Source organism: Eschscholzia californica, unplaced genomic scaffold (assembly GCF_041429995.1).
Source record: "Eschscholzia californica isolate CP2 unplaced genomic scaffold, dmEscCali1.0.p SCAF_1, whole genome shotgun sequence".
NCBI classification, from domain to species: Eukaryota; Viridiplantae; Streptophyta; class Magnoliopsida; order Ranunculales; family Papaveraceae; genus Eschscholzia; species Eschscholzia californica.
The window spans coordinates 48,675,939-48,747,590 of NW_028238198.1; the positions used below are offsets into that span (position 1 = coordinate 48,675,939).

Consider the following 71,652-nt stretch of genomic DNA (forward strand, 5'->3'; position numbering starts at 1 on the left):
AAGATAGGTTCGATAACTTCCGCGAACTTTTAGTACCAACAAAATATTTGCATAGATTGCTACTAATGTTGGATCATATTAATCCCAAACTAATCTTTTAATTGTTGATATTTGGTTAAATAAAGTTTAACTTAAACCGAAGCACCAGAGCGAGCGGTTTCTAAATGTGTGATCTATTTTATTCTGTACGGGCTTTTGAGCGGTTCAAATATGCCAAAAAACCGACTCACCTGGACCGGTTTCAGCCCTGCAGAAAATTTTATTTCTATTTTAAATGTGGACTTTTATATGATTATATGTCATTTTTTGTAAAAAGTATAAGTTATGGTTTAAAATCAGATTTGTGAAGATATTTGAAGCGAAGATATGTGAAAATCTAGAATATTCAGTTTCATATCTTTAACTAGGAGACAGACTGTAACTAAAAGTCATATGGTACTTGCATAAATCCATTCAGAATAGGGTCCATGGCCAGTTTTAGGCCCAAAAATGAAGTTTAAAAAGGGAATAAAGTCCAATCTTCCCACAAAAAGGGTTTTAGTCCTTTTCCATTTTGACCCTAATACCCTCTTTTTGATAAAACCAATACCATCCGTATCCCACAACAATTCCCGCCCATTTTTACGCCCCACCGGACGAGAAAATTTACGGGAACCAATTCCATCCATATCCCACTACAATTCCACCCATATCACACCAATTCCATCCCATAGTTGTGCATAAATTCTTCGTCGGATCATCTTCATTCTCATTATTAGGTCCTAGTTGAATATATATTGAACATCAAATCTGTCTACTTCTCATACGATCCTCCAAATCGCGTTGCTTAGACATATAACTAGTGTTTTAATTGCATATTATTTTGCAATAGGTAGAATTGGAAAATGAAAAAAAAAAAAACAAAATTGGCTTTCAAGATATGAACATGGGAAATCCAAGTCCCCATGTTTTTTTGATGTCATAAGTATGTTACAATTAAATAGCTCTAAATTTAATTGGCGATCTGAAGAAATTGTCAAGTGGTTCATTAGGTCTTCAATCATCTGCCATTGCAATTTAAATCATATAAATCATCTAATAAATACTTTGAGGAAGCTTTCAGAGGGTTTTTGTTTGGAAATAAGTTACTGGTTTGCAATACGGACTTCTAAGTCCGACTTTACAACAGAAGTTTATTTTTTCAATTACAGCTACATACGGACTGTTAAATCTGATTATCCAACAGAAAATTATTTTCTATTCTAAGTAACTAACTTACGGGGCTTTAAATCCGAATATCTATCCTGCCTTTTGACTTTTATATATTCCTTTTGCTTAAAACATTTCTCTTTTGATTTATACTATTTTGAGGCTAATTTTCGTGTATCGGATTGATTGATCAGGTGTTGAACGTGAGAGTGAGAGAGAGTTTGCGAGATTGAACTAAAAACTCTACGAGAATGTTATGTGTGTGGACACGACGTTTAAATCTGAAGTAAGAACAGTATATTTGAAGAATGTATTAGGACGGTTCAAAATATACAGTTTAAAATTAGTTCCTCTTCCTCTTGTTTGTTTCCAATTGGTGGAGTATAAGCGAGACTCCCTCCTTCAGTGTTGCCCTTCTTCCTTCCTTGTTGTTCCATAGTTCTGATATCACGTACCTCCCACTTGGATTGTGTTCTTTAATCCCCACGAGGGCCTTTGTCACGGCTTTGTAAACTTCCTCAGTTGATTCACTTGTTTTAAGATATTTTAACCTCTCATCCTCTTCATCTATAATCTCCTGCATTATCAAATCACCAAATTCTTCATCTACAATGAGCATATGATGGTGTGAGAAATTAGATAATTAACATAACATCCATGAACATCCATGAAATGACTATCATCTTCTTTCATGGCCCTCAAGGAGCAAGTCTTGATTATTTTCTAATTAAAGGGAATACGGGAGAAAACAACTTTTAATGGAGTTAAAAGCGTTAGTACTAATACGCAACTCCATATTCCAGCGTGCAACAATCCTCTGTTAGTGGTCTCTGTTTTTTATTTATTTATTGAATGATACTATAACTTTTGTCAATAGTATCAGTCCGACATTCTTGTTGAACCTTTACCTCCTCATAGCCAGGCTAGGAGTGACATCTCATCATCGTGGTTTCTTTTCTTAACTAAGATATATGCTTGATTATCTATTAAAACAAACAAAATGAGTAATCATTCGGCAGTCACAGAGAATAGACGGATAACCTGATGAGAATCTTCGACGATTTTAAAGGTATGCCAATCCGGGTCCCTAAGATGACCGTCCCACAAAGACCAAAGTTTCAAAGCTTCCGCATTAGAGTCTTTGTCATTATATTTCCTCTTGCAAACAACTTGGAATGGCTCCATAGCAAGCTCTCCCATTCTTTTAATTCCAATTGATGCACAAACATCAGCTTCTGTCATTCGCTACAAGCCAATGAAATAACAGTGTGACCACGCGACCACAAATCCTATTAATAAAACACAAGGAATTAAAAAAAAAACTCACGTTGATTAATTCTTTACGAGCATCCTGCACCTCCTTGTTGCTTTTGCACTCTTTGACTATAAGTGCCTCGTTCAAATCCTTCAAGTCTTCGAGCTCTCTTTCCTTCTCTTCCAGATTTTTTTTAATTTTGTTCTGAAGCACCACATCTTTGTCACCCATGTGCTTCATCACATTCAAATTTCCTTTCAAAAGCTCAATTTCTAGCTCGAGGGCTTGTTTTTCACCCAATTGTTTTTGTAACTGTAAGATTCTTCTATGGAGGTGCTCCTTTTCCCTCTGATAAATTAACAATCAAAAGTAGATTAGTATAAGTTACGTACAAAAATTCCATAATTTCCAGGTAGTTTAAATTGTTGTATTACATACTACTATAGATGATCAATCGAGAGTAACTCGACAGTTTGGTAGTATACCTTTTGATCTTCAACCTGCTCTAAAAGACTTTTATCAGCCATCTTTTGTTCCGATGTTGCCAATTGAAAGGACTTACTTTTCATGGCATTCTGAAAAAATAACAAAAGAATGTTATCTAACAAGTTTGATGATAAATTTCAATGTTATTGTCATAATAACAGTAGTGTCATAGATATGTAGATGAGCACGACATGTATTAATTGATAAACAAGGAAGTTATTGATACGCCCCCAAAACTATCATTAGAGACTGACCTTTATCTTTTCCTCATTAAGTTTGTTTCGTTCCCTTTCAGTTTGTGCCTCACGTTTCTCTAGCTCCTTCACTCGCAACTCTAACTCTTTTCTCCAATTCTGCCTTCACTTTCTCATATTCATGACAGATCCTTTGGAAATCATCCTTAGTGCTCTACAACAATTTTTTTTCTCTGATACATACAACATAAGCGTCAAGTAATATTTTTGGTAGCTACAAATGTATGGAACTAAAATGACAAAAATCAATCTACAAGATACAATCTAACATGCAGTAATTATGTTTTGCGTAGGTACAAGTTCAAGGAACAAAAATGAAAATTCACTAAGTAATGGATCTAGTATATAGTCGAGATGACATTTATGTGAGAGATCAAGATATTCTAAAATACATTCCATGTGGATTTGACAAAAGAAGACCACAAGTAGGATCACTTATAAGGAAGCACACGCTTGAAACTAGTTATCCCCTATTAGCCTACAAGCTATAAGTAACATAGGGAATTCAGGCAGTGTATTAATTTTTATGTAGTATATTTTTTTAGTTGAATGAAGGAGAAGGGAGTAGAAGAAGATCCTAAGACTGGACCACGAGGCTCAGTCTTAAGATTTGACTAACCTTAGACTCGAAGTTGTATTTTACTTGATTCAAAAAATGCGAAAAATCCGTACCTTCATTATATGTTTGATTTAACTTATCGTTTTGGTCCATCAGGTTTTCAAGGGACATGTTGGTCTGATTGAATTTACATTCAATTTCTTTCAGGTTCCTCTCCTTCAAATTGATCTCATGAGCCAAGGTCTTCACTACAATGCTAGTTTTATGCTTTTCTTCGGATACAACATCAACTATTGATTTCAGGCCTCCGTACTTCCTCAAGTGAGCACCTACGATTCCGTTTGAGTTGAAATCCTTCTCTTGAGCAACCCATCCGTATACACTTGAAGAAGGACGGTCATGTTTTCCATGACAATTAGATACAAAAGATTTCTCGAACAATAAGGCATTCTGGAATCCAAGCCAGTCTTCTTTGAAATGCACGACAGCAGCGCTTTCTGAATAGCCATGCTGATCCCGTAGAGGATGAACCATTACAGGGTCAAACTTTTTTATTTTCAACTGGTTTATTAACTTGGATCCGCTTTCCCCAACATCTTTGGGAAGATTTACTACAACTCCCATCCAAGGATATACAAACTTCTCCGTCAGATTGTTGTCACTAGGAGGCCCAATCTCTGCTGGAGTTTGTGACGACAAAATCTCAACGGGAGCCAAGTCTCTCTCCATAAACAGCGCCAAGCCTCGGTGACTTGCCTTGTTCTTGGAAGTTCTTTTATGAGAACCCTTAGCCACCCCAGAAGCATGTTGGGTAATCTCCTTGTACTGATATTCCCGTTTCTTCTTACCCTGACAAAATGGGCACCTAAAGCTAGTTTCGGAGATTATCACTTTGTATGTTCCATTACGTAGTTTTTTGGTAATATTTCTCTCCATACTCTTCTATCTCAGAGACACTAATATCAGAAGAATCATCTTCTGAACTGGAATCCATTTGTTAACAAACCTACCAAATGAAAATGACAAAAAGTTGAAGAATCAGAATACAACTGACTGGTCATTGTAGAAATACATTGAAAGAACATGTCATTTTCCTAACAGTTGTTCATCATCTATTAACAAACATAAACCCTAACAACTTTTTTTTTATTTCTAAAAAAAAAAAAACACTTGTGATAGATAATCAACCAAACAAGGTTAACAATAATAACATAGACATGTTGTCTAAATAGGTAGGGTTCATAGAATATCCAAAAGAAGAAGGAAATCCAGATGAAACCAAATCTTCTTAACTATATGTGTTGACTATATAAACATTGTAATTCATTTACAACATATAATAAAATTACAGTAGTAACTAGGGACTTTTAAATCTGATTGAAGTTTGAAGAAGATGAGTAGAAATCTCTTACTTGAAATTGCTAACTTGAAAAAACCCTTCAAACCAACAGTATTACTCAAAAAAAAAATTCCCCAAAGTTTTTTTCAAAAACCATTTTTTTTTTTGTAACCGAAATTTCATGAAACCTATTTTTTTACGAAAATCATTTTTACCCCCGAAAACTGATTTTTTCGAGTCGATTTTTCTTTAAAAAACATATTTGGAGGAAAAACGGTTTTCAAAGAAAAATATGTTTTCTGGAATGTATTCCTTCTAGGAATGAAAAAATAGTAATCCATGTTGTACTCAAAAGGAGTCAAAATCATCAAAACCATGTAATTTGTTGGAATGTATTCCTTTTAAATGAAAAAACAGTAATTACTCGAATTAGAGTAATTCAGTAGTCATAATAATAAACAATAAAAATCAGAGTAATCCATTTACAGCAGTTGTTCATCATCTATAAACAAACATAAACCCTAACGAATTTTTTTTATTTCTAAAAAAAAAAACACTTGTGATAGATAATCAACCAAACAAGGTTAACAATGACATAGACATGTTGACTAAATAGGTAGGGTTAAAAAAAAATCCAATTACAAATTAGTAATCTAGTATAATAATAGAAGCTTAAACATTTTGTCTGTTTCCTTTTTTTCTTTATTTGAACTTTGAAGAAGCTAGAGAAGAATGATTTTATTAAAAGTGGTTCATATCAACCAACAACAGCAGCAACAAAGACAAATTAATAATAAAACATCAAAACACACCATGCCAAACACAACCATGCAACAAACTTATTAGAACGGAGTAATTATGTACTAATCTAATAAAAAATAAAAAGATCATGCAAAAAACAACAAAATAAAAAACACTTTTGCACATTCGAAACACATATTTAAATTTCAGCTAACTTGAATCGGTATGTTTAAGTTTGAAGAAGATGAATCGGTGTAGAAATCGCTTACTTGAAAAACCCCTTAAAACCGAGATTACTTTTAGAGAGAGAGAGAGATGAGGGTTTTTGGAGAGGAAGCGGAGTACTGAAAGTGAAGTACTAACTATGAGGATTAAATTGATAAGTACTACAGTATAAATAAAGACCAATACTACACAATGTTTAGTTCTCGGAAACAACATTGTGTTTGTGGACCAACTAAAAAGAAACAGAGGACTAAAAAATGTTAATGAACAATTTCCATAAAACTATAGAGGCGGGCAAAAAGATGTAGCTATAAATTATGGCCCTCCAATCCATGTTGTACATCTTCAACATACTAGTTTATTGTCTAAATTACCAACCCCCCCCCCCAACAACCCGTTTATTTCTTTTAACTCTTCCATACCATACCCAATGGACCGGGGTTTTGCGGATTCAGGCGACAACCGTTGGGTTCAAACCAAATTCCCACCCCTACGACCCTACTTGTATAGAGGGAGACTAGGGCTGCGGAAAAAGTCCGCAAACCCGAAACCCGTCATGGTTACTCGAGTCCGTTAGAGCCTGTGGGTACCCGAAACCCAAAGGCGGGTTTAGCCGGACCGACCCGATGAAATCAACGGGTCTAGTACGGGTTTTGAAGTGCTACCCAGTATCCCGCCCGAGCTCGCCCAATAATCTTCACCTGAGATAACCTGCTTAATAATGTCATGCATTTATACGATAATACCTATGTACATTATATCTATGCTTGCTTGTATGTATTTATGTATGCATGTATAACATATATATAGATATATTTTTAAAATATTTGAAGTGTACAATATAGATATACATATTTTGTTTTTCAAATACGGAGTGTCCTTGACGTAACATTGTTAAGAGAAATTTAATTAAATTTTAGTTTCGATAGAAATTTTTGTACCATCGAAATAGAAATATTTTGGTCATTTCGACCGAGATATTTTGACACTTTGGTGAAAACCCAATACTCGACCGCCCGATACCCGAGGAATCCAAAATGTTTGACGGACTTGGATGGGTTCTGGACACTAGGATTTTTTAAATAACCCGCCCGGTTAAACCCGAATGGACAGAGAGTTTCAAGGTCCGACCGACCCGACATGAACCAGACCGACCCGACCGATTCCCACCCCTAAGGGAGACCCACCGGCTGCAAAATGGTTATCACTCAAGGCAAGCCTTAATTGTCATAGTGATTGATTCAGTAAGTGATATCAAGTCCGAAAAGTTTGTTAAATTCATAAGTGTTTTATCTGGATTGGGTTTAAATAGTTTTTTTTTAAGTTGTTAGGGTTTATGTTTGTGCAACTGAGACAACAAACATAAACCCTAAGAACTTAAAGAAAGAAAAAAAAAACTACTAAATTTTAATTACTAAAACCCAATCCGGATAAAGCACTTCTTATAAACAAGGTTTAATTACATCTTCCCAACTAAATTTTAATTACATCTAGAAAGAGATAGAGGGGATATATGACTAGTAGTCTAGCACTCCTCCTCTAGAGATAGAGACTAAATTTTAATTACATCTTCCCAACTAAATTTTAATTACACAAGATGACTTTTAATCAATACTAGTATAAGTTTAGAGCTGATTTTTGGGAGGGAGAGAGAGATAACGTGATATCAATCACCACTACGCCACTACTCTGATCGAGAGGATAACGTGAGGAAGATAAAGAATGATGATTACTCCGCAATTAATACTACCGTAGAGAGGAGTGAGGAGTTTTGAGGTCATTTAATGTTCCAAGTTCCCTCTCTCACTTCCCCGCCGTCCCCTAGCTGGTGGAATATAACTCCCTCACCAGCGGCGAGGTGAGAAAGTTTTCATTGTGGGGACACATTTCTGTAAATAAAAATTGTGATGGACTGATGGCTGTTGGGTTTCTCAAATTACATCCACAATTCAATAGTATTTTTTTGCTTATCATTTCTATGAATTTTGAAAGTCTACTATGCATCAAATACCATTACTTGTCACTTTATTTGATCATTGATTAGTTTTTTTTGTTTGTTTAGAATTCGACTACGATCTACGTTAGTGTTAGTACTAAAAGTCGCGAAAGCTATCGAACCTATCCTAGAAATTGATCCGATTCTGAAAATTAATCGAAAAGCTAAGCCAAAAATCAAATATGGGAACATAATTTAACGAGGTTCGGCTTAAAGCCTACGTCTTCGGGCGAACAAGAAATCTTTATTGAAGGATAGATGAAGACGACTCACACAACCCGCAAGTTCGTCCCAAGATGGTACCGTATAGAAATTAATCTTCTATACTAAATCTTTGACGACCGAGAAATTAAACATCGCTCAAAACTATGAACAAACTTTCTCTCTCACTTGCTCTATCTAAAGAAGAGTTGTTGTGTTTGTTGTTGATGTGGTTGATTGATTGTGTTGATTGGCTCCCCTATTTATATCTATATAACAAATGACATAGGTTTTGGTGCCATGTCATAACTTTGGTTTATAAATCTCGGTCGTCCAATTTCTTTTATAAATCATGGCCCTTAATTTTAAAGAGACTTTGAAATGATAGATATTTAACCGTCAAAATAACTACCCCACTCCCTAAAAACTATCTAACTGTTTTTCCCTCTTTCCTCTTTTCTCCCTTCAAACAACTCAATATAATCTTGGTTATTATCTTAAATATATTTTTATTACTTCAATATTTGTGTAAGACAAAAATATTTGATAATTTTGTATAACATAAATATAGAAATTTTCGTGCCCTACGGGCACGGGCTATACCCTAGTATAATATAAGCCGGTTCCAAATTGCGTAATTAGAAACCAATTTCTTCACCAACCGACTCCAATGGGATGCCAACTAAACCGCCTACAAGCAAGCCAACTAAACCGCCTTGAGTTGTTGAAAAACCGCCTCTTTTGAAATCGGAAACTTCCTCTTACAGTTCTCCACCTCGTACACAATTTGACATACTTCAAATTTTGGACGAACACCAGGATACTCCTTGTAAGATATATCGCTTCTTGTAACTTCATCGGACTGCACCATATGACCATGGATGCCTACGTACCCTTTTACAGGATCAAGCCTACCGTAGTTCTACCAACCCTTCACATAAAGTTTACCTTGTCGTCATTACGCCCTTTCGGGCAACTTAACACGAGCCGATTTGTATCAATTCTAGGCAATGCTGAAACTTGCTACACGTCACCACTTCAGTCAACATGTCCGCGGGATTCTCATCTGTGTGTACCTTCATGAGAGAAACATCACCTTCCTCTATGACATCTCGTACAAAGTGATACCTGACATCGATATGCTTAGTACGAGCATGATGAACCTGATTCTTCGCCAAGTGGATCGCACTTTGACTATCACACCATACATCTACGCACTCCTACTTAATTCCTAGATCATCTAGAAGACCCCACAACCACAATGCTTCCTTCACACCCTCGGCCATAGCCACATACTCGGCCTCCGTAGTAGATAAAGCAACTGTTGATTGTAACATCGATCGCCAACTAACTGGAGCACCATGTACCCGAAATACATAACTAGTAGTAGATCGTCTTCTATCTAGATCGCTAGCATAATCCGAGTCAACATAACCGCTTACTTGACATGTGTCTCCACCAAAGCACAAACCCGTATCAACAGTACCCTTCAAGTACCTCAAGACCCACTTCACAGCTTCCCAATGTGACTTCCTCGAATTTGCCATAAACCTACTAACCTCACTGACCGCCTGTGAAATATTTGGACGAGTACACACCATAGCGTACATCAAACTGCCAAATGTACTAGCATAGGGTACACGATCCAAATGATCCTTCTCCACCGTCGTAGTGAAAGATTGTCTTCCCGGGACCCTGAAGTGTGGTGCCAAGGGTGTTGAAACCGCCTTCGCATTCTGAATCCCGAATCGAGAAACTACTTCTTCGATGTAACCTTTCTGATTCAAGTCCAGTTTCTTACTTGACTGCTCTCTCTTAATCTCCATTCCCAGTATCTTCTTTGCAGCGCCCATGTCTTTCATCTCAAACTCTTGACTGAGTTGAGATTTCAACTTATCTGTATCCACCATGCTTCGAGAAGCAATAAGCATGTCATCCACATACAAAAGGAGATAATTAAAGTCACCTTCGCGAAGCTTCTTGATGTATACACAATAATCATAGTCACTTCTGCGAAAACCACGCTTTAGCATGAAAAAATCAAATCGTTTGTACCATTGGCGAGGGGATTGTTTCAGTCCGTAACGAGACTTCCTCAAACGACATACTTGATTTTCTTTACCCTCAACCTTGTATCCCTCAGTTTGAGTCATATAAATTTCTTCTTCCAAATCTCCGTGCAAGAAGACGGTTTTAACATCGAGTTGTTCCAGCTCAAGATCACTGTGAGCAACAATACTCAATAGCACCCGAATAGAAGTATGTTTCACGACCAGTGAGAAAATCTCATTGTAGTTGACCCCTTCTATCTGTGCATAACCCTTGGCCACTAGTGTTGCGTATACCTTGTATCCTTGATCTCGAAAGAATCCTCTTACTTTTTGTACACCCATTAACAATCAATAACAGACTTACCTTCGGGCAATTGGACAACCTCCCATGTCTTGTTCTTGTGAAGAGACTCCATCTCTTCTTGCATAGCAACCAACCAACTCTCTCTTTCCTCTGTGGTAATAGCTTGTTTGAAGGTGACCGGCTCGTCGTCTTCAACCGAGAGTGCATATTCAACCACATTTGTCTGCCCGTAATGCCTAAGAGGTTTGTCTGACCCTAACCTCTGTACCGGCTTATATAACCGTTTATGCCTAGTGTGTACCGAAACATCCTGCTATTGTTGTTGTAAAACTTGTTTACCTTCCCCTTGAACCTCCTCATGATAGGGTTCATCAATTTCCTCATCCTGAGTATTATCCTGATGCTCCACCTGATCATGATTCCTAGAAACCCGTTGGTCTTCAGCTTCTACTTCCACTACTTGAGCTTTAGTAGACCCAACATCACCACAACTAGGCACCGTAGCTTTCGCCATAGCTAAAATAGATGACTCATCAAACACCACATCTCTGCTGATTACAAACTTCTTGTCTTCCGTACACCATAGCCGATAACCCTTGACTCCTGTAGAATATCATAAGAAAATTGCCTTCTTTGCTCTATTGTCAAGTTTGTTACCTTTAACATGGTAATAGGCCGTACAACCGAAAACCTTAAGTCTCCCGTAATCTGCATGTTCACCTGACCACACCTCGTAAGGTATGCCGCCATCTGAAGAAGAATGTGGAGACCTGGTTCACAATATAAAGAGCTGTAGCAACAGATTCTGCCCACCATTCTATGCCTAATCCCGAATTGGATCGCATACATCTAGCCTTCTCAAGTAGTGTACGGTTCAATCTCTCTACGACTCCATTCTGTTGAGGTATGTTTACTACTGTCCAGTGCCTCACAATGCCTTCCTGATTACAAAACTCCTTGAATGCCCCATCCGTGTACTCGGTCCCATTATCCGATCTTAACGTCTTCAGCTTTCGATCAGTTTTGTTCTTAACCATTGCTTTCCACACCAGGAACGTGTTGAATACCTCATTCTTATGCTTCAGAAAATAAAGCCAGACAAATCTCGAATGATGATCAACGAATGTAACAAAATACCTCAAACCACCCTTGGAAGCTAACTTTGCCGGTCCCCAGACATCGGTATGTATGTAGTCTAATACCTCTTTGCTCCTGTGCTTGCTTGTAGAGAACGTCACCCTGTGTGCCTTCCCGAACACACAATGCTCACAAAACTCCATGCAAGGCTTCTTCATGTCCTTCAACAAGCCTTTCCCGCATATCAAAGATAGATCCTTTTCCGACATATGCCCAAGGCGCATATGCCAAAGCCTCGTACAAGTCGTTGGATCCCTTCCACTGATTCCTACTGCTACATCTCCCGTAATTGCTGTCCCTAAAAGTTTTTATAAATTACCGTAACGAAAACCTCTCATCACCACCAAAAAACGCTTAACGACTTTTATAGAGCCATTCTCTATAATTATCTTACAGCCGTTCCGCTCTAACACACCGAGGGAAATTAGATTTTTTCGCAAATCAGGTATGTGTCTTACGTCCGTCAATGTTCTCACCACTCCATCGTGCATCTTGATACGTATTGTTCCGAGTCCCACAGTTTTACATATACTATCATCACCCAGTATAACTGTACCACCATCTATACTCCTATAGGTAGTAAACCACTCCCTATTTGGACACATATGGTGTGACTCCCCTGAATCAAGCATCCACTTGTCGGAGATCTTCTCAGACACCTCTGTTACCGGGAAACATTTGTCAGGGTCTTCTGACACGCCTCTTGCATCTTTTGTTTCCCCTTGTAGCCTTCGTTCTTTTGCTTCAACTTTCTCTTTGGTCAAGCCGCTTTAAAGTGGCCAAGCTCACCACAACTAAATCACGTTTTCTTGAAAGAGTCTCTAGATTTGGATATAGATTTCCTGCCCTTTCCCTTTCCCCTTTCTTTACTCCTCCCCCTCATTACAAACAACCCTTGTGCTTGATCCTTGTCTACTCCACCTAAAGTCATACTACTAGTAGCAACCTTACGAAGGTCATCCGCTAATAACGAATTTCTCGTCTCTTCCATGCTTAGACTGTCACCAACAAACATCAAAGTTTGAACAAGGTTCTCATAGGATTTAGGCAATGAAAGTAACAATATTTGGTCCTCATCCTCAACCTTAACATCAATATCCTTCAAATCTGAGATAATCCTGTCAAACCTATTCACATATTCCTGAATAGAAGAACACTCTTCCATTCTACATGTGAATAATTTGGATTTTAAGTAGACCCGATTCGTTAAAGTTTTCGTCATGAAATCGCTTTCTAGCTTTAACCACACACTCGCCGCCGTTGTTTCTCTGCCTACTAGGAACGCCACGTCCCTCTCAAGACACAACGTAATGGTTACCCGTGCTTCGAGATCTAACTCTTCCCAATCCTCATCTGACATATCTCTTGGTTTCTTTCCCGTCAACGTCTTGTGTAATTTCTGCGAGATTAACAGATTCTTCATCTGCATCTGCCAATAAGAAAAATCTTTTTTCCCATTAAACTTCTCTATCTCATATTTCCCTGCTTTGACCGTACCACTTCTCGATCCCATCTTCTCTTCATTCTATCTCAACAAGGCTCTGGTACCAATTGTTAGTACTAAAAGTCGCGGAAGCTATCGAACCTATCCTAGAAATTGATCCGATTCTGAAAATTAATCGAAAAGCTAAGCCAAAAATCAAATATGCGAACAGAATTTAACGAGGTTCGGCTTAAAGCCTACGTCCTCAGGCGAACAAGAAATCTTTATTGAAGGATAGATGAAGACGACTCACACAACCCGCAAGTTCGTCCCAAGATGGTACCATATAGAAATTAACATTCTATATTAAATCTTCGACGACCGAGAAATTAAACACCGCTCAAAACTATAAACAAAATTTCTCTCTCACTTGCTCTCTTTCTCTAGCTCTCTCTAAAGAAGAGTTGTTGTGCTTGTTGTTGATGTGGTTGATTGATTGTGTTGATTGGCTCCCCTATTTATATATAATATAAGCTGGTTCCAAATTGCATAATTCGAAACCAATTTCTTCACCAACCGACTCCAATGGGATGTCAACTAAACCGCCTACAAGCAAGCCAACTAAACCGCCTTGAGTTGTTGAAAAACCGCCTCTTTTGAAATTGGAAACTTCCTCTTACAGTTAGTCTTTACAAGGCATTGATGCATCATGAAGATATAATAAGCCTAAATTACATAGGATAAATATTAACGCAACTGCTTCCAGAGAGACTCGATGTCACGACCTCATGGACTTAAGAGGGGTGTCCAACCGTTACACCAAAGGGTGGTGGACATCATTGATTAGTTAAATGAGATATTATTGATGTATTTTTGATAAATAATAAGCTTTATAGACATTTAAAACAACTACTTGAAAACACTAAACACAAAAAGAAAAATTAAAGGGTAATGTTTTCAATTTTACGAGCATACATCATTTGGATTACAAAAAAATGAATTCATATATGTTACACAATTTATAGAGTAAGAGAGCAACCTTACATTCGAATAAAAAAAATAATATAAGTCTCTTCGAATGGATTAGAGTTGAAAGATGAGATTAACTAAAAAGTCATATAAAGGCCAAAAGGCTAATGAGAATTATATCATGAAGTTTTAAAAAACAAAGACACAACCAAAACCGCACAAGCAAGACTAGTAATGCCCACTTGGAGTGCCTCTAGAGCTGCCTGATCTAACTGGTGGGCTACTTCTAGGTAGTCGCCACTAACCAACTAAGGGTAGTTGAATAACTGATGCTTCTTTCACCTTCTTCTCTTCTCGCCGTCAACCGTCGACGTGCAACTCTCCAGTTTGCGTCACTGTATCCGGTACATCGGTAGTGAGAGTTGTAAGTTGATGCAGAAACTCCCAATAGTGATCGATGATCAAAGCACTCGTACCTGAATAAAGCAAAAAATAAAAAGATCCTAAAGACCAACAAAAGAGGCCCTAAAAACCAACAATATAGGCCCTAAAGACCAACAAAGAACCATAACATTTATTGTAATTATTATATAGAAAACTAATAGCACTTTCTTCTCCCTTGCTCCGCCACACCATCACCGCCGCAGACCGCACCACTTAAGACAAATCAGAAACCCATCACTAGACTTGAGCAATCCTTACTAACAAATCAGAAACCCATTATAAAAGATAAAACAATTGAATCCCAAAAACAGAAACTTCTAGCATCCTCTATTCATCTTGTTCACGTCAATTAGTATCCACACCACCATCCATAAGAAAAGAACCAAATGAGTGAGGCAACTGTGAGAATGGTCCCACATGGGAGAATGGGTAACTAGCAACCAAGAATATAAAGTATAGGTCCTCTCCACTTATTGTCAATTGGTTTTGAGTTGGATGGTCACAAACTTAACATGGTATCAGAGCTGGCCCACACGTGATAGGCTTAAAAGCCACACGTGCTCCACGTCACCCGTAAAGAAAAAAAAAACATGTGTAAACTCAAAGAACGCCACACGTGAGGGGGCGTGTGATAATAGTCCCACATGGGAGAATGGGTAACTAGCAACCAAGAACATAAAGTATAGGTCCTCTCCACTCATTGCCAATTGGTTTTGAGTTGGATGGCCACAAACTTAACAACAACTAGCACCACTCTCAAGTCAGTAATTTTTTCGAACAGGTTATGAGCAACAATCAAATAGAGAAAGAATGAAGATAAATGATGCACCTTTGAGAAGTTCACTATATTGGGTTGAGAAGAAGTCAGATTATTGGAACTAAAATTCTCAAAAGTTTTAAAGATTATTGGAAATGGGTTTTGATGATTTTCCAACATTTTGAAGTTTAGTAGAGATAGAAGTAATATAAGCATCAATCGTAATATCAAATTTGAATGTTATTGCGAAGTTTATAGTCAAATAATATGCCCCAAAGACACTCTTATAGGAGAACTCCAATGTGATTGTAATGATTTTTTTGTTTGGTAAAGGGTGAACAAAGTGGTTTGGAAGAGTAATAAGTGAAGAAATTGGTTTTAAATGAATGATGAGTGGGTATGTGGGTTGGCTTAAATTAATAGCTTAAATGTTAACGTGGATTGAGTTTAAGGGCACTTTTGCATGGAAGTTCATATTTGACCGGGTTGGGCCTGAATTAATAACTTAAACTCTAATGCATATTGAGTTTTAAGGCACTCTTACAGGGAAGTTCACATTTGGGCCGTGGGGGCACGAGCCCCCAGGGGCCCCTATGTGGGCTCGGCCCTGTCCCTCACTTGAGACTTCTTGAGAGATGATGACCGACGACCATAGAGGGAATATAGGAGCCGATGAAGGCCTAACCCCTTCCAAATTAAGAATAGACAATATATCAGAGGCATACTTCATACTTGGACTGAGTGAGTATCGGTGGAGACATAGTAGTATAAATAAGTGTTGTTGACAAACTTGTTTGGTTGTTGACAAACTTGTTTGGTCAAAATAGGACCAAAATAGTAAGCTTTTATCGTATCACCCTTATAATTTTTTATGCACCACATGGCCTGTTGACAAGAGAGATTTCATATTGATCTGTGCACTTTGAAAGGACACCCTATCTCCATTGAAGCCAACAGTCACCTTACATTCATCATTCTTTATAAATTTTTAGTTTTTTCCCCCCTAAGCAAGAGTTGTTGGCAAAAATAAATAAAAAATTGTTTCTTCGTTTTGGGGTGAGATATACTTCATACTTGTGACCACTCATTTAAAGTAAGTTTCACTATGTAACATGTAATGTTATAGATGCAAACAAAGTAAAATTTCAACAAAGTAAAAAAAATTATCAATTATTTTTTTTTCAAATATAATAAAGGTTAAATATGCTCATAGTTGTTATGAATTACACTTATGCACCCTAAAGTCGGGATGGGCCCACGGGGGTCGATAGTTAATGTCAGTCATTACTTATAGTCGGTTTTAATAATACGAAAACAATACCAAAATGAATGTGAAATTTATGTTTGTCGAGTTGGTAGAATAAGAAGTTATCCGCTAAAGAGATTTGAGTTTCAAATCTTACCTCCATTATATATTGGTCTATGGTAAATGGACATGTCTCTAGTGTATTGGGACACAATTAGTAAAAGGACAATGGTCCTTCTAGTAAATAGACATTTTCTCCAAAAAATAAATAAATCATCATAATTTACTTTAAAATGACTATATTAGAAATACTTTAATATTTAAAATTAACTACAAAAACATAAAACATCTTAAATAGTTGAGTATTTCTTTTTCTATCTAAAAATACATAACAAATGATGGAATCGATTTTGAGAGAGAATAGAGAAGAGAGAGAGGAAGAAAAAGTCGCCGGCCAACTCCGACCAACGACATATTCCTACTACTCTAAGGGTGTGTTTGTGGAATAGATTTTGAGATTTCCACCTTTTCCTTCAGAAAATTTTCCTTCTTCCCCAAAACACCAACCATAAAATATATATATACACTGGTGAGAAATATTTTTCTGATGTAGCTTTATATTCTCCTCCCCTCTTTGAGATTTTACCCTTACTATCTGCCAAGTTTTTCTGTCTCAAATTTTTCCATTTTAACCTCCTAATTTTAAGATCTTTCTTTGATTGACCCCTCATTATTTTTACATTCAATTTGACCCTCTTATTGTTAAGGTCTCATTCCAACTTTATTAGAGCTAATTACGTTTCCATGTTACCTATATGCCATTCCTTGCAAAGAACGTGCCTTGTAATTTTCTTTTTTCAAGATCAAAAGTTCTCTAGTGTTTACTACTCAAGATTTATTTTTTCTTTTAAATAATTCAAGTGTCTATAAGACTAATAACCTATGTTGTGATTGCTTTCAAAACAACTCATGAATTAATAGATGTTGATTTGATTAAAAGTGCTGGTAGAACATATATAGAGATAGGTAGTTTGAACAACACCCGAAGATTTTGGGGCTTGTCAATTATAATACGATACTCTTAAGTATTTTCTGAAGAGGTTGATAGTGTAGCTATGTAATTCACCACTAGTTGATATTTGATTTTTTTTGGCTGTCTATTATAACTAAAAACTGCCCTTCTAAATAATTTTTTCTAGATTCACCAATCACCACGGCCCTAACAGGCATAGAAACTACACTAATTGCCACGTAAACTACTTTGCATGCCACTATTTATATTATTATGGACACCCTTTCAATAAATTGTGGATTTTTATTTTTAGTTAAGGTCGATTCTATAATTTTAGGGTCATGTTTGGTGTACGAGAATGGAATGTGTTCAGGTTCCTGAGAATCAGATTACTGTAGTTTAATGTTTGGTTTGACCAGGAATGAGAATTTGATTCCTGACATATTTCGAATTAGATGTTTGGTTCATACAGGACTAGGAATGTGGACTAGGAATGTGAACTTTTGTAAAAGTTCACGTCTACTCTTACTTAAACTACATAAACTACACATCAACTTTGTTATATATTAAAATTAGTATTTATTTATTCAAATTCGTAGATATGAAATGATAACACGATACACTAAAGGATTAATATTTAAAGATTTATTTAAAATAAAGAAAGGTTTTAATAAAAATTTATCTAAAATAAAATTTTGTTCATTAATCTAAATAAAAATTTATCTAAAGTAAAATTGTGTTCATAAACCATTAAACCTAAATAGTACTTTTTAATACCAAATCCCATAAGTATTAAATTAAATAACTTTCATATCTAAGACATATTTTTTCCAAGTAGTCTCAGAACCCATTATAGACGACATTCAAGTGGTGGTGGAAAGAAAGAACCTGCTTTTGAATAGTCACTGTTGAGGATATCAGCTGATCCTAACATTTGTTCGTAATCCGATCCTTCTGGTAACTTGGATAGCTCGACTACCACTTTGGTTGCAGTTTCATTTTCTTGGTTATGGGTAAGAGCTACAACTATCTTCTCCATATATTTCATCGTTCCTTCAGCAATTTTTTCAATCAATCCAACAATATATTTCGAACTCGTTACGAACTCATTTCATTTTCAAAAACGTTTCCCTCTTGTTAGAGTTTGAGGTTCTTGTTGTTGGATTTGGACTAGGATTAGGGGTTTCTTTCTCATTAGCAAATGATGCTTCATAATCACATTCTCTATTAATTTTACCATCAAATTCATCAACACCACCGACAAAAAAATAATTTTCATTGGTTATGGGGGAGTTTTTACTCCCGGGGTTGGGATTCCACGCTATTTTCGCGCGCCAAACAATAATCTAGATTGTGTTCTCCAGAATCACGTTCCATTCCCATGTTATTCCCGCGCGACAAACATGACCTAGGAGTTTTGGAGTGGGTGCCTAAACATTGCGACATATGCTCCCACATCATCAATGAAATGTCTAATAGAGTATCTCATGCGGTATATTTTTTTACAAAAACTCTGAAATCCTAAGTGACACTCTAAATTTTAGAGATCGAATGCATGGAGTGATGGCCCCAAGAATATCTACCTGTCTCTTATTCGAGCAGGGAAACACTTCTTCACGTTAATGGTTATCGGGAAGGGATTATGGTTTACCGTTTCCTCGTGGTTAAATGAAAAAGCATATTCTATACCAACCCCATGCTAAAAGTAGCTTCATTATTCTAACAACCTTTTATGGACTTTTTTACATCCATCAATAGAGGAACAAGATGGCGCACGAAGCTGAAGATGATTGAGGGAAAAAAATAAAATTAATGCGGTGAACGTGGATCAAACACGTGACCTTCAGATCTTCGTTCTGACGCTCTCCCAACTGAGCTATCCCCGCACAGTTGAAGTAACTTCATTCCTAGCACATTTAGCTTACTTCAATTCGCAACAATGGTGTAACACCACAAAACGACTTGTAAGGGTGTAACTCCAGAAAGCTCCAATATTCAAACACATTCCTAGCACATTTAGGTTACTTCAATCAAGAATATTTCGTTCGAAGACAAACTCCAATTACAACTTTTTACATTGTAAACTTTCTATATACATTGTTTACATCCCATCCCACTAAGTCAACCAAAAACCAAATATCTTGAAAACACAACCCGAAACCAGACACATGACTCCTATATACAGGAGACAATACTCTCCCACACCTTAATGATGAATAAATAGACTAAAGTAAGGAAAAAAATGGAATGGCAACACCTAAACAACTCCAAAATTACAGAGAAAAATGAATGCTCTTCTTAGGTCAAAATGCTCATCTTACTTCGACAAATCAAGCGAAGGCAGCAACAACGCGTCGAGATTTAGAATTGTCACAACTAAACCCCTCAACTCTTACCAAGGGTTTTCCTCCGAAATTAGAGTTCCCACAATTTGGAACTCTCTCTACTCTTGCCGAAGTACCTATATCACCATGAGAATTGCCTAAGGTAGGAGCAAGTGTTGAGGCTTGCCTAGTAAACTGGACATCGTGAACGAGGGGATTGCCTGTGCGTACGGGTGGCGAACCACATAGTAACCCCATATGGTTATTGTTAACATCCAAATCATCTTGCGCCCCATCCTAACAAAATTCAACATGTACATAGTTAATAAACTGACAAAATACATTCAAACAATTCACTAGCCTATAGAAAGGAATGTCCAAACAGAAAATGAAAAAAAAACAATACCATGCTCAAAAACATCCTCAAGATATCAACACTGGGATCCTCTCTAGTAGTATAATCACTGCAATCGAAAATCAAACAAGAAATAAGGTATATATTTTCTGAATCATAGTAAAATTGAAACTCAAATACACACTCATTAAGAAATATATATAGCACTGGATACTGCAATTTTTAGCCAAAACATTATCAATCCTATTGCCATCATGCCTTGGCATCGGGGAAGACAGTATAACAACAAAATAGAGAACTCTGCTGCCATTGAAATGGTGAAAGTGAAACCCTCATTTTTGTAGATGGCTATCAATATTATCGATCAACACTTGGTTGCCCAAGTGGTTTAAAGTGTTGACATATAGTCCAAAAGTCCCTGGAGGTCCCGGGTTCGATCCCCATAGGAGGTGGAATCTTTAGGTTATTTTTTTTTGGAAGTCGACTACGATCTATGTATGTCGTTACATTTGACACTTGATACATCATAGATGTGATAAGCTCGATAACCGCTCACTCAAACACTAACACGACGGGGCCTATAGCCCAACTAGACATGGCCTAAAGCTCAACAACATTAATTACACCCTAATAATCCCAATTCAAATAACCAAAGATTCCACCTTCTCTGGGATTTGAACCTGATACCTCCAGGGCTTTCTGGAGTTTATGTCAACACCAAGGAGTTGGAATCTTTGGGTTATTGAATTTGGAATTATTAGGGTATAAACAAAAGGGAAACCAATAATAAAAGTCAATTGTATACCTTTTGAGTGTGCATAATCTTTCAAGGCTATCAACTGTATGGGGAAACCTAATAATCCGACGGGGTTCCGGACATATGACTTCTCTAGGGCATGGTATTCGTTGGTGTGCAACTGGCTGATCTTTCTTCATGTCATCTTCGCAATCCATGTGATATTTCATTGATATCTTCGGACAGATTTCCATCTTAATTGGTTACTGCGACAATGATTAATAAACTTCATAAATTAATTACTCAAAAGTACTTAATAAAAAAACAATTTTTTGATACCAATAAAAATCCTCAAAGAACAGAAGCTTTTTCTTTCGATCAAAAGGCATAAGAAATAAAGTGCAAATTAGACAAGTAATTATCAATAGAATCAAGAATCTGTGAGTTCATAAGACTCACGCCAAACCTAATCATTCAAACCAAAAACTAGAACGAAATTGAGCACCAGGTATGAGATATCGAGCACTTACCGAGAAAATCTCTTTAATTCAAAGGAAATTCTACCCGATTTCCTTGCAGGAAGTTAGAGAGAGAAAGAAGAAGAGGAAGGTTAGAAGGAATTGAAGAAGAGCACCGACAGAAGAAGATATGAATGAGACCAATCTGGGGAGGAGGCGTTTCTCTCTCTTCTGTCTTTTGTTTCTCTCTCTAAAAAGAAGTGAAGAAACGTCACCGTCTTTACGACCCTTTTGACGTTTGTCCGAGTCATAGGCCGACTATTGAATTTAAAATCTGTTTAATTACATGTTAATCTCTATTTGGTTAGTTTCTTTTTATTTTTTGAGATTTATTTGGTTAGTTTCTAAGAGCAAATCCAATGGGGAGGAGTCCCGGGCCCTTAATCCAATGGGGCTCCCCAACGGTCACATTGGGGAGCAAATCCCACCGTTGGATCACATCCAACGGTGGGATTATTTTTTTTTTTTTGTAAAAAGAAAATAAAAATAAATAAAATAACTCATTAATTTAAAAACATAAAAAACTTAAATAAAAAAAACTTAAACTTAAAAAACTTAAACTTAAAAAACTTGAATAAAAAAGCTTAAATTTAAAAAACTTGAATAAAAAAATTTAAAGAAACTTCAAATTTAAGGGCCCGGGACCGCTCCCCATTGGAGCTGATTTTGAGGGTCTGAGCCCGGGCCCTTAAATTTGAATGAAAAGGTGAAATAAGGGCCCTGGGACCGCTCCCCATTGGACTTGCTCTAAACCTTAATCAACGTTACTAATTTAGGTTTAATAAAAGTTGGAATTCCTAATTACCGCCAACCGTTGTGGATGATAGCTGTTACTTTCCTTATATATTATCGCAAACGTCTTTATTCATTAAGGAGGAAGGGTCAGTGCCTCAGTGGACAGGTATTTGGGCTACCAATTGTGGGTCAAATGTCTTTTCCATATTTTAAGACATTTTAAGATATTTTAATATAGATATAATATCTTTATAGACATTTGAAGACATTGAGTTTGTAGATAACATGTCGTGTAGATATTTTAGCCATAGATAAAATGCCTTTCGGACATCTCAAGATATTTGGTCTGTAAACAGTGAGTTTGTAGATAACATGTCGTGTAGACATTTTAAGATATTTTATCCATAGACAAAATGCCTTGCGGACATCTCAAGATAATTGCCCTGTAGACAGAGTGTGTAGTAGATGCTTTATTATCATTATGATTATCATCATAATACGAAATAACATGTTTTTATTCGTCGGAATAACCAGACCTTGAAGGTCTGGTTTGAAACCATGTCTCAGTCTGGTTTCAAAGCAAACCAAAATCTGGCTTCAACAACCAGATCACAGTCTGGTTTGAAACCAGACCTTGAAAGTTTGGTTGCTCCGGCGAAGGGGAGGAGCCCCTTCGCCGGAAACATAGAAAGAGAGTAGAGAGAGTAGTAAGAAACAAAGTAGAGAGAGAGAGAGGCGAAGAAGAAACAAAAAATTGAGTTTGAAGGTCGCCTGAAAATTTGTTCGGTGACTTTTGCTCGAGAAAATGATGAGGTGGCGAGAGATGATATGGAGGAGAAAGGTGATGAAATGGAGGAGAGATTAGGTGTCTTTGATGTGTTTAAATTTTTTTGGGGTTATTTCCCAAATACCCCCCAACTTTGTGACCGGTTTCCTGCCTAGCCCCCTACTTTGTCAAAAATACCCAGATGGCCCCTTTTTTGAGCTACCGTGACCGTTAGCTAGTCATCACCTTCTCTCCTCCATCTCATCACCTCTCTCTGGCACCTCATCTTCTTGCCACCTCATCGTCTTCTCCAGCGAAGGTCGCTGGCCGACCATTTTTCCGGCTGGCGACCTTCAACCATTAAAAAAGAATTTAATTTCTCTCACCTCTTTCTTTCTCTCTAAAAAAATATATATTTTTTTAATTTCCTCTCTCTTTTTCTTCTTCATCTTCCCCTCTATTCTTCTTCTTTCTTTCTCTCTCCCTCTCTTCTTCTTTCTTCCTCTTCTTCTTTTTAGAGAGAGAGAGGTGAGAGAAATTTTTTTTTTAATGGTTGAAGGTCGCCGGCCGGAAAAATGGTCAGCCGACGACCTTTGCCGGAGAAGACGATGAGGTAGCGAGAAGATAAGGTAGCGAGAAGACGAGGTAGCGAGAAGATGAGGTGGTAGAGAGGTGATGCGATGTACGAGAGAAGGTGATGATTAGTTAACGGTGTTATAACGGTAGCTCAAAAAAAGGGTCATCTGGGTATTTTTGACAAAATAGGGGGCTAGGCAGGAAACCACCACAAAGTTGGGGCTATTTGGAAAATAACCCAATTTTTTTTAGGGTTATTTCCCTAATGGCCCCCAACTTTGTGACCAGCTTCCCGCCTGGCCCCCTACTTTACGAGAAATACCCATATGGCCTCTTCCGTTATAACACCGTTACTCTCTCTCCTCCATCTCTTTTTCTCTCTCTGCCATGTCACACCACCTCATCACCTTCTCTGGCAGAGGTCGCCGGTCGGCCAAATTTCCGGCCGGCGACCTTCAAACTAAAAAAAAAAAAATTCTCTTCTTCCTCTCTCTCTCCTGTTTTCTCTCTTCTATTTCCTCTCTCTTCTTCTTCCTCTCTCTCTCTCTCTCTCATCTTCTTCCTCTCTCTCTCTCTCATCTTCTTCCTCTCTCTCTCTCTCATCTTCTTCCTCTCTCTCTCTTCTCCTTTTTCTCACACACTCTCTCTCTCTAAAATGGCCGGCGAAGGGGGGAACCCTTCGCCGGCCGCCGGTCTGGGAAACGAGACCGACGAGGTCTGGTTATCCCAGACAGACAGATCTGAAGGTCTGGGGAAACCCTTATTTCGGGCACTATCGACCCGTGTCTTTGAGCATAATATGCCGGGTCGACCTAACGGGACAAAAGGCCGTGACACTAGGTCCAAAACCCTTATTTCGGGCCTTTGTGGTATCTTTTGCCCAAATTCTATTTAGGCCTGTGAGATATATTTATGGGACATTCCCAATGTTATATCACACTCCCACTAGTCATATCATCCGATTAAATACCCATTCTTATGTGTAACCCGATGTAGGATCCGATCGAAGTTACCCGCGAATTACTTCGTAATTCGACGATCGTAGTTGGTTTCCAGTTAAACACTACGACCCCTAAATCAATCGGACTTGATGATCTTCTTCATCGATTGCCCTAGCCTACATATTGCTCGCATTGCCATCTTGGTCGAAGGACATCTCCTTCAACTACTTCAGACTCCCACTTGGACTTAGAACAAGTGCAATGCCTCGATTCCCGTGTCAATTTAGTATCCCGTCTGATACGTCACGTCATGCAGACTTTCTTGATCTCCGAGTACAACTGTAAAAGACAAACAATTAATTCTTAATCCGTTTGAGCGCGGCCACGCATTTTCAGTTGTCACTCATCAAGTGGCCTTGAGACACTTTTGACCTAATGTGATTAGGATGACACAATCCATTCTTGTGCTCCCACTTAACTTCATGTCTATCCTGTCCTTCCCAGTATCTGTCTTTATAACCTCCTTTTACGGCGCGGTGTTTGACGGAACCAAAGTCGGACATTCCTTACATAAGATGAGTGGAGCACTCATGTTTTGAGGAAACTCTCCAATCTTGTCTTTTGAGAAGTATTTGACGTTCATCAAGAGTGATGTACTTCTCATTAGAAGGTTATCTAGTGTATAAACCTTTTACACACCCACGTAGTCGAATCAAATACACTATTCCTATAGCCCATGAAACTGCGCTATCCCATCGACTCCCTCACTAGTCTTCATGAGTCATTGTTGTCCATGCAATGAACTGGACTAGGGATTTGACAATAAATATTCCAAGTTCACTTAATAGGGTTTCATTCGTCAGATCACGTATTTGACAAACCTATTCGGAATGTTTTATCATCAATGGATTGTCGTTTAAACGTTAAACCAAATTTAGACGACTTGTGAAATAACTCTATTATTTCTGATAACGAGAGTAGTAAATCTGAGCCTCTACTGTAAAACTCTTTTTACCCACTCAGTTTTACTTGTCGAGGTTTATTCCAAATTTACCTCATGCCTTAGACTGTGTATGAATCTCATACTATGTCTTAGGTGACAGTTTAGTTTGACTACCGTGGTAGTCGGTTTTAAACTTTGCTTATTATCAATTAATTTGAAGATTGCTATCTTCAACCTTGATAATATCTAGTAATCTTTACTAGAGTTAAGGTTTTTAATTTCTTATGTAGAATTTACAACGGTTACGGCTTAAACACTTTTAAGCCTACTTTCCTTCCATGTCTGGAAGTTTGCTACGATGACTATTTATACTACTTTCATCCTTTAGCCTTCTAGGATGTTTCAGTATTGTTTCGGGTTTCCAATCCGAATTGGATGTCTAAATGCTAATCACGTTCAATAAGACTTGACTTTATGTTTTCAAACATAAACGTCTCTCTCATGCGTGCTTGCTCAGCGGTGTCTTTTCAAACTCTAATTTGGCAACGCTCTTTGTCATGAGTTTTGGGTCGAAATTCTTTTAGACTTTTCCGAGTCTTAGATTATCTGTTTCGGATCTCAAGCATCTCAGCGTACTGAGTCTCTCTAATCCTATCATCTTTTTGATCTATGCTTATAGATCTTCAGATGCCCAAAATGGCATTTCATCCTTGTGTGTGGTCCTTTTATTGAGTCAGTGTGTTCACTGTTACACAACATCTTATGTCGTACTCAATCTTTTGTATGTACTCTGCATACGGACCCGGAAGGTTTGTTTCTCCCACTTACCTTCTTGAAACTCGTGATTCAAGATTTTTCTTCATTCCTCAGGAATCAAACTTCTTTGATTGCCTCTTTGAATCGAAGATTCTAACTCTTGCGTGCTTTTAATCCGTTGTTGGATTTCTGAAGCATGCCTATGGACATAACTTGATTGGAAGAATCTTATTCTTCTTGTCTAGTTTCGGGAAACATGAATGTTTCCATCCCTCTCAGTTTTTCTACTTTGGAAAATCAATTTAGGTCTTCTGTTGACTTAAATCATCAAGCTTCATGTCTTGACGAGATATAGATTCCATGATGATTTTGACTTCTAGCCAAAATCTAGTGCGCAGGTATTTTATCTCTTCAGAAATAACCTTTATTTTCTGAGTCTTTGAGATTTTACTTTTGACCTTTTAGGTCTTTTGAACAACAATTTGGATTTTTCTCAACTACTTTGAGATATTCCTTTAGAGACACTTTCACTTGCTTTGAGAGTTCTCCTGCGAATGACATTCGCTTTTGTGCGGTGGGTTTATAAGATCATATCTTTAACCTTTCCTTTTCCGAGGAGCCGCAGTTTGTTGCTCTTGGTCGAATTTAATCGTCTTGTATAAGTTTCATGATTGTTCTTCATGACTCTTCATGATTTTTCTCTTGATAAAATTAAATCGACTTGTACTTTTCTCCCACTTATTCTTGTAATAATTAGTACTTTTCTCCCACTTATTCTTGTAATAATTAGTACTTTTCTCCCAGACTACTAGGTGTGCTAATTACTAGAAGAATACTATCATGAGCAACAAACACTTTGTTCTCTTGATTGGTTGTGGAAGAAGCCTAAATTTCTTTCAAAAAGTAATTGCGTCAGATATTAGCTAGTTTTGTAACGCTTTTTACAAGTTTTAGCTTTAGACGGAATTTTGGTAGTTTTGTGGGAAGCTATGTCTAGACTAGTGGATTTTGGAGGATAGATTTTGATTCGTGTTCTTCATCTTAATCCTTTTGGACACTCCAAATATGGATAGGTTAGAAGTACGTTTGAAGATCAATCTCTGTTTCTGACTCAAGACTTTCTTTCTTGTCAGTTGATTCATGTTTTGGTTATTTGAACCTATCTTGTAGGTGTTTAACCAAGTTTAGAATCCTTAGGTATAGATTGTTTAATTTAGCACTTTTAATAACATCTCAATTTAGAAATAAAGTTCTTTATTGATTATTCATAATACTTAGTACAAAGATGATGTTAAAAACTAGAAAAACGCTTAACCTTGATTAGTGCCTAAAGTAGACTTCGATCCCTTTCAGCATCCTTAGCAGTCGAGGCTTCTGCTCCCCCTTGGATCTTGTCTTCCTTAGCCAAATACTCAGTTCCCAGCTGCACCTGTACATTCACAATGATAGGGCAATTTTAGGTATCATATACCAAAGTTTGGGAATTTTACAGTATTTGATAAGTTAACTGTTTATACCTGAATTGGAAGCCACTGTTCCATTCTTCTTGTACTCCAAGAACTTAGGGAAGTTTCTTTTCCAGTGGCCCTTGCCATCACAGTAGAAACATTTGGTGTCAGGAGGAGGACCTTTGTCTTTAGGTTTGGCAACCCGTTTGCCTTTTCTTTTTGACGCGGTTATCTTCTTCTGTTTTCCACCTTTCTTGAGCCCTTTGTCCTTTTGTACCATAAGAACGTCCTTAAGTCTGCACTATAGCGACGTCCTTTTCGGCTGTTAGAAGTATAGAATGAAGTTCCTCCAACGTTTTATCCCATCCATTCATGTTGTAGTTCATCTTAAACTGATTAAAACCACTATGGAGGGAGTGAAGGATAGTGGCGGTAGCCGTCTGTTGGCTATAAGGGAAACCTAGTTTAGCCAGCTTGCCCATGAGCCTGATCATTTGACGAACATGAGGCCCAACTGGTTTTCCCTTTTCAAGGTGCATGTCCATAATTGCTTTAGAGGTTTCAAACCTCTCCAATCTTGAATGTTTCTGGAACATTTCCCGAAGTTGTCGCATCATGGAGTAAGCATCCATGTCTATGAACTGCTCTTGCAGAGTCGGTTCCATGGTTGCTAGCATTAAGCAAGTTACAGGCTCTGCCTTTTTCCGCACACTCCTTTCTTCATCTATCTCTTCTTTAGTCGAAGTATCATCCAATATAGGAATTGAAGTTTATAGTACATGTTGCTTTCCTTCCATCCTAAGAACTATTCCCAGGTTCCTCTCCCAGACGAGGAAGTTGTGCTCATTCAACTTCTCCTTGTCGAGAAGTGAGCGGAAGTTGAAAATATCTTTTGTCATCTTTAAACTACATAAAAGAAATGGAAAAGTTTTAAAACTCGTTATCGTTTTGAAGAATTTGGTTTTCCCACATTATTCAATAAAAATCGTCCCCGATTGAATAAGTGATTCCAAGATCCCAGTTTTTCGGAGTAAAGCGGACGAAGGCCCTACCCTTTGACTCCGTCGTTCCAGGTGAGTGAACTACTTCACTAATCATACCTTATGACTCTTGGTTGATAGATTTCATTGATGAATGACTAATCTATCCTTTTGCCTCGAGTATCTAAGACTCCCTTGTTGATCTCGTTGAGTAGAACCATTTAGACGTTTAGGCCTCTTCTATAGACCTACCCGCATTGTCCCAAGGTAGAGGAGGTACGCTGCGAAGGCCGACCCACCTTCCTCGAACAAGGGAGCAACGAGTGTCTTAATCTGGATATGCGATTCAAGATTACGTTTTGGGGACTTTTACGCTAGTCTGGCGTTTGTTATAGTGAACTATTTAGCCTAACTAACATCCACGACATAAAGCGTAAATAAGTAAGTAAATGCGCGCGAGAAAATAAATCAAGCAGACATGGATCCTTGTATGGCCCCTAACCTAGAAGATCTAATCTCCTTTGGTTTGCTTCTTGTTTCGCCTTTTGGTTCGTCTAGATCTCCATCTTTGAACCTCCATTGATTTCTCCCACTCGCCTTTGGATTCCTTCCTTGAGTTTCTTCAATGGACTCATAGACCCTAAACTCTAATTACAAGACTTTAACGATTCGCAGATCGTTTAAACTTGAAATTAAAATTAATTACAAATATGCACCCATCCGTGCTTAAAACAACAATATAGAAACAAATCAACGACCATACTAGTTTCCCGCATTCACATCACAAACATTCATATAATATATTAAGGCTAATAATTATATATGCATGATTATCTAGGGAGACACTTTTGTCGACATCACATGTCACATTACGGACCTCAAGTCTAAATTTGAAGAATTCGACTAATGGTGCATTCCGGTTTTATCTTTTATGATTTCTAAAATTAACTTCAAGAAAAACTCCGTTTTGGTTTTTGAAAACCCGGGTCAATTTTGGAAAAAATATTGGTTCGATTCTTAATAATTTCATAAATCAATTTAAAGAAAAATCCGTTTTGGCCTTCTGGACGGCCCGGATTAATTTTGGAATTATTTGGTTGGAATCGGAAGAAAATTTGGCAAAAACTCCCACTCGAATAATGGTCCCTTTTCGTGGTCTGAAAAACCTCGAAAAAGCCTGGGACAAGTCGTAGACAAGTCCCGGCCCAAGCCCACAAAAGGGCACGGACAAGGTCCGGACATAGCACGGCCCATAGGGTCGGCATGTCCTGGCCGAGACCTATCAAGGCCTGGTCTCGTCCTGGCCGGAGCCAGGACGCTAGTCCATGTACCAGACGTGTCTGGTGCTGAACCGGATTAGCACTAGGTGTCTCAGACCTAGTCCGAGACACCTAGAACCTCCCAGACGCGTCTGGTCGAGAGCTTTGGACGCGTCCTAGACGCGTCCAGGAAGCTACCAGTGCAGCTTCTGGTCGCGTCCTAGACGCGTTCAGGAAGCTACCAGTGCAGCTTTTGGTCGCGTCCTAGACGCGACTTGGACGCGTCTTAAGACGCGTCCAGATGCTTCCATCGCAGTTGGTGGTCGCGTCCTAGACGCGTCCCAGCTACTCTGAACGCGTCCTCGACGCGTCCAGTAGCAATCTGGTCGTAGCTGCTAGACGCGTCTCAGCAGCTGCTCTGGACGCGTCCACCAGCTTCTGTCCGTCTTGGAAGCTTCTTGGACGGACATTAGGGTTTCCAAGACCCTAGTTTCCAATTTTTTTTTTTTTTGCAAATCTCTATTTGCCATTTTCCAAATTTTAAACTCTTTCTAAATTTTGAAATCCCTTTTAGAAAACTTCTAAAATTTCTCAAAACTTTTAGAAACTTTTAAAATTTCCAAACTTTGTTTTTGGGAGTTTCTTTAAAACTTACAATTCTTTTTAGAATACTTCTAAAATTCCTAACTTTTGTTTTTTTTTGGAGTTTCCTAAAACTCAAAAACAATTCTTTTAATCAACCAATTTTGGATCAAAATTCTAGGTTTTTGAAACTTTTTCAAGAACAATTTTGAAAACCAATTCAAAATCAATGAAATTCAATGTTTTGGAACATTTTCAATCATCAATTTTGATTTTTTAATTTGAAAAACTAGTTGAATCATATTCATTGTAATCAAATTATGAGTTTGAAGTACTTTTAAAACACTTTTAAAACACTTTTAAAATACTTTTATAAACTCAATCTATCAAACTATCAAGCATATCAAATATCAATTAGTTCGATTCTTAGCAAAAACTAGTTAATTGCAAGAGGCTCTAACGCCACTGTAGGGAATTATACCCTTATACTAGTGTTTATAGCGGATAACGACATCTAATGTCTAACACTAGTATCCCCAAGATCATCATGCAAAACTAGTAATTAACTAATAGGAAGATAGTAGATTACCTTAATCGTTATTTCCCTCGAGCTAGTTGAATAGATTAAAGAAGACCAAGAGCTTCAACGTAGCTCCTCTACTTGAGACACCGAACGGTATATTTAATCTCCCTCCTTGAAAGCTCGCTAGCACTCCAATGGTGGTTTGATAATAAGAAGACCTTCTTCTTGCTTGACTAGAAGATAGCTTGGGAATTAGCTCACTTTCTCCTCTTTACTTGATGTGGTAAAGTAAGAAAGCTTAGAGAGAAATTCCACACCTTATTCTCTGCCCTAAGAGTGTTTATATATAACCCTAATGAGAATACACCTCCTCAAAGGTTTCCCAAAATACCCTTTAGAATAAGATTTAGGGAAATAGTCGAAAATAACAATTAATGATATTTTCTCAATTCCCTAAGGAGGAGGTGTCCAAACACCACGAAATTTTGCATGCATACTACTGGGTATGTCAGAAACTCACCCTCCAAAATTCAGTCCAATCCGACTCCTGAAAGTACCTGAACCGGCCTAGGCCCAAAACCCTTATTTCGGGCCTTTTTGCTATCTTTTGCCCAAATTCTATTTAGGCCTGTGAAATAGGTTTATGGGACATTCTCAATGTTATATCACACTCCCACTAATCATATCATCCGATTAAATACCCATTCTTATGTGTAACCCGATGTAGGATCCGATCGAAGTTAGCCGCGAATTACTTCGTAATTCGACGATCGTAGTTGGTTTCTAGCTAAACACTACGACCCCTAAATCAATCGGACTTGATGATCTTCTTAATCAATTGTCCTAGTCGACATATTGCTCGCATTGCCATCTTGGTCGAAGGACATCTCCTTCAACTCCTTTACAGCGGTCAGCCATTCAAGATTGACTGCCGAAGGTGCCCGAGGGAATACTGTTACGGCTTATTGGACCTAAAATTCGGGTTTTTAACCGGAGATTTCATTAGCCCGTACGCAAATAAAGGCATAATTTTGGCGGTAAAACTATCTGACGCATATACACGTGTCTTATCCTCATTGGATACCCGTGTATGAATTGTCGGCTCTGCCATATATGTGAGGTTATTTTCCCGCGCAACCATAGCGTTGTTCCCCAAAAAGGTCGAGAAAAGGGAGGGAAAAGAGAGAGAGAGAGAGAGAAGGGATTTACTTCCTTAAACCCTTGTTTCAAATCCAGTAAAGCAGCCGTTTTCTGGATCGAATTTAAGCCACAGGTTAGGGTTTCTTAACCGGCTTTAGGGTTTTACAGATTTCAGGCATTGGATCTAACGCCGTGATACTTTTCGAGACGATCAGAGACCTCCTAGGTTTCTCTGATCTACATGCATTTGGGTGATTTCTTTATCAAAGAACTGGTATACTGATTTCTTTATTTCTTTTCGGTTCATTTTACCGGAAGATCGGAGAATAATCTTGTTTCAGTTTGAATTTCAGCTATTTCGTAGATGGAAACCGTGAATCCTTCAGTGTTTGATAGTGTTTCTCAACAAGAGGAAGGTTGTTCAATGGAAGATCGATTCGCAGGACTTTGCAAGGTTTGATTTTTAATCTTTCTTCTTTGGTTACCTATATTTATTCCTTAATTTTTAACTCGATTGAAATTAATGGCTGATTTGAGAATTGAAATCGAGATCTTGTTACAGAGTTCATTGTCTCTGGATGAAAACATGTTTACTCAAGCTATGAATTTGTTTCGAGAGAGCAAACATCTACTCCTATCTAACATCTCATCATTTGGAAGTGGAACGGTAATCAATCTGGTTCCTAAATCGTCAATTAGGTTACTTTAGATTTGAATTGCGGTATTAAAATTCACATGTTATGTATATTTTGTTTGATGAAATTGAAAACAGCCAGAGGAAATGGAGAGATTTTGGTTTGCATTCATTCTGTATTGTGTGAAGAGGTTATCTGAGTGCAATGGCAAGAAATCAGTGGAAGAGGACCAAGACGAGGTTACCTTATGTCGGATCTTGAAGGCTACAAAGCTCAAGTATGATTTTTTTAACGATCACAGTGTTTTTCAATTTGAATTTGCTTTTCTTTTGTTACTTATTTGCGGGATCATATTTTACAGCGTCATTGATTTCTTCAAAGAGATGCCACAGTTCTTTCTCAAGGCGGGACCAATTATCAGCAATCTGTATGGCACAGATTGGGAGAAGAGATTAGAGGTAATTCAAACTTTGAGCCTCAACAAAAATATATTTGTGCACTTGTAATTTGATCGATTAATTCATCTTGCCTTTTGTAATTGATTAGGCACACGAGTTACAGGCCAACTTTATACACTTGAGTCATCTCAGTAGGTGAGCAGCTTTTTTCTGGATCGCACTTAGCTCCAGTATTTCATTTTTTTTCTTAATGTCTTGACACTATATGAATTATCTTTGTTGCTATGCTGCACAATCTTAAGCTCCTTCCGTCCTAAATTTAATTTTTAACTTTCACTTATTATTGGTAGTGAGTTTTTTGTCAGCATAAATCATGTACGTATATAGAGTTATCGACCAAAACTGGCTGCATAGTTACAGTGCCGACCCAGGCCCAAAACAACTGCTTCGGGCACCACCTTTATTAGTGGGTCGTAGTTGGGTCTTACATACTGGTTTGGGCTAATCTGTTTAATATCTTAAACACAACATGTGTAAAATTGAAATCATAGTTTTGAGGTAAAAACTAAAAATTGTGGTTTGTGTGTAAGTGGCCAGAGGATTAAATCCTCCTTATCACCATGAAGTATTTTATTTTTATTTTTCCCTATCTATAGAAGGGCCCCAATTTTAACTTTGCTTAGGGTCCTCCAAACACTTGGGCAGGCCCTGTGTAGTTATATCTATTGATAGTCGGAATAAACTCAATAAAGTACTCAACTTCCAGTTAGGACACCCTGTTAAATCCCTTTTTGTCTTCCTTGTCTCAATTGCAATCTTCACAATAGATTCTTATCATACTTTTCCTGGAATCTTCTTTTTAGGAATTAGTTTTTATCCTTGTTTAATAGCAATGCCTAGTGACGGATCTACATATGCACGGGTAAGGCACGTGTCACACATAAAAGCCAAAATATATGGCTATTACCCTTAGATTTGTTTATATGAGGCACACGTTGACCAACTTTTACTACCATGCTAACTTTTACAAGTAAATTGTTTTGGCAAGTTATATTTGAAAACGTGCAGCTCATGTTTCAGCCTCCAGGGGATAGAAGACTAAACTTGACTACGTTTTTTGTTTCATCCCAGTTGCACCATTTGTATCTCAAAATGCCTGCAGAATACCTCACTTTTTTTTGGTTTTCGTTCTCTTTCTTCTATTCTACTCTAACTTGGGAAGTCCAACCGAAGAGCATATAAGGATTTATTCTTTGTTTTGCGAATATGATCTCCACGCCCTCCACTTTTGGCCATCTTCAAAAGTTAGAACGATTCTCGTCATTCTAAATTTATTAATGCATTTAAAGTTGATTTCAACTTTATTTTTAATCATCTAGCTTGCAGTTATATTTGCCTATCACATAGTACACTTAATCGAGTAAATTTGCCTACCAATATAGTTTTTGCGCAGGCTTTATTTGCCAACCTTTTATTCCAATAAAGGTCTAAGTGGATTTTGTACAGGATCCTTTTTCAGTGTATAGATAATGTAAGTGGTAACTTTTTGGAAGATTAACTGATTAACTTTAAGTTGTCCAAACCTATTGTTTCAAATTATGTATCGAATCGAAATGTGCCTTACCTAAAACTCCAATGACACATAACAGATGAAGTTTTAGGTGTTCTGTTAACTCATTCAGATCCATTCGTGTGTATATACTATATACATAAGTATGTTTTGATTTTCCAAGAAAAGTGATAAAAAGTTTGATCATGTTGGTGATTTTCTTTAGCGAGAAGCAGTGAGTTGGAAAAAATGTTTGGGTCTTTGCTGAGTAGCATTTGCTATAAAGTTATTCAGTCACATTTAGGTTTTAAGCTTCAGGGAGCTTAGTTAGAGGTATTAAAGTCATTCAGTGAATACCTCTTAAGATAATTTTCACAGCATACAGATAATTAGTTTAAGAAATAAATGGAATGCAACATTTATTTGAGGACTCTTTGTGAAGTTTAAGGAAATTTAATGTATAATTTGAATCCATGCTAATTTCTGATTTGTTTTAGATATGCCTCCTCAGTTACCTCTTTGAAGGAATGCGGTATATGGATAACAAGATGGGTTACCATGATACTGACCATCTTACCTTTTGCTTTCCGAGCGAAAATGCAACTAAATTTTGCCCAGGGATAGATTAACCGACATCACTCGTTATTGTTATCTCCTATATATTTGTTATTGCTGGTTTTACTTGACATTATTTTAACGATATTATTGAATCTACGTCAGTTGGTTGGTTTATTATCTTTTTTTTTTCTTAAATTGCATTTGTTATCCTAATTATTTTATATTTTACACTTGTGCAGTGTAGTCATAGCTAACTATAGTTTCTATTTGTTTCATGCTATATAGGTACTATAAGCGTGTGTACGTTGAGTTCTTCATGACAAGTGGTGCAAATGAAAATACCACACAAACTGTTGCCAGCACCAAGGGCAGTGTGTCAGACTACCACCGTTTTGGGTGGTTGCTCTTTTTGGCACTCCGGGTTCATGCTTTCAGCCGCTTTAAGGATCTTGTGACTTGTACAAATGGGTTGGTCTCAATATTGGTTAGTTCTGTTCTCGTGCCATGACGTTAATTTTGGGGCTTGAATAGAACTTATGACCAAGATGTTGAAATATTTCACTAAATCTTGTGGCTGCATATCAGGGATTCTTTTTATTTTAATTGTATTCTATTGTTTTAGGCTATCCTGATTCTTCATGTACCTGTGCGCTTCAGGAAGTTCTCTTTTGATTCTCCACGCTTTGGTAATTGTCTTATAACTTTTGAGATGACATACTCTTCGATTTTTCTCTATCCGCAACTGTTTTTTGTGGTTTGAATTAATGGTTTTGCTCCCATCGGCTGGTTCAGTTAAGAAAGGCAAAGAAGGTGTCGACCTTCTTGCATCTCTTTGTAGCATTTATGATACATCTGAAGATGAGGTGCGGAGAACAATGGGGAAGGTGAATGATTTAATAGTTGATGTGTTGAAGAAGAAACCCTCTTCGGCATCAGAAATTAAAATTGTAAACCTAGAAAATGTTGACACAGGTTAGGTTGATCAGCTGTTATACCTCTTCTAACTACATTCATCTTAATTTGCAACTATTGTCCTCTTAAGATTGTCTGATTTTAATTTATGTCGTCATTCTGGGAGCAGATGGGTTGACCTTTTTTGAAGACCTGATGGAAGAATCGTCTTTTACTTCAAGTTTGACGATCCTGGAACAGGACTATGATGATTCAATTCATAATAAGTGTGAGCTGGATGAGAGGGTATTTGTCAATGGTGAAGATAGCTTACTGGGTATAGGAAGCTTGTCTGGAGGTTCCATGAATATCAGTGGTTTCAAGGTACGTTCACTAGCGCGTGACTGATGCAGACTATGTTTTGTTAAAGTTCCTATTGATAAGGAGGTAGTTTTAATAATTTGAGTTATGATCTGCTTTGTGTAGAGGAAGTTTGATTTGATGGCGTCTCCATCAAAGACAATTACAAGTCCTCTCTCTCCTCCATGCTCTCCTGCTACATCACCTGCTAATGGTCATCCTGTTGTTGACTCAATGATGGCACCTACACCAGTAAGCACTGCAATGACAACTGCAAAGTGGCTCCGCACCATTATTTCTTCACTTCCTTCAAAACCTTCTGCCGAACTGGAACGCTTTCTTTCATCCTGCAATAAGGATGTAACTGATGATGTCCTGCGAAGGGCCAACATAATATTGGATGCCATCTTTCCTAGATACACCCTTGGAGAACGATGTACCACAGGGAGTCTGCACAGTGCAAACTTGATGGATAGCGTGTGGTCAGAACAAAGAAGAACGGAGGCTTTGAAACTTTACTTCAGGGTTCTAGAAGCTATGTGTAGAGCAGAGTCTCAAATATTGCATGCCAGTAACTTGACCTCTTTATTAACCAACGAGAGGTTTCATAGATGCATGCTTGCTTGCTCGGCTGAACTGGTTTTAGCAACTCATAAGACGGTTACAATGTTGTTCCCTGTGGTGTTGGAGCGAACTGGTATTACAGCTTTTGATTTGAGCAAGGTTATAGAGAGTTTCATTAGACATGAAGAATCTCTTCCGAGAGAGTTGAGGAGACATCTTAATTCTCTAGAGGAGAGATTATTGGAAAGCATGGTATGGGAAAAGGGGTCCTCAATGTACAACTCTTTGATTGTAGCGAAGCCTGCCCTTTCTGCAGACATAAGCCGTCTAGGTTTATTAGCAGATCCCATGCCATCCCTGGATGCAATTGCTGTGCATAATAAAATTTCCTATGGAAGCCTAGCACCTTTGCCTTTCTTGCATAAGCACGAGATTTCCACAGGTATATACATTTTCAACTGAAGCTCTTTTTGTTTACCAGCTTATGCACATGATATGTGTTGGTCATGAAAATGATTATTTTAAGAAGTTCCTGAGCTTGACGAAACAAATTTTGACCTTACTCTAATTTTGCCTCTTTCTAAGTCTTATGAAAGTTGATGCTGATCTCGGGCATTGTCCTCTTTATTTAAATATAAGGCCTTTTGATTTAGATATTTTTTGAACTGGCCGATTCATTATTCAGGTCAGAATGGAGATATGCTGTCTCCAAAGAGAGTTTGTGGTGATCATCGAAGTGTATTGGTTGACCGCAATTCCTTTACGTCTCCAGTGAAGGATCGGTTGCTAGCCTTCAATAATCTAAAATCAAAGCTCCAGTCTGCTTTTGCTAGGTAAGAATCCATACTAACGATTCACTCGACGCAGTACAGTATATGCACACCGTTACTGCCTTCTTTGTGTATTATACTTTATGCTATGCTTTTTTTTTTCCTTTACATTTGTTACTTGTTGCAGCCCGACACGACCAAATCCGGGAGGCGGTGGTACATGTGCTGAAACAGGCATCAATGTTTTCTTTAGCAAGGTTTGTCTCTCTCAAGGGTGAACTTGTGATAGTTATATCATTGTTTTTTTCTATCTAATCCGGAAAATAATGAGTTTCTGAAAAATTATATGAGATCTATAAAAAGGTGGTGCACGGCAGAGCTCTCTAACAGAGAAATACTAAAGTTTAAAATAGAAGTGTGATGGTATTCAAATGTGAAAGTAAACTCTTTAAACACGAACAGTTTTCTATGCTGTGGCAGTTCTATAGAACTTCAGCTCCATAGCACAATGATCATATCTGGGGAGTGAACTTCCTTTTCACAGTTTGCTTACTGCATGCAATTCAAGTTTTAGATAACTCATGTGGCATTAATACCCAAAAGTTGCTTCTCATGTCTGCAAGTGCAAGTAACATTATGAGGCGGACGAACACTTGGAAGATTTTGTTAGAAAATTGTCTTCGGTAAACAAATAAAGATGAATAGAAGAGGGATGGAGATTAGAGGCTTGAAACGTGTACTAGAATCTAGATACACTTTCCTTAAAGCATTATTTGCCCCCTCTCGATCGAGATAACTTGAAGGTTACTAGGCAAATTGCTTCCCAAGATTAGATTCATTATCAGCTTCTGTAATCTACCTCTGTTACTTAGATCTACGGTTCTTAAAATGGTGGAAGATAACTCAGTTACGCTCGAAGTTATAAAGTTTACTCTCTACATTAATTTGGCCTTGTAGTTGTTTCAGTAGCTTAAAACAATAGTTTCCCTATTTATTTATTTTTGTTAATTGTTTTAACTTGTGTACTCGCAGACTCTAAAATTGGCTGCCGTCAGAATCAATTGCTTGGTTGAAAGACTACATCTATCTCAACAAGTGCTGGAGTCTGTCTACCGTTTTGTCCAACAAATTCTTTGTCAGCGGACGTCAATTTTCTTTAACAGGCATATTGATCAGATTATACTCTGCAGTTTATATGGAGTTGCAAAGGTCCGTTTCAAAATGCATATGGAGTTATCTTCTCACAAGTTACTGCGATTCTACTTCTGGTTATTCTACTTGTTCTTACTTCGATAATTTTCCGACTTGCAGATTTCTCAACTAAACCTAACCTTCAAGGAAATAATTTACAACTATAGGAAGCAACCACAATGTAAACCTCAAGTTTTCCGTAGTGTGTTCGTTAATAGGTCGTCAAGACGGCATAATGGGGTATTTGCTTATCTCAGATATCTTTTTCATAGCTTTCTACTTATATAGAGAATTTTAACCAGAGTACATTTTGAAAACAGAAACCTGGACAGGATCACATCGATATAATTACATTCTATAATGAAGTGTTCGTTCCGGCTGTAAAGCCTCTACTGATGGAGCTTGGTCCGGCTGGCACACTGAAAACCGATCCAACTCCTGAAATTAGAAATACTGCAGATGGTGTGTTCTCAGTTTTCCAGCCTCTTTTCCCGCATTTCTCTCCCGGAGAACTCCCGGCCGTATAACTTAATAGAAACTGACGTTTCTCATTTTCTGCTCTTCAGGTCAATCTCCTAGATCACCTAGGATATCCTCGTTTCCAGCTCTTCCTGATATGTCTCCAAAAAAAGTCTCTGCAACTCACAATGTTTATGTTTCTCCATTAAGGTCTTCGAAGGTATATATTACATACCCACGCTTATTTGTTGCATATCTTAATGTCTCTGGGCCACATCTATTTTAACTCGAGGTTGAAAACTGTACTACAGATGGATGCTTTGATCTCACACAGCTCGAGAAGTTACTATGCTTGTGTTGGAGAGAGCACTCATGCATATCAAAGTCCTTCCAAAGACTTGACCGCAATCAATAATCGCTTAAATAGGTAACTCAATTTTTTTTACTCAGGTGGTGCTTCCCATTGTCGAAATCTGAATCGTCCGACTCAAATGAACACAAAATCAGACAATCATACGAGTCGGTAAAAAACCAACTGTCTGAAATCTGACTTGTGTCCATTCAGACCCCGAGTCAGATTTCATATCTGACTTGGAGAAAAAACCAACACTACCCAAGTCTGTGAAATAGGTATTGACAATGGACTTTAGTTTTTCTGATTTTTCTCCTTTCTCGACTTGTTCAGTAAGAAGAGGCTCAATTTTGAGGAAAGTGGTGGGTTGGTGAGTGATACTCTTGTAACAGGGAGTATGTACTTTCAAAATGGCAGTTGCGCTGCCTCTCCTTCAGCTGTTGCTTCTGCTATGAATATGTCACCCATGAAGACTGAGAATCCCAACAAGCAATCCTAACAAGAATGAATCACCGATCGACCTAATATGTAAATAGTAGATACTCTTCTCCTCTTTCTCCTGCAGCTTTTACTTAGTTGGTCAGCTTATACTTGAGTTTTGGGGTACTGTTTGAGCAGTAAGTAGCTCTAGGAAATGTAGCTGCCAACTGCCCCGTGTTGATTCAGGTTTTTCAACAAAGAGCTTCTATCTGTACCTATTTATATAATGAAAAAATGTCCTTGTCTACCACCGCCATCATCTTGTTTCGCTTGCTCAAATGTAGAGATGTACAGCAACTCAAATTCAGAAGATATGGTGCTTCAGAGCATCTCCAATGCAAAACTTAAAAAAAAATCTATTTGGCTTGTGTGTTGAGTCTCAATTGAGATTCTCTTTCCTATGTGGCTAACTTGAGTGTCTCTAATTCAAGTCCTTCTCCAATGCAACACTCTAAAAAACTCTAATAGATACACATGTCATACATACATTTAATGGGAAAAAGTGGTTGAGAAAGAAAAGCTTTCTATTGGTTCAAAAATTAAATTTGATGACTATGACACTTAAGACTCTCAAAAGAGATCTCAAAAATAGAGTTTCTAGTTGAGACATCTTAAAACTTAATGCTTCCACATCAACTTAAGATCTCAATTGAGTTTTGCATTGGAGAGGTTTTTTCTCAAAAAAAACTCTAAAGTCCTAGGTGGCACTTAAGATTTTAAGATTGAGTCTTGCATTGGAGATGCTCTCACTCCTTTAATCTCTCAACCAAATATACCCCGAAATCTTTGCAAAATCCGAGAAAAAAACAGCGGATAAAATCATAAAATGCATGACCTGTGAATGCGATTATTGACTAAGGTTATGATGGGAATGATGACTATGCCAAACAAAATCATCTGCATAATAACGGAGGAAAATTCCGGTGTTTGCTTGAGCTTTTCCAGTATATATTGTTAGTTTTTTTCAATACTAATGGTTATGTGGACTTAATATGAGACTTATAATATATAATATGTTGGTTATTTCGATTAAGGGTCCTTAGTGGTCTAATTAATTATCATATGGACCTATTTAATATCAGTTACATTGTGTGGGGGACATATTATAGATATGTATTGTGTAGAGCCTTAAAGTATTATTACTAAAAAATGATGGGCTCTTTAGTAATAATTTAGGTAACTTCCAACAATTGATTGGCAGTTCCCCAGTTCCCCTCAATAAATGGGGAAATTAAAGATATGTATTGTGTAGAGTTAAAGTATTATTACTAAAAATGATGGGCTCTTTAGTAATAATTTTGTTCTCTTCCCATTAAAACAAAATTACTACAGAGATCTCTAGGTTTAGAAAATTTTGCTTCATCATCTTCATTATGGCTTCTAATGATTCGTTTAAGTAACTCATTTAAATTTCATCTCTCTGTTTTTCATTGTTTATACTTGATATATATTTGATGGCCGCGGCTTTGGGGAATAACGAAAATTCTCCGGGGAATAAAGACTTTTCTTGAAACTAGTCAAATAAGATTGACTTTTTATGTTTCTTTTTATTGCTAAGGGGCGTCTAATTTTAGAAAATGCTATAAAAAAAGCTCCTCCATTTCATCACCTCTCTTTGCCACTTCATCTTCTTGACACCTCATCATCTTCTCCGGCGAAAGTCGCCGGCCGGCCAATTTTCCGGCCGGCGACCTTCAAACATAAAAAAAAATTCTTTTTTATTTTCTCTCTCTCTAATTTTTTTCTTTATTTTCTCTCTCTCTAGAGATCTGATCTAGAGAGAGAAGGTCTGTTCTCACGAACAGACCTTCAATGGTCATATTATCCGAGACTGAGAGAGGTTAATTCTTACCCTAATAAGCCTGTATTTTGGTTCGTATTTCTTAGCATTGTCAACCGAGTCATAAATCAATCCAAACCCGGTAGATTTTCCACCTCCAAAGTGAGTTCGGAACTTGAACACGAAGATTGAATTAGGGTCTTTCACTTCGTACATCTTCCCCAACTTCTCTTTCAACTCAGCCTACAAATTTACACGGATTAGCAACATGAATACCCTAATTCAAATTTACCAGCAAAAATAAGGAAAAGGGGAGATTATAATTTATATACCTTCGAGACATTTGGTCTTCCTGGGCTAAAACTACGTACCCTAATTTATATACCTTTGAAACATGAATACCCTAATTCAAATTTACCATCACTGACCTACAATCACAAAAACACATAAGAAGAAGGTCAATTAGGGCTAAAACTATTATGCTAAGCAGTTTAATTAAAAGAACTCACGAATTGCTTCCTAGAGAGAAGTCTGTTAGTCATGAACTTCCTAGAACGGATCGTCACTGCCTTGGTATCCGCCATGATTCTAATCAGAATAAGAAATCATAAGTTAACAAACTGATAACACAAGTATAGGTAATGATTAAGAGTAGACAAACTAAACTAAGATCTATTGATTCAAATGAATGAAACCCTAATCTCGAGAACAAACCTTCTCTCTCTAGAACAGTTCTAGAGAGAGAGAAAAGAAAAAAAAAAAATTAGAGAGAGAGAGAAATTTTTTTTTTAAAAAATTTATGTTTGAAGGTCGCCGGCCGGAAAATTGGCCGGCCGGCGACTTTCGTCGGAGAAGATGATGAGGTGTCGAGAAGATGAAGTGGCAGATGAGATGGAGGAGATCTTTCAAAAAAATGTATACTGTATTCCCCATAAAAATTTATTCCCCGGAGAATTTTCAAAAAAATCTGGATTCCCTCGAGAATTTATTCCCCGGAGAATTTTCTTTATTCTCCAAAGCCGCGGCCATATTTGATTCTTGTTTATAATGATGAAATATCCCAACATATATTCCTTTGGGCTATTCTATTCTTGTATTCAACTTCCTACCACGACTAAGCTTTAACTCCTTTAATAATTCTATGTAGAGCGAAATAATTTAGGTCTCTAATAATTGTGCCTAGTTCAGACGGCATCACTTTCTCAACTAGCCATCCTAGTTCGTTTCATTGGGTATTTTTTTTTTTGTTGAAAGAAGAAAAAACAAGTAGTTGGGTGTAAGTATGACTATATGATTTCAACAAAAAAAAAAAAAAGTATGACTATATGAGTTAAGTCTTGAATCTGTGTCAGAAAGATAAAATCACAACCTCCCAGTGACTTTTTTGTGTAATTATGCACATGCCATACCGACTTTTTTTTTTGATGAAGGACATGCCATACCGACTTGGGGAGCAAGGATGAAATAGGGTAAGAAAATAGGATCCAAGCAAAAGCAACTCTCCCTTAAAATCAAACATGTGATGAAGTTGATTGAAACAATGATTAAATCAGCCAACACCCCTTGGAGTGGTAAGAGGTATAATCTTCCACCTTGGGTTCGAGGCAAACGCCGAACAACTTAAGAAAAAAAAAAAACAATGATTAAATCACAACAATTTTATTAAAGAAAAAATGTCGGAAAATTGTGCATAAGCTAAATCAAGGTTGACTAACATGCTATTATAACATTTTAAATTTAAAGATACATTGAAAAACCAAAATGGTTTTTGAAAAAAAAGTAGGTCACAAAAAACATGTTCTAGAAAAAGATTGCTAGAATAATTGGTTTTTGATAAAAACTATTTTTCAAAAATAATTATTTTGTAAAAAAAAAATATATATTTTTGGACTGATTTGTAGCTGAATTTTTGGATTTATAGTCAAAAAATCTACCCATAAACCCACAATTAGTCCACTCTAATAATAATATAGGATATTAAGCTAAAATATTAATACAAATGAAAATCTAGTCCAAATGGGTCCATCTAGAAAACACAGATCTCTATCATTCATATTTAATTATAATACTCATTATCACCTTATATATAATATAATCTTCTTTTGAAAATCAATTCCAAAATTTTATTTTATTTTTTATCCCACATTTTCTTTCTCCAATCTCCTTACCGAAACCCTTTATTTTCTCTCTCTAAAATCCAAACCTCCTTCATAACTGAAACCACTATCAATTCTCCATTACTCAACTTAACGTGGTTCTTCATCATCATCTTCAGACATATTCATTATTTATTTTTAATCGGTAGCATCTCATTCCTGTTACGATTTTAATCGGTATCATCTTTAAACATCTTCATTCTTTCATTATTATATTTCTTGTCTCTCTAAGATGCATCATATGTGTATTTATTATTTTTAAATCCGTTTTTCCTTTCATCATCTTCAATTATGTTTTCATCATCTCACTGTTTTTAGTTCATTTTCTTTATCTATGAGTTTTAAGTTTTAGATTTTATTTATAAAACCTCAGTTTTCATCATTGTTATCTTCATCTTCTGATCCAAACTAGATTTTTGTACCATTCTATTCCAACAGATTCTGGAATACAAACAAAACATTACTGGTGTGTTTGGATGACGGAATCATGAATCTGCGGATTCATGAGTGATTGGGATTCATGATTCCACGGATTCATGAATCCAAGTAATATTTTTTGGTTTGTTTGGCAACTAATAAGAATCCTATGATTTGTTATTATTTGAGTATTTTTAAACGCTTCTTTAGAAAAAATATTGAATAAACCTTGTTCTCAAAAGTCGTTTTTTCAAATATCGTTTCGTTTGAGGAAATATCAAATTTTGGGGGGAAAAAGATTTTTGGAGATAAAACGATTTTTGAGAAAAAAAAATAATATTTTGAAAAAAAAATGATTTTTAGAAAAAAAAAATATTTCGGGGAAAAAACTAATTTTTGGGAAAAATAATGACTTTTGAAAAAAACAATATTTTTAAAATAATTATTTGTTGAAGGAAATATTTTTTTGTTGATTTTAAGTTTGAAATATGGATAAATTAATCCATCCTAGCCAATCCTAGGGGGTAGGGTGGGATTTTGGTCCAATACAAATTTTGGAATTAGAAATCCTTAGGATTCAAGAGTCATAGGATTCTTGATAACGAAACAGACCAAGGATTCATGATTCCTACCAAATCCCACTTTTGATAGGAATTCTACTTAGGAATTCTGCAACCAAACACACCATACTTGTTTTTTATTGAACAAAACACATATTTGTTGTCTGGTTATTATGTAGTTGCGGTAGACTATTTTTTTTTTACTAATTCTTGTTTTGCTTCCTAAATAATGCGTTATTTATTGTTCATGTTTAATATTTCATTACATAACAAAAAACGTCTTTCAGAAAATTAAACATTTTATTTCCTAAAAACATTACAAATTTCACAAAACATTATACAAAATGTACCATACTTGTTTCGTTTTCCTTTATACATTATACATTTTGTTTTTCATTTTTGTCTTTGTAGTTTATGATTTAGTTAAGGAATTTCCAACAGAATCATCAAAGGTAGTGAAGATCCTACTAAAATCAGATGGTTGAGATAAAATCTTCACTCAAGTTGGTCAGCTGCGTCCAGGTGGTGCTAAAGCATTTCGATTCGCCATTCGTCAATGTAGTATAAGCACAGGTCACGATTTCGATTTGACAATTACCCAAATAATAGAGATGGGTGGGTCAAAAGTTGCCAATTTCTTCCAATCACTAGACCCAACATCATGGACAGACTCATTCTTTCCCGGTCAAAGATAATCAAAACTCAACAATTTTCATATTCCAACATATAATTATCGTTCTTACATTTACAAATCAAAACATGTTTTTCAATAACAGAGAATTGTTCATCAATTATACATTATTTATGAATAAAAAAACAATGTTTCTAATGAACATATCATAATTTATCTGTACATTTAAGATAAATCCTAAACAAGTTCTTAATCTAGTATTGCTACATAGGTACACCGTTATATCTTCACAACTATCAGAGTCATTCAACAACCAGATTCGACATGATAGGGTACTTCCAATTACAGTGATGTTGGATGCAATTCGTATGCATATAATGGAGACGATGAACTTCAATCGCGAGTTAAATCAAGAACCACCTACTTCAACAAATTTATTTCTTGTTCACTTTCTTCATCAACAACTCTCTCACTTACCTATATCAAATGAATAACATTAATGAATATATCCAGTGTAAGATGTAAAATTTCAAATAAATAACATATTATTTATATACTGTTTTAAACAAAAACAGTACCAAAATGTATTTGTATTAAACAATATACACTATTTACAATGAACAATATATTTAGGTGAAAAAATTTCAATCAGTATGTGTTATTTCTAATAAAAAACATGTACTGATTGCATCAATATATACCTTTTCTGGTTTAAGACCAACCAGATCTTTCTCAAATGAAATTTCAAAGAATGTTCCTTATTAGACTAATATTTTCATCATTTATTGAAAATTTCATATAATGTATTGTACAAAACATCTTTGCATCTATTCTAAGCTAACAAAAAATATTGTAAAATCACTTCAATCGAGAGTGATTTGCTCTTAACTTGCTTTTCTTTCTGTTTCATGTTCTTTGAACTTGCTCCAGCATGCTAGAGAAAAAAATCATTAAGCTATTTGTAATTAATAGCCTCCAACCTACATTTTCCATTATGTATAACACGAAATATTGAAATGTAATGTAAATAACATATATTGTTTTTTCATAAATGAACATGGACAGGAAATGTATTGTAAGTAACATATACAGTCTCTAGCCTGCTAGAAAAAAAACTTTACAATCAATTTTTTATATTTTTTGTTGATAAAAACGTATCATTTGTAGTAAAAAATGTATTATTTCATACACATAAACTCTTTCTACATACACAACATTTTTCATTATATACAATAAAAAACAACAAATGTATTGGAAATAACATATATTACTTCGTCAAAACCCAAAACACAATAAACCCTAAAACAAAATAAACCCTAAAACCCAAAACACCATTAAAAATGTTGAACAAAACTTACAAAAAACTTGAAAAAAAACCTCATTGTAACAGATCATAAACATACAATAACCTGTATAAATACCTCACCTTTTCCGTTTGGATTTCAGTTACTAACGCTTCATGATGGTTCGTTATGACGTTTCCGGTTGCTTTTTGGGGTAACAACCAACTGTTTCAGTTTCGGGTACAACGATTTGAAGAGGAAAAGAAATGTTTTCACCTGAAGCTATGAATGATTATAGGGTTTTTAGAGAGAGAGATGGTTTGAGTGTCAGGTGAAGAATTTTTAGGATTTCTTAATAGGGAGACGCTCGGTTATTGAAGAAAGAGAAAGTGACATAAAATTTCTGATGTTTTAGATTGAATTAGTTTTGGTCGTCCGACTCTTATGCAAATTAGGCGGGATTTGAGGAAGGATGAGGCTGGAACATATTTCATCTATATGAGGGTGATAAGCCTGTCAATGGATATTCGACATCCAATCCGCATCCGTATGAATTTCAAAAAAATATCCGAAATTTCGGATTCGGATATTTCTTATCGGTTATCTGCTTATCGGATATCGGATACACTCATATTCGATCCGATAAATATCCGTATCCAATAAGTAAGTATAAAAAATTAATAAAAATTTAAATTTATTCATAATAATATATAAAATGTATGGTTGAGATTTATTGTTTAGTTCTAATGGTTAAAAATTTAAGGAACAAATTTGAAATTTTGTTAAAGTTTCGGATATCGAATATTATCCGTTAATATTATCGGATTCGGATATTGATTTCTAATATCCGTCGAATAATTATCGGATTCAGATAGGCGGATAGCTTATCGGATTCGGATACGAATATGCCTATATCCGATCCGATAAGCTACTGTTTACAGACCTAGAGGGTGATAGGGTCCAAAAGGCAAAAGGACTAAAATCTTTTTTTCTGGGAAGATATGACTCTATTCTCTTATTATTTTGAGCCTAAAACTCGTGGACTCTTTTTATTTTGAAACTTGGATTTAATAATCTCAAAATTCTTGCAAATCTTAGAAGGTAGGTGAGATTTTAATTTGATATAAATATATGACTTATGGTTCAAAACTCCTACGATTCAAGAGTCCTACAATTTTTGATGGCCAAACGGAAAAAAAAATCTTAAATTCCACCCAAAAGAACCCTATTTAGAAATCCTGCATGCACTGAAATATTTAAAAACCAAGCTATTCTGTAAGATGGAGTTCTGCGACCCAAAATCTGATCAAAGTTCACATTACACAGGGTATCAACAATTATAGCAAAAAATGAATAAGCATAAAAACATTCAAAACTCTGCTGGATCATCTAAAACATATCATGTCCGTGATTTCTTTAGTCATACTGTATTACGTCCTTCCCAAAATTATTAATAGAAGGATTACCAATGTGAGAAGAAAATATGGGAAAAGAAGTAATTTGCCCTACATATTACGGGCTTGGTGAGTCTCGTTTACTGTACATGTACGAAATCATTTAAAACATAAGAGAAAACTAAAAAAGCATGAAGAACAACAACTACTTGAAAAGATATCTGTATCAACAGATTCTTCAAAACCCTAATTTCAACAATCCCACTTCCCATTTCTTTCTCTTTATCTGTATCTCTCTCTCTCTCTCTCTCTCTCTCTCTCTCTGGCAAGAGTACAACTGAATCTCTGTTTTCCCTTTCCTGGCATAGGCGCTTTCAGAGAGCGTTCACCTTCATTCACTACACGTAATAAATCATACCTACTTCGATGAGGCTGATGTGAGGAATGTTTAGTGCAACTGAAGGTCCCCTACAGTTCTTTCGAAGAAACGAATACCCGATATCAATTACCATCTTCTTCAAGAAAGAAGATGATTTACGAGCTTTTACATATGAGTGCCCCATTATATATGCAACTCCTGCTTCTTTCGCCTGTATCAGATCCATCAGTTCTTCCCTGACTGAAGAATCTCTACCTAAAGAACTCTCTGGCAATTGAAATCTCACCCGTCTCCTCATTGATGGATTCTCATCCTCGTATACAGACCTCAGGCTCTGAAGAGTTGCTGATTTACTGCTTTGAATCGTAACACTCGTCATATCGAAATCCATTTGCTCTGTTACTATTAAATTTGAACTTGATCCAACTGATCTGGTGCTTATAACAGCCATTCTTCCATCTAATGATGTATTCTCAGAGCTTGAGAACTGTGGTTCTTCTGATTCCATCTGGATGAACTCAGCAATGCTCTGAATGAGCTGATTTTCAAAGTCACCATTGTCTCGTTGGATGTCTTTATACCCGTATCTCACTATACATCGATACATCCTGTAGGGTCTAGGGCAGACCCTTCCAATAAGGTATCGTTCTTCGGGAGATACATAAGGAACTGGAACAGACTTCACACAAACAAAGACCAAGACCTTGTGAAATGCAGGGAGATTAGTGACGAAGTGAGAGAAGATTGCTGGAACTCCAGTAGCAAGTTCTGAATAGATGAGTCCTATCCCGGGTACTCGAACAATCCCAAGACTGGGACCTAAGCCGAGTAGCCATTTCAAGGAGACTTTGTTATGCAGATCAAAGTTGTATTTCTTGCGAGTGCCATAATGCCAGATATACATGATAGCCATAAAAATGAGAGAAAGGACTAAGGGAAGCCATCCTCCCTGGGGTATTTTCATGAATGATGAAGATAGGTAAACTGCCTCAATGGACCCAAAGAAGAGTAGAAATGCTGCAGCTATAAATATACTTCTCTGCCACACGAAGATTATGATGAGTGCCATGAGACAAGTTGTTACGAACATAACAGTTATGCAAGCAATGCCTGGAGAAACGACAAGAAAAAACAAATGTTTTAAGCTAAAGCATACAAAATGAAGTGAATGGAGTGTGTATTGGATCGTTTTGGATGGTCCATGAACTTTTAAAAGCTCTGAAAAAGAAAAACTATACAGATTGACTTACCATAAGCATTTCCAATCATGGTTGTATCTTGGAATCCAATTGTTACAGCAAGACAAAGGATCATCAGAATCCAATTTATTTCTGGAATATAGATCTGCCCATATATATGTCTTGAGGTGTGAACAATCTTAACTCGTGGAAAGCAACCGAGGGCATTGCATTGTTTGATTATAGAGAAGGTAGCTGTGATGACTGCTTGGCTCCCAACAATGGCTGCTAGGGTGGCAATCACAAATACAGGCCAAAATACAGCTTCTGTAGGACAAGCAAAAATTGAAGACAGTCTAAACACAAGTCCGCGTTCATAATAAGATCAATATAAAAATTCAATGGGTATGACAGTTATAGCCAATCAGGGCATAGAATGAGAATTTACCTGGTATGGAGTCGTAGAAACTTCTGGAAACAGAAGACGGGTTTTTAGAAAGAAAAGCAGCCTGTCCCATGTATTGTACCACCAAGCAAGGGTATATAACAAATGCAAAGGCGAGCTGCAGAATTACAGAGCAAGATTTATGTTTAATTTGGATGCAAAATACAGGAAGAAGATCCATACATCCCTATGGGTGATATATGATAACAATAGTTGGTTTAAATGTATTGGCAACAAATTTTTGGTAGTTTTTAGATTAAGCTCATTATATGGTATTGTATATTAGCACAATCAACTTGTGATCTTCACATTCACTGTGCATCAATATCTAGACAATTATTAACATACCCTTATTGAAAAAGCCGTAAAATGTCCAAGATCTGCAAACATAGCTTCAGTACCTGCAAGATCCTGGAAACTTTAGTTGTCTCCGCAAACCGAGAAGAACAAAAACTATTAATTTTAAGTACTGCAAGCCGAGAAGAACGGGGCGCGCTTTGGAAGAAGCGATCTGTTATCAAGGCATCTTATTGGGAATAACGAGGGTGTCTCTGATACTCTAAGTTTCATATCCGAAGCGAGTTTTCAAGAAACTGCTCAAGTTTTAGCATAAACAGAGTCTATGCAGAAAAGGGGAACAAGAACAACTTTGCTTTGTCAAGTTCTACGAGCTTATATATATTTATTATCTTTTAATAGTACAGTATATTTGAACTTAAAGCATGATCGACGAACAACCAAAACTCACAAGCCCCTCCAGGACTAACCTAGCTCTTGGACCATATCACATCTACTATACAACTTTTGGTCAACTACATTCACTAAGAATAAGAAAGCATTAGCAATAGCGACTCCTTTCAATGAGTTAATCATGAATACCTGTGACGGAAAGAAGAATTCCTCCCAAGGCTATCCAGCCATCTTTACCCGTTTCTCTGAAAAATTTGACAATATAGTATGGAGACAATGCACGCACAACCGAGGGATTCCAATGTATTGTGTTGTATAGGCCGATGAGAAATATTGATATCAACCAAATGATGACAATGGGTGCGAAAAGAATAGCTACCCTCCGTGTGCCACAGTGCTGTAAAGCGAAGAGTCCCACCAATATGGAACAGGCAAGCAGGATGATCGAAGCTGGAGACACGTAACAACATCAACCATCAGTAAATAAAATAACCCATGCAGATTACATGACTATATAGGTAACATTAAGAACCTTGAGTTAAATTGGATCAGACGCCAAAAGGGCAAATACATCTATTTACCGTTGGTTAGTTTCGGTTCAGTAACTTGCAGTCCAGAGACAGATGACAAAACTGCAGCGACAAAAAGAAAGAACATGTCAGTTTTTAACAATAACACTTTTCCTTTGCAAAAGAAAGACAATCACATGTTCTGAAAGGCTAACAGAACTGAAAGGGACCTATTGCTTAAGATAAGAAATGAGTGAAGAAATAGAATGATGGTTAGCAGCCTGAGAACCTCTTTGGGAGTCACCCAAAATATAGTATAAAGCACAACAGTTAGAAGACAAAACTAGCTGTGAATGGCGTAACAGTTGACGGTTACATATAACTTTTAAGGGAGAAGGGCATGCATGTCAGGCAAATAGGTACCCCTGATCACGTCAATTCTTAATTATGTGACATGGTAAAATAGTTCCATCGAATCAGATGATCAGTTCATCAGAAGTCGATCTATCTTTCCATAAGAGTCCACACTCCTCAGAGTATTGCCCTTTATCGTTAAACTAGAATCACGTTAGAAAAAGCTGCACCAGGAAAAGGGCGTGTACAATAAAATACTTACCGAAAAGTTAATGTCACCCACAAAGTCATTTTACCTGAAATTGCTGGAGTAAGCACACCGTCGCCTATAACCATACATGCACCGAATAATACCACGACTAGCAGTGCTGTTCGAAGTCTTTTATGCTTCTCAAAGAACCTTTTCAATGGAGAGGAAGCTATTTGTGTTGATAGACCGTATTTGTATGTCGAGAGCTCCTCGTCAGCTGCTTGTTGATTGGGAAGTAAACTAAGCTTTGCATGTCTGCAAAGGAGTGAGTAAAGAGCAAAAGTTCCACCTGAAAATAACATAAATATCCTCAGGTCCCTTATATAATTAATGAATTATCAGTACAAAGCAAAGAGGATTAATAACACACCTTCACCATTATCATCTGCGCTCAACAAGATGAAAACATACTTGAGCAAAGGGATCAATGTAAGGGTCCAGAAAATCAAGGAAAATGCACCAAATATTGCATCTTCACTCTGATGACTTTGTAACTTCCCTACAAAAGTGCTTGTGAAGACATAAAGAGGGGAAGTTGCCAAGTCTCCATAAACAACACCAAAGCTCTGATACGCCAATATCAAATTTCTAGACAGGTTTCTCCATGATAACTGCATAGAAAGCATTACACATCTTAGTCCAAAATTAAGCCAGTCACCAATATGTCTTGGTTTTAAGATTTAGCCAGTCACAGAACATCTACAGTTCAGATACGTATTACTATTCTTTCTAAGAGAATCAAGAGAAACTAAACACCAGTTCTTCAGAGCTATGAAAATATACTAGCTTCAATGAAACAAAACTTCATAAAAAGATGACACTAGGAAAACCTTACTATTTCCAAAAAAGCTTTGCACTTCATGAAAGAATATAGAAAGTTGTGTAGTTGATGACTTATAGTGATAAGCTTTATGATGAATGGTAACTTCAACGGAAAATACTGATTGCTCATTGAGTTATATATCATAGAGAGCCACTTAAGAAATATATAAAATCAAGCAAGTTAACCAGTAAGAACAGGAGTTAAAGGATCCTGAAACAGACTTCATCTCGAAATTCTTAGCATAGATTTCACCCTTCCGATCTTTTCCGAATATCATACTGGATCATTATGAATCTCAGAATTAGATCATTATTATTATAATTTTTATCTCAGAAGTAGAACTTCAACAATTCAAAAGTTCTCCTCTCATAGAAGTTTCAATCACTGAGATCTAAACTATTTACTATCTCCAGAATACACAAACAATGAGATCTATAGTTTCAATCTTAACAAATTTTATACCTCAACAAACAAACAGTTCAAAACCTAATCAGGTTCTTCTACTTGTTTACCTTTTTATCAAATATCAAAACTCACTACTCCCTAGTAACTCCATTAACAACTCTTCCTTCCAAAATTATACAAATCAAGGTCTCAACAAGATCAACAAATTGATAACAAAATGATAAAAAAAAAAAAAGATAATAAATTCACAGAAAATTGAAAATCGATCATAATTTAATCAACGCAATTGAACGAGTGTGGAACTTCAAGCACCAGAGAGTATAAATCAATAAGATATTTTACAGTATGAAAGAAGAAGCACTGAAAATCAAATCAAAAAACGGAAGATTGAATGAGAAAAGAAGAGTTTCGTATGGATTAGTAAAAAAATTGAAACCCTAAAAGGTTTGACCTGAGGATGGCTTCGTGGACTGGAAGGTCCAGCTTCTGACTCCATGGCTAACGAACAAAAGAGCTCTCTCTTTCTCTCTCTGCGATTTAATCAATCTCTCATTTCTCTCTCTCTCTAGTCTCTTCTCTCCCCCTATATATCTTGTTTCTTCACCGTAGGTCTTTCGCACGTGTGATTATATTAATTGCGGGTTATGGAACTCGACCAAACAAACCCGATTATCTCTCCCATCACAATCCGGTCATGTAATAACAACACGTGATGAAGATTTTTTTTTTTGATGAAGGGAAATATCATTAAACTAAAGCGTCTATTACAAGCCAACTTAAAAGTCAGAAAAGAAAGATGCTACATCATTCCATATTTTCTTATACCCATGAGTACGACCCCATTTAGCTAAAGCATCGGCATAACCATTACCATTTCTAGACACGTAAGTGAAATTGGTTCCCGAAAATTTGTCCTTGATGTTCTTGATCTGTAGGATGATATCTTGAGATTGCCATTGAGTTTTTCCTTCATCACCGTTGATAGCTTGGATTATTGACTTGTTATCACTTTCTAGATGCACATACTCGATTTGTAGTTGCCTCGCTCCTAGAAGCCCATATAATATTGCTAAGCATTCACATTCTTCCGCATTCTGTCCTCGTACAGTATCTGCTGCTGCCATTAGAATTTTGGCATCTGCATCACGCATAATGTAACCAATTCCTGCTTGTTCCGAAAGGTTCATAAAAGAGGCATCTACATTGATTTTAATATAAGGTGCCGTAGGAGGTTTCCATGTTTGTGTATCCGTTTTTTCCTTACTCTTAGTTGTGATACCATATACTGTTCTGAGTGGGGTTGTAGATGTGTTGTTAATCCTTTCTATCGTTTGAGTTGGATTCTGTTTATTCGTTGTGAAACAGTTCTCACATCTGGACTTCCACAGTAACCAAAGAATTTTAGCATACAAATTAATAGTTTCTTCGTCAAGGGACTTCCATAGTTGAATCCATTGCATAATGGTCTCAATATGATCAGTTCTAACATTATAATGAAACCAGACTGCCTTCGCGAAAGGGCAATGCAGCATGACATGATCAATAGTCTCTTCCTCATTGCAGTTAGTACAGGAGTAATTATTTCCAATGAACTTGCCAATCTTATTCCTGACTGGTAAGCTATTCGTACAACATTTCCATAGAAATAGTTTAATCCTAGGGATAGTGTTCATATTCCAAATAAAGAACCAGTCCATTTGGTCATTAGTGTTAAACATTGAATTGTTGCGTAAAAAATTGTACATGGATTTAAGCGTGAAATTACCTGATTTTGTCAGTGTCCAAATGGCTTTATCCTCTTCATTGGGATTGAGATTGATGCTAAGTATTGCCCTGCAAATGTCATCATTAAAAAACATATTAATAACATTTAAATTCCAATTTCCATTCGTAATAAGTTGTGAAACCCAGTTCAAAGAGCATCCTCTATCATTCGTAATAGGAGGTGGATGGTTAGGTATCCAGTAGTCCGTCCATATATTGATTTGCTCTCCTTTGTTGATGTTCCAAAATATCAGACTCTCACTTTGATGATAGAGTTTAGATATAGATTTCCACGGCCACGAATGATGGTTCTTGGGCGGTTTAGGTTTATTTGAGTTCTGAAAATACTTCCCTTTAAGCACTTGGACCCAAATAGCCTTCGGATTGTTGATAATCCTCCAGTTAAGTTTGTGCAGAAAGGCTTGATTATCAAGAAGAGGAAGACGAAGCCCAAGACCTCCAAATTTGCGAGGTTTGCAAATAGAGTTCCAATTGATCGTGTGAAAAGTTTTGGATTTTCCCCACCAAAAAGTCCTTGGAAATGAAAGTAATTTGTTGGTTGTATCTTTTTTAAGTTATTTTCTTTTTGGCCTGCGCTTTGAGGAAAGCTAAATAGTTTCCGAGGTGTGAAATTTTAAAGGGAATACGCAAAATTTTGAAAAATTTCCGGGGAAACATATTTTATGGGGAATATGGTTTAAAACAAAAAACTCTCCACCTCACCTCCCCCACCTCACCTCTCTCTCTCTCTCCACCTCATCTTCTCTCTCCCTACCATTCTCTTTCTCTTCCCCGATTAGGTCGCTGGAAAATTTTCCGACCGGCGACCATGAAAAAAAAAAAAATTTCACTCATTCTCTCTCTCTCTCTAGAAACTCCGGCGAAGGGAACCCCTTCGCCGGAGTTTCTAGAGAGAGAGAGAGAGAATGAGTGAAATTTTTTTTTTTTCATGGTCGCCGGTCGGAAAATTTTCCAGCCGCCGACCTAATCGGAGAAGAGAGAGAGAGAGTGGTAGGGAGAGAGAAGATGAGGTGGAGAAAGAAGATGAGGTGGAGAAAGAAGATGAGGTGGAGAGAGAGAGGTGAGGTGGGGGTTTTTTATTTTTCCCTCTAACAATTTACAAAATAAAATTGTCAAACAAAATTGACCAACTTTTGACCAAGTCTTCACACCCCGGAAATTATTTTGCTTTCCCCAAAGCGCTGGCCTTTCTTTTTGGCCCCCTAATTTGTGACCAGCTTCCTTCTTGGCCCCCTATTTTTTATAAATTCAAATTTGGCCCCCTATTTTTAAGTAAATGTCATAACTATCCTTCTTAATTTCAATATAAAATATTAAAAAAAGAGATATTTCTACCTCACCTATTTTTAAGTAAATGCCATAACTACCCGGAAAATTTTCTCTTTTTTTTTTTCATATTTTTAATATTTTTTTTTATATTTTTATTTTGAAATTAGGAAGGGTAGTTACGGTATTTACTTGGAAATAGGGGGCCAAATTTGAATTTATGAAAATATGGGGCAAAAAAGAAAGCTGATCACAAAGTAGGGGACCAAAAAAGAAATAACTCTTTTTTTTGGGTTCGACAAATGCGTCAAAATAATATTCAACCCTTCAAATTACTAATTGGAAAATTTGGCCAAAAAGTTTTGAATTTGGTTAAAAAGGATGCCTCAAACTTCTATAGGTTTCAACTCCTTATGGCATTTGTGCAATTTTCTATTTCACTGAAATTATCATGAAGTATTAAACTTGGTGGCGAAACAAATTAAATCTATTTCTTTTAAAAAAAATCGCTCATCTCCACATCCACGATTCCTCTTTCGAAACTGATGATCTCCCTCTTTCCATCTCTGAAACCACGATTTTACAACACGACCCCTAATCTCTCGCTCTGATTAAAGGCGCTCTGATTAAAGCTAATCGACCTCTTCACCATTTTATCTTCTTCATGATTTAGGTAATTTGGTTTCTTTTGACGATCTTGAAGAACATGTCATGGCTTTAAAGGAAAGTTTATTGGACAAGTTTTTGATATGATAATGATGCTAACACTTAAAAATCCTTGCTCTTATGGAACAGAAAACCCTTAAAAATTTACTAGGTTCACAGTTGTGCAATTTTTGTTGTTTTTGTGAGTAAATTTTTATTCTAAAATTTGTGATGCTATTTAGAATTATATGAATCTTCAGTTTTTGGTCTACTTGATCTATTGGTGGATTCATTTATCTTTGTTGATCATTTTTTGTCTACTTGATCTTTGGTTTTGATTATTCTCACTGTTACGACTTCGATTATTACGTGTTTGATAAAAGTCCCAAGAGAATCAGGTTTTGCAAGCCCTTGCAAACCATTTGCAAGAACTTGCAAGGAGTTTGCAAAGGCTTTGCAAGGAGCTTACAATATATCTGAAGTAGCTTTAAAACAAAAATGAAGATCATCTCAGTTGCAGTGCCTTGCAAACAACTTGCAGAACCTTGCAATGAATTTTCAGTGTCTTGCAAATTGCGTGCAGTGCCTTGCAAACACCTTGCATCTCAGTTTTAGTGTCTTGCAAAGAGTTTGTAGTACATTGCAAACTGGTTTTGTGCCTTGCAACTCATTTGCAAAAGGTTTTTTGAATTGATTTGATAGAGTTAAAAAAAATAATCATAGAATACTTACACGTTCCGTTTAATCTTTTTCAATATATTCCAAAGCTAACCGACCGACTACAATCAAAATCAACTTTGATCTTTTTTATGAAATGTTGATATTCACAATAAATCATCCGAAGACAAAGAATGATCCCAGTGGTTATCAACTTAATGACTTGTCTTTTTCTTTGCAGAGTCGACAGTTCTTTATACTTGAGCAAGTTTATTTCGAATATTTCAAAGGGCGATGATATCGAAGAAATGGAGGTTCAACCATTTTAGATGACAAAACTTAGAGGAATGATGGTTGCGGATGTAATTCTAGATGACAAATACTGTTGGTCTAAATCGAAAAAAGGACGTTTGAAATTTGTTTCTTGAGTGTGAATATTTTGATGAATGGATAAATGTGTTTGTAAATATTTTGTTGAATGGTTGTGACAATGAAGGTGATATAAAATAATTGCATTTAGATCAAAGTTTGTCTTTTTTTTGTTTCATGTTTGTCTTTACTTAAGGCTAACAATAGATTGTAAACACTTTGTAATGCCTTGCAATGCCCTTGCAGTGGATTGCAATGTCTTGCAAACACCTTGCAAAAGGTTTCCCAATTATTCTTTGAAATCAATTGAAAGGGTTCCAAAAACAATTACATAATGCTTAAAATGTTTCTCTTAATATTTTTAAATAGATTCTAAATTTCAAACACTAGAAGTTATATTCTTTCATATTATATTAGTTGCTTTGAAAATTTCTACAGGGGCTCCGCCCCCTGATCCCCCGTAAAAAGAAGGTCAACAACATTTACCAAATAAATTTCAAGTTCTTAAAGTTATATTTTTTTATTCTATTATTGCTTCAATATTTCTTGCAATGAACTTGTAGTGCCTTGCAAACACTTTGCAGTGCCTTGCGAATATCTTGCGAACACCTTGTAGTGTCTTTCAAACACCTTCCAGTGCCTTGAAAATAGTTTACAAATTAGTTTTTGAATTGATTTAACAGGAAATTTGTTACAAATTATTATATTTTGTCTATTAAATAAAACTTATAAAGAAAATTTGTTTGAATCTTTCAAAAACCTTACAAACTCGTTTAACACACAGTAGAAAATGGGAATTTCTGTCTTTAGAATGCTTTACCAAAAACTAGCTAAAAACAGTCAAAATTCATATCAATCAAAGAAGTCTCCAAAAATGCATCGATCTCAATTTCGTTGTTTTTTATGTAATCATGCACCAACTTTCTAATATCTAATGAACCCAAATCTAAACAACAGATAAGAGTAATAAGACTCATTTTACCAGCTTTACCACCATCTTTGTGCATTTCTTCGAAAACTTTCAAAGCTTTCATGGAATTCTTATTTTGAACATAAGCACCTATAATGATTGTCCAAGAAGAAACATTTCTCAGAGGCATTTCATCAAACAACTTCTCAGCTATTTCAACCAACTTAAATTTTGTGTAACCAACTAACATTGCATTCCAAGCAACGACATCTCTTTCAAGTATTTTATCAAACACATTCCTTGCATCAACTATACTTCCACAACTTACATATCGAACAAAGAAGTTTGAATATAAACATCAGAACTAAAATAGTACAACCAGCTTTCATGGAATTCTCAATTTTAAAGAACCAACACAAATCCCGACGAGATTTCAACCACTCCAGATAATCGCCCAATTTTCCCGAAGATTTCAACCAACCCAAATCCAATAAGTTTGAACATAAACATCAGAACTAACATAGCAAAAAATCAACTTCAACAAGTTTGCTAAATTATATTCCCTCTCTCTAGAATGAATTAACAAAACAAAAAACTAACTAAAAACTCTAACAATTTTTGTTCAAACATCGAGCAAGGGAGATTCGTACGACCTAACCCTAAAATAGATTGATGATTTGCTAGCTTAATCCCCTTGCTCTCTCGGTTGCATTTTTCTCGTCTGGGAATGAAATTTGTATTATAGGTTTTAGGGATAATATAGTTATTTAAGCATGGTCAATTCGTCATTAAAAAATGAGTTGAATTTGAAATTTAGCTTAAGGAATATTTTAAAAAGATTTGTGGTGCCTAACCACACAATTTCTTAAGTTTCCTGAATTGTCTTTGGAAAATAATGAAATCTCTCTTATATACTTTCATATGGAAGAGTTTTTCAATTGAAAAAAAACAGAATTTTAAATTCTTCCTGTTTGTGCCCTAAAATCTCGCGACAACTTCAACCGCGACGATTCGTCTTCATCAAGTAATTTATTCTTCGAGTATTAGGGTTTTCTTTGTCTTCATCTTCTTGTTTTTATGATCTGGTTATAGTTGCCCGAGCAAGGGTCGTGGTTGAAAATTTAGAGGTACGGTGACTAAGTTTAGTCGTGACTCTTTTATAATTAAATGTAAAAATGATACAAACAAAATAACAAACATATTCAAAATAATTTGACCTTAACAAAATATAAAAATGTTTAGTATCAAATCACTTTGTATTCTTGAAAACATTTGGAACAATAATTTTCCTTTGAAATTTTTCAACTTCCATATTTTGAAGTTAAGTTATCAATTAAACTTTTATTCAATCATGTCTAAGAATCCACTTTAATGCTAAGCAAAGTTATCTATTTTGTCTGTCGTGCAACATGCTTGATCTCATTAATATTTTTTCCATTACCTGATGGATCAAAGATTCACTGAAAAATTAATGAAAAAGTAGAGTGATAATTAAATATGATAGACTGATCAATAGGAGATTAACAACAAAATTATACAAATTGATAACTTGAGAGAAAAGTAAAGAAGTTTTTAGTAAGTTGAAACCCTAATCTTATGTCATGTGTAGTTAGGGTTATACAACGGTTCGATTACCGACTTTAGCCGTTTCCTCAAACCAAACTGAAGGATGTTAGAATCGGAGTCAATTTTGGCTCGACTCGACTCGTCAAACTCAGAAACGAAATGCGTCATTACGTTCGTCTCATCGAGCTCTCAACTTAGAGCAAAGAATCACTCAAATCCGATTCCGGATGAATGAGAAACTCAAGTTTAAAGTTTGGACGAAAATTGGTCAAGTTACGGACTAAAACGTCAAAAGGGACAAGTTAATTTGGGGGGCATTTGAGCGAAGAGAACGCGTCCAGATCTGGACGGTCAGCGTTCCTTCCGTGGGATTGCGCCAGATCGAACGGTATCGCGTCAAGGTGGTTAGGGATAGTTTCTGGCACGAACCGGAAGCGCTGGATCCTTGCGGATCCAACGACCCGCGTTCACCACGCGTCGGGACACAAGTGGGATTTCGCTAGATCCAAATCTGACGGTCGTCTATGTACTCTGTTGGGACGACTTCGGGCTGGATCAAACTCCATCCAACAGTGGGAGTTTTGTCCGCGTTTTTAGCCAAATCGGACGTCCCAAATTGCACCCGAAATTTCCAGTTATTTAACCAACTCTTCTCAAAGAGTTGTGTCCCAAACAGTAAGGGTTTTGGCCCCAAAAACTCAAGAGATGTGTCCCAAACTAATGTGCCTACTCGATTCTTATATGAACCACCTAAATACACTTCATTTCACACATCAAATTCATTCTCTTCTTCTCTTCTCTTCTAACAATTAGTGTTTTGTGTGTCGAAATACTTATTGGGAAGTAATTCTAGTATATCTAGAAAAATGAAGAAAGAAGTTTCGAGTGAATTTTTAAGGCGTCTAGAAGATCATCCGCATAAGTCCAAGAGCTCATAATATTTACGAAGGTTCGTCCGCTTTCAGAATATAGAAGTACCATCTTAAAATTCTGAAAGGAAAGTCCGTGTATCCCGAAGGCATACACCCTAACGTTTGGTACTGTTACGGGAGTGTAAAATGTCTTTAGGAAAGATACCTTATTCTCGCCTCGACTCCATTACTCTCGTCTATCTTGGTTAATCCGAAAGAAGGAATATTGATAAATCATTATTCTCTAATAGTCTATCTCTCTATAAGTTAGAGAAAGGAAACTCTGTCTAAATCAAGCCAAGACAGAGAGAAATTAACTTATCGATTGATAACCTGAGGACCAACAAAGGATTTGGTTGCTGGATAATTCGATCCGAGCCAATCCTTCGTGGTTTGGTTACCGAACCAAACTATACCTGAATGGTTTGGTTCGGTTGGATAACCGAACCAAGAAGTCACACTTCAGTTTTTTTTTCTTATATGAAATTTTTTCCTTTGAAACTTTTTGATGTAGTGACTTAAATATTGAATCTCCACCATCCATCATGATCATCATATATATTTTTGTATATAATATATAAAATACATCAAAATAAAGGTTTTGTTCAGTTATCGTCTCCACATATCCATATACCAAACCAATTATTTTGGTTGTGTCCTTTTAATATCTGAGCTAGGCTGGGTAATGATGGGTCATGAAAATGTCCCATTTGAGTCGTTTAATTCAGGCAACTTTGTATTTCGAGTCTTTATTATAGTCAAATGATTGGGTTGCCTGATTAGGTGTATTTTGTGGGGTTTTGTGCGAAAAACAAATAAAAATGGGAGAAAGATATTCGAAGGGCATTTTAGTCATTTGAAACGAAGGGTATTATGGTAAATTTGACCAAAATCAGCACATTGGTGATAAGTAGAGTTAGAGACAGACCCGTAAGCGAAAATAGAAGTCAAATCGGAGTTCGGTTGGACAAATTAGGCAAAGTTGATCAAAGATGGAGTCAAATAAGGTTGATTAGCGGGGGATTATTTCGGGGACCTTCTGGCGTGCGGTAAACCAACAGACCACGTGTCACGATCAGTGAGTTACGAAATAACTTAGCTTGTCCACCATTAAGTACCAGAACACCCCTTAACGCTCTGGAGTCAGTATAACGCGAAGCATCTGTGTTACCATAGTCTCTAAACGCACGACGCAATCCAGACCTGATCTTCCCAGCACGTTTTCATCCAACACTCAAAAGCTGTTGCCGCACCATAAATTAGTAGCACGCGTCACACCGTAGCCGCGTTATATAACAAACTTTACAAAATGAGTATTTAGGTTTATTTAAAATTACAGTTTTGTCTCTCATTTTTGTCCAACCTAATTTCCAGACTATAACTAATTGACAAATGACATTCTTTTCACCACAACTTCCACTAGAAATTCCAGATTTATCCTCATAGATTCCTTAGCCAATATGTGTCATTTCTTGCACCAAAAGCATCACAAATATCTTTATTTTACTCTTCTCTACCTTATCTTTTAAAAGCCTGACCAGCAACCCATATAAATACATCTTTTCTTCTCATTCTTGAGTAGACTTCAAGTCCCTCTTAGCCTATCTCTCTCTCTCTCTCTCTTTCTCTCTCTCTCTCTCCCTCTCCCTCTTCTTCTCGTTCTAACGACAAAAACCTACCCTTCATTCTACTCTTCTATTACACATTCTACCCTAATTTCTTCCCAATTCATTTCTAATCTATCTATCTTTTCTTTTCTTCTCATAATTTCTTCCATCTTCATTTTCTTTTTTAAATCCATTTCCTTTCATTTTCTCAATTACAAAGATCTAGCACTTGGAATTTGGAGCATAACTTGGGAATTATTTGGAGCATATTTGGAACAAAGATTAGATTCTTTTGGTGACTTCTCTTTCTTTGTCTCTTATATTTCATGTAACTTGTTTCATTAATGAATATGTCTTTAAATTCAATGAGTAGCTAATTTCATATCTAAGAATGCAGAGAAAACCCAAACTTGATATTTTTGAGATATGTTATTGATTAATTTAATCTTTAATTGAGCTTAAATGTCCATTAATTGCCTTTCCATAAAGATTTTATAATCTTTTCATTGTTCATGCTTCATAATTAGATATCTCATGCTTTCGTTAAGTTGTTAGATGGAATATGCTTGTTAGATGATGAATAATAGTTAAAAGAGTATAGTCTTTATATGATAGTCAATTATTAATACATGATTATGAAATGAGTATCAAGAATATGTCCCGAAATTTAAATAGTCCATTACATTAGATTTCGAGTTATATTGATAAAAGAATTAGTTAATTAATTGCATGCTTTAGGGAGTGAATTTATGTGGTGGAATCGAAAATCTTAGATGTTTTCTCATATTGCTTTCATTCTTCTTAGTCTATATTGTTTTCTTATTAAAATCGTTTTCAACAACAAAACCAGTTTTCCGAAAGTGGTTAATTTCTAGATTGAACAAAAGAATTACTTATCCTTGAGGATCGATTCGAGACTTCTGGGTTTATCATTATTTGACCTCGTATACTTGCGGGTATAAACCCATTTTGGGCTTATCAGGTAACCATTGGTCTGATCACCAAACCACCCAAATCCATTTGGATCAAATTGGTTTGGTCGTTTTAGATAATAAATGTAAATCCCTTTGTGTAATTAGAAATTTAGTCTACAAATAAAGAGAGAACCGATCGAGAGGGAATAATAGAGAGTAAAGAGAGAAAGGATGGTAATATGAAAATGAGAAAAAAAATTATGGAAAGTAATATGTGTGGAGGGTAAAGAAGTACTGCTCATTAAAGAAAAAAAAGATAAAAATGCTAAAAATTAACTTCCAAATATACTTAGACATAGAAAGGAAACTGGCCCCATGCGACCATAAAATAGATGAATGAAAAAAAATTGTCACATGTAGGTTTGATTTTCAAACCTACAAAGGACAAAAAGAAATATCAGGCTCATGTGGTCAGGGGCCAAGTGCGGGTGCCCTGCTTGCACAGGCCACCACACGGGACCAGACCGAACAATAAATCAAAGAAAGACCAAGAATCGAACGGGTCAACCTGTGTTCAAGTCACCAGGAGAGTGAATCCGGGAGAGCTCTATCACCTAAGCCTGGAACTGGGAGGTCGGCATGTGTCTCCTAGACCCTTGAGCCTTGCTATAGCTTTACAGACAACCATGTCAACCCTGGTCATAACTCTGCTCTGGGTCTTGGAGCAGTAAAAGAGGCATGCTGAAATTAGCCCCACCCTTAAGCCCGTCTTGCCTCAAGGCACGAGAAAACGTATTCGAGTCCCAGTTTAATTACCCAACCAAAGCCTTGACCTAACGTCTTTGGCAGAGAAATCAATGAGATCTAAGTATCGTGAAAGGCTGAATCGCGCCAGAAAGGCAACTTTCTATAGACAATCTACAAGATCGATTAGAAGATCTATCAAATACGAACGATATGCAGACAAAAAAAATTTAACCTTCTTAAGTGAGTCAAAGCATGATTTGATCTAAGACGGTGCGTAGATCCTTACAACATCATCTCAGTAAATTATCACAGTCGGTCAACTGAGCTTACTTAAAGACGACAGGTTCGCCCGAATCAATCATGCAAGGTTCAACTTCTAAACTCAGACTTTGAATTTAATTCTTTGACCGCAATAACACCCTACTGACTTGCGTCAGAAAGGTTTTATCCCTAGGATTACGAAGAGAAGTTCATTGTGTGATTCACTTAATCTTCATATCTTGACTGTTAACTTAAAAGTCATTTTTAGACATCATCAGATTTTTCCAATGCCTTTTTACTAGCCCCCTGGTTGATCGAAGCTCTATAGTGTTGTCGAAATGAGAACTTCATAAAACATTGAAGGAATATATGTAATAGTAATGGGGAATGGAAGCACAAAGGTTACAAGGGCGGTTAAATGACGACTTAGGACTGCTTAAACGTCGGAAGAAATACGTATAACCTGATCAACCCCTATATCAGGAGTAGTTTTAGTAGGAAGAACAGAAGATCTGGCGACGGACTTAGCAGAGGATGGAGGAGATTTTGTGGCAGGCACTTATGAAGAAACGTTTATAATAACAAAAGGAATCATAGTGCGCAAGGACAAAACAAACTGAATGGACAACTCAAATCTCTCTCGAAGCAGAGGGAACTTCCGCGGTGGAGGGAGAAGGGGGCCCCTAACAACAACACTTTCCAAAGTACAAAGTTGTGAAGCGAATTATAAGAATTTTCACGCAACCATATAATAACATAGGCTTAGAGAAAAGACAAGGATATCAGTGAGTAGACTTTACATGGGCTTGTTGAGAAAGAGTTGAAAAGGCTTACTCCCGAATTAAAAAACACCCGAAGGGCGGTTAGATTTAGTAGCAACTGATTTGGCTCTAACTTTCTTAGGGTTGGAAGACTCACCCGGAATAGTGTTGCTCTTCCTTTTCCCTGAACACCCTGGTGCTAAACAGAGCAACATATTAATTAGTCTGATTACCAGGATAATTCATCATAATGAATTGCAAGAGCTGCATGCTCAAATGTAAGACACTCAACTTTCCAACTCAAACAAGATCAATATGATAAATCCAAATCAACTAAGTGAGTTGTGGTAGAACATATTTCATAAACAAACTTTAACCATTTAACAACTTTGCATGTGTAAGAAAATTTCTATCGCTTCCTTAATATATTATCAATCTGTGGATACAACACACTACTCAACTTTTCAACTTTGTTTGATCTTGGGGATGCATCATCCCCATCGTTCTAATGTAGATCATATCCAACGTTAAGATTTAAATAGACTCCCTTTCTCCTTAATCTATGAATTATGACTCTCCCACATAGATGAGAAAACTTCACCATACCTCTAGCCGATAAAGTGGGAGTTTATCCATTTTTTAGCTGGAAGATCCTTGAAGAATTATGCTAAACTTCTACCACCAATTAATTAAATCCATGTTTTTTTAACTGAACCAGAAAATCCTCCTTAGTTAGGGCTACTCCAACCGAGAAGGCGATACCAAAAATTTGAGGCTCAACCCCAAAAGGGGCCTTCAATCGACTCAATACATTAGGACGACTGAAGGTCGGTCATATAACCGTTGGGACTCCCCAACGGTCATGTGAGCCTTGTTTCCTGGCCGTTGGAGCACATCCAACAACCAGAAATGGGTTCAACCTCTATAAATAGGAGTTGAACCTATTCCTCTTCTCACACTCTCAATTTATCTAATTTTTTTTCATTCTCTCTCAATGAATTTTTATCTTTCCCATTCTCTAATTTCTTTCTCATTCTCTAATTTCTTTCTTCATATAATGGATCCTCGAGATTTTCAACAAATTTAGAGAATTGTGGTATTCTATTTTTTCATCTGTGGAATTAAGGAATGATGATACCGAAGAAACGTCACCACACATTCTTTAAACATTTGAAGAAATGCGCAAGAAGACACAAGTACAACCAAAAAAACTCCACGGATACCGTATGCACAAGATGAAGATTTTTACTTGTTAATTCTTTTTCAAAACTCACATATGATGCAGTGACTAGAAGAAATAAAAAATATAAAGTGTTTTGGGAAAATATCAGATGAATATAATGCAAAGGTGGTCCGAGAGTGTACATCAAGGAGCTGTACATCTCCTTCCAGTGAGATAAATCTGAATGTCAAAGCTTTATTTCTATTTTGAGGCTAGTAAATAAAATACAAAAAAAATGGGAAAACAGATCATGATCAGGTAATTATTCAAACTTTTAATTCCTTTATTTATTTATTTTTTTACTTCATATTATAAATTTAATATAAGTTTTGTTTCTTTCAGTTCCATAAAGTCCTTGATACTTTAATAAAAACCACAAAAGAAAAACCTTTAGATTAAAACATGTTCACAAAATTGTGATGACACGCAACAAATGGATGTCAGAAATGTCAGGTGAGACAACATTTGGCAGAAGAGATTCTAGTTCCAGTCCAACGTAGGAAAGACCAATTGGTCGTAAACAAGCCAAAGCAAATCAAGACTTGGAGAAAATTCTACAAATTCAAGTGTTTAAGATAAATGAGGCTATGGTTCTTCAAAAACTCCAAATGAGAGATATTGGGAAGCGAGAGACGAAGAAACACGTCGGAGAGCAATTGCAATAGATGAAATTGTGGGAATACAATGGGAAAATGCATCGGTGCTACGGAAAAATGCACGAGATCAATAGGAATCTCTATGGGTTCAATAAGAAAAACTACGAATACAACAAGAATACATGAATCACAAAATGAAATATGCTAGAGATCAATATGGTGTGAACTTAATGATGATTGATGCTGGGACTCTTGACAAAGATGGTGCACGAATGCTTAAGGCAGTGCGAGTTATATGGTCGGTCTTCCAGAGACCCAAGAAACCCCTTCTAATTATCTTTAGTAATCATTGTCGTTTAGTCGAACTTAAGTAGATTTAAATTTTTAATCAAGTAGTTGTAAACATTGTTGTTTAATCGAACTTAAGTAAATTCGAATTTCAATCAAGTAGATGTAGTCCCTTTAATTAATTGGTTGGGTAGAAAAGTGGGAAATCAAAAATAAAAAATTTGTACAAAGTATTTCGAAATAGTTTGCACACGTGTTTCGCACATACACAATATCACACACGTTATTTGCACACCCATTAAAAACCCATAGACGTGTTTCACACATGCATAAATTTTAGGCCTAAGTCCCTCTTGGGTTGGAGTTGATTTTTGAGGCTGAGCTAAGACAATTAATTTTGGGTTGAAAAAGTGGTCTTTTTAGGCCAAAGCCCTCTCGGGTTGGACTTACTCTTAGTGCACGATCACAATGATATAACAATGACTCGATATAATCAGCTTTTCGCGTTCTATATTCAGTGAGACTGATTAAGTTATTCTTTATATGTCCCACAAAAATAATGATGGTCATTAGAAAAACGTCTCATACTCCTCTAAGTATACTAGGGTGTCGATCAGACCTAGTAGTGTATGTACATGTTCAATCAATTAAAATGGGGTAGAATTTTCAGAAACTAAGTCTAGTAAGTGTTTTCTCTACAAGAACAATAGTTATAGCAATGCTAAAAAAATGTGAAAAAAATAAGAAAAATATGTAAATTATTTTATTTAAATGTTTGACAAAATCTATTTATTCTTCTACTATTAAATAAACCTATTTTGATCAAATACAACACTACTTTTTATTGGGATTTTGGTTGCTGCAAAAGTGGAAAGAGATAAGCTATTTGACTAAGTCTAATATTGCTTCCTGATTTAATATAACTGTTAGGGTGTGTTGGCAGTTCCCTATTGGTTGGTGTACCCCTTATTTCTCCACTTCCCTTAATGGGTGGGATAGTTGGAAGATATTTTTGACTTTATAAAAGAAGGGGAATCCCACCTCTCAACCGTACAAGCAATAATCAGAAACCCATTTTCTTTTGCTAAAAGAGGTGAGAGAGGTGAAGACTCTTTTACAACCGTACAAGCAATAATTAGAAAAAAGACTTGGATTATTTTATTGGATTATCTCTCTACACAAAGGTATGTAACTATTTACATTTCTAATATGATTTGGTTTGTTACTTCATTATATGATAATAGTTAATCTAGGGCAAAATCAAATATGTTTCTGTATTAGGTTAATGTTAAAAGTTTTACAGAAAATCCTACAGTGGTATCAAGAGCCTGAGTTATGCCCTAATTAAATTTATTTCTTATAATGAAATTGAGTTTAGATCTAAGATTTTAAAACCAAAAAAAAAAATTTAAATGTATGATTTATATATTTGTAAAAAGTCTTTTGATTATACAACTTTGATTTCTATTCGATTACTACATTTTATTTATATCAACATTTGTATGTATCATTTTAAGTAATGATTTTTTTAAAAAGAAAAGATCCATACACAAAAGAAAAGGTACTGTAAATTAGTGTTCCTACTTGGAAATTCATTTTATCCATTGTGTAAAAGCAAAATCCAGTAGGTTAAAATCTAAACTTAGAAAAGTAAGAATCACTTTTGTATGTATACTTTCTGATTAGGTTTTATAGGAAACTTTTTTTTAATTAAATATAGAATTCTCACAACTACTTAATCAAAATTTGTTTTTTGTCTATCGTGTAAAAGCAAATTCTAGTAGGTTAAAATATAAACTTAAAAAGTGAGAATTACCTTTTTCTATGTGTAACTTAATCAAAATTTGTTTAAAAAAAGTTACATTAGTTTTAGTTTTAGTTAATCAAAATTTGTTCCTTATCTCTTGACCTTTAAAGAAAAAGTTACATTAGTTTTAGTTTTTTTTTTTGATGAAATACATTAGTTTTAGTTAAATATAGATATCCTTCACAAGTACTTAGTCAATATTACTATTTAGGTTCATAATTTGAATCTGATTTTTTCCCTTCTTGTGTTTGTTGTGGATATTAACGATTGACTAGTTTATTTCTGACATATATTTAAAACAACAAAATATGATCCTTAGGTTTAATTTTGTAAAGTACTTATTTATTTCGGATGTATAATTGTTTAATTTAAATTCAAATAATAACTACTAAAAACTTAGTTTAGTTATTCAAGTTGAAACTAGACCTCATAATTTGAACATCTTAAATTACATATGCCTAAATTTCCGCTTGGCTAAATAATATGTTAGTTCTTATTATGGTCTAGTTAGTCACACTATAACTAACAAATAAAGTCAATAAACTTTTACACAAAAGGTTACTTAAGTATGATGAATAATTTGTATAGTCTATCCTATTAGGGGTTAGGAAAGACAACTAAAGTGGTAGTAAGAAAAATTACAATTTAAATAAGTAAAAAATCCTGCCCAAAGGTGATTGACTTATTAAAATTGAAATTTTTCTAATTTTGATTTTTTATTTTATCATTAAGATCACAAGTTTGCATCCATAAGCATAAATTTTACAGTCTTGCCTAAAGGTGTCTAGATCTTTACGTAAACTGGGTGGAGTAGAATAGTTTTATACTTTGATAAAATATAATCCTCTGCCTAAAGGTGATGAAGTGTTTGTATTGAATCAAATTGTATAAATCTAGTTCTATGTGTGATTTTCATCACAATTAGGGAGACAATTGCAATAAAATTGTACTGCCTAAAGGTGTGCTCTAAAGATGCATTTGTTGTCCTGCAGAGTGATAAATTATAACATAGTCATTTGTAACACTCTGATAAATTTGGCTTAACCTTGAGACCGAATTAAATTGTTAATGATTGAAAAATAAAATTTAAATATATGATAACTGATTTTGTTGTTACACTGATACTTATATTTAATATTTGGTAAAATAGTTATGGACGGAACAATCATTCAACGTCATTTGACTGGAATTGAGCCACTCAATGGTTTAAACTTTACCAAATGAAAATCTCAGCTCGAAATTATTTTGGGTGTGATGGAGTATGACATTGCTTTCACTCAGGAAATGCCTGATGTTCCCACTGACGTGTCTCCAGACTCTGATAAGTTGAAGTATTCAAAGTGAGAAAAGGCTAATAGGATGTCAATTATGATTATCAAGTCTTCTCTAGGTGATGCTATTCGGGGAGGTATCCCAAATAAGAACACTGCAAAAGAATTAATGAGAGAGATTGAAAAACAGTTTGTTGGGTCAACCAAGGCTTTACAGTACAGTCATTTAAGTAAGTTAACTTCTCTCAAATATGATGGGCAAGGAAATGTCCGTGAACATATTTTGAAATTTTCAAATTTGGTTTTATCTCTTAGAGAGTTAGGGATGCCTCTTGAAGATGATTTTCTTGTGCATTTGGCCGCGGCTTCTCTTCCTCGTTCGTTTGATACTTTTAAGGTGAATTATAATACCCAAGATCGTAAATGGGACGTGAGTGAA

General features: G+C 36.2%; 4 protein-coding genes, 1 non-coding gene and 2 pseudogenes across 7 annotated transcripts; 2 read left to right on the top strand and 5 right to left on the bottom strand.

The window, feature by feature from the left end:
• Nucleotides 1–1,531: 1,531 nt before the first annotated feature.
• On the bottom strand, nt 1,532–4,736 carry LOC147567310 (protein INVOLVED IN DE NOVO 2-like; annotated as a pseudogene).
• A 14,664-nt stretch (nt 4,737–19,400) lies between these two features.
• TRNAF-GAA (transfer RNA phenylalanine (anticodon GAA)) lies at nt 19,401–19,473 on the bottom strand. The gene has a single exon. It is a non-coding gene; the product is annotated as a tRNA-Phe (tRNA).
• A 135-nt stretch (nt 19,474–19,608) lies between these two features.
• On the bottom strand, nt 19,609–21,806 carry LOC147567312 (uncharacterized). The gene is made up of 4 exons (XM_086653939.1): nt 21,533–21,806; nt 21,072–21,268; nt 20,318–20,375; nt 19,609–20,208 (listed from the first exon to the last, which is right to left on the bottom strand). Exons 2-4 carry the CDS (start codon nt 21,254–21,256, stop codon nt 19,918–19,920), a joined length of 534 nt encoding a protein of 177 aa, XP_086510065.1. The 5' UTR covers nt 21,257–21,268; nt 21,533–21,806; the 3' UTR covers nt 19,609–19,917.
• A 10,272-nt stretch (nt 21,807–32,078) lies between these two features.
• Nucleotides 32,079–40,626, top strand: LOC147567313 (retinoblastoma-related protein-like). Of its 3 annotated transcripts, none has more exons than XM_086653940.1 (19): nt 32,079–32,443; nt 32,523–32,623; nt 32,732–32,836; nt 32,942–33,081; nt 33,166–33,262; nt 33,351–33,397; nt 35,595–35,793; nt 35,932–35,995; nt 36,102–36,281; nt 36,391–36,584; nt 36,687–37,566; nt 37,810–37,957; nt 38,082–38,151; nt 38,927–39,103; nt 39,206–39,325; nt 39,406–39,547; nt 39,652–39,764; nt 39,856–39,971; nt 40,230–40,626. In XM_086653940.1, the coding sequence occupies exons 2-19, from the start codon at nt 32,534–32,536 to the stop codon at nt 40,393–40,395; spliced, it is 3,048 nt and encodes a 1,015-aa protein (XP_086510066.1). In that variant the 5' UTR covers nt 32,079–32,443; nt 32,523–32,533; the 3' UTR covers nt 40,396–40,626. The 3 variants fall into 3 exon arrangements, with proteins under 3 accessions (XP_086510066.1, XP_086510067.1, XP_086510068.1); XM_086653941.1 differs by having other exon boundaries at nt 32,161–32,443; nt 32,511–32,623; XM_086653942.1 differs by having other exon boundaries at nt 32,169–32,420.
• Nucleotides 40,627–48,614: 7,988 nt separating this feature from the next.
• Nucleotides 48,615–54,185, bottom strand: LOC147567314 (potassium transporter 4-like). The gene is made up of 9 exons (XM_086653950.1): nt 54,082–54,185; nt 52,773–53,013; nt 52,449–52,691; nt 51,871–51,921; nt 51,479–51,739; nt 50,948–51,000; nt 50,603–50,717; nt 50,227–50,481; nt 48,615–50,086 (listed from the first exon to the last, which is right to left on the bottom strand). The coding sequence occupies exons 1-9, from the start codon at nt 54,124–54,126 to the stop codon at nt 48,996–48,998; spliced, it is 2,355 nt and encodes a 784-aa protein (XP_086510076.1). The 5' UTR covers nt 54,127–54,185; the 3' UTR covers nt 48,615–48,995.
• Nucleotides 54,186–54,368: 183 nt separating this feature from the next.
• Nucleotides 54,369–55,880, bottom strand: LOC147567315 (uncharacterized). The gene is made up of 2 exons (XM_086653951.1): nt 55,396–55,880; nt 54,369–54,768 (listed from the first exon to the last, which is right to left on the bottom strand). The coding sequence occupies exons 1-2, from the start codon at nt 55,487–55,489 to the stop codon at nt 54,407–54,409; spliced, it is 456 nt and encodes a 151-aa protein (XP_086510077.1). The 5' UTR covers nt 55,490–55,880; the 3' UTR covers nt 54,369–54,406.
• A 15,214-nt stretch (nt 55,881–71,094) lies between these two features.
• Nucleotides 71,095–71,652, top strand: part of LOC147567316 (uncharacterized) — a 2,628-nt pseudogene continuing 2,070 nt past the window's right edge.

What these genes read in the sequence shown, in the direction of transcription:
- LOC147567312 (XM_086653939.1), bottom strand. Translation starts at nt 21,256, where the DNA reads ATGGAAATCTGTCCGAAGATATCAATGAAATATCACATGGATTGCGAA. An exon ending in AGATTATGCACACTCAAAAG is followed by an intron (nt 20,376 to 21,071) that starts GTATACAATTGA and finishes TTTCGATTGCAG; the next exon opens with TGATTATACTACTAGAGAGG. An exon ending in TGAGGATGTTTTTGAGCATG is followed by an intron (nt 20,209 to 20,317) that starts GTATTGTTTTTT and finishes GAATTTTGTTAG; the next exon opens with GATGGGGCGCAAGATGATTT.
- LOC147567313 (XM_086653940.1), top strand. Translation starts at nt 32,534, where the DNA reads ATGGAAACCGTGAATCCTTCAGTGTTTGATAGTGTTTCTCAACAAGAG. An exon ending in TTGAAGGCTACAAAGCTCAA is followed by an intron (nt 33,082 to 33,165) that starts GTATGATTTTTT and finishes CATATTTTACAG; the next exon opens with CGTCATTGATTTCTTCAAAG. An exon ending in TGAATATCAGTGGTTTCAAG is followed by an intron (nt 36,585 to 36,686) that starts GTACGTTCACTA and finishes TGCTTTGTGTAG; the next exon opens with AGGAAGTTTGATTTGATGGC.
- LOC147567314 (XM_086653950.1), bottom strand. Translation starts at nt 54,126, where the DNA reads ATGGAGTCAGAAGCTGGACCTTCCAGTCCACGAAGCCATCCTCAG. An exon ending in AATTCTTCTTTCCGTCACAG is followed by an intron (nt 51,001 to 51,478) that starts GTATTCATGATT and finishes AGGATCTTGCAG; the next exon opens with GTACTGAAGCTATGTTTGCA. An exon ending in TTTCTACGACTCCATACCAG is followed by an intron (nt 50,482 to 50,602) that starts GTAAATTCTCAT and finishes CTTGTCCTACAG; the next exon opens with AAGCTGTATTTTGGCCTGTA.
- LOC147567315 (XM_086653951.1), bottom strand. Translation starts at nt 55,489, where the DNA reads ATGTTTTTTAATGATGACATTTGCAGGGCAATACTTAGCATCAATCTC. An exon ending in TTGGACACTGACAAAATCAG is followed by an intron (nt 54,769 to 55,395) that starts GTAATTTCACGC and finishes TGCGTGATGCAG; the next exon opens with ATGCCAAAATTCTAATGGCA.